At 33.0% G+C, this 54,579-nt stretch overlaps 2 protein-coding genes across 2 annotated transcripts; both read right to left on the reverse strand.

The window, feature by feature from the left end:
- Positions 1-14,473: 14,473 nt before the first annotated feature.
- Positions 14,474-17,075, reverse strand: LOC132307716 (protochlorophyllide reductase, chloroplastic-like). Its single transcript, XM_059805551.1, has 5 exons — positions 16,900-17,075; positions 16,695-16,793; positions 15,492-16,029; positions 14,880-15,238; positions 14,474-14,759 (listed from the first exon to the last, which is right to left on the reverse strand). The coding sequence occupies exons 1-5, from the start codon at positions 16,951-16,953 to the stop codon at positions 14,604-14,606; spliced, it is 1,206 nt and encodes a 401-aa protein (XP_059661534.1). The 5' UTR covers positions 16,954-17,075; the 3' UTR covers positions 14,474-14,603.
- A 680-nt stretch (positions 17,076-17,755) lies between these two features.
- LOC132307715 (uncharacterized) lies at positions 17,756-29,598 on the reverse strand. The gene is made up of 7 exons (XM_059805550.1): positions 27,450-29,598; positions 21,960-22,050; positions 21,457-21,614; positions 21,270-21,321; positions 21,061-21,143; positions 20,774-20,867; positions 17,756-18,702 (listed from the first exon to the last, which is right to left on the reverse strand). Exons 1-7 carry the CDS (start codon positions 29,163-29,165, stop codon positions 18,104-18,106), a joined length of 2,793 nt encoding a protein of 930 aa, XP_059661533.1. The 5' UTR covers positions 29,166-29,598; the 3' UTR covers positions 17,756-18,103.
- Positions 29,599-54,579: the final 24,981 nt, after the last annotated feature.

Below are 54,579 nucleotides of genomic sequence, written 5' to 3' on the forward strand. Positions count from 1 at the left end.
TGTATCATTAATGATACGATTGAATATTGGGGAATGATCTAAGACATTCACGTCATTGTGTGAACCAGCCATACCAAAGAAAGCATGCCAGATCCATAGATTTTTTGATGCAACTGCCTCCAATATGAAGGTAGGCTTACGACCTCTTCCCTTGTGTGTGCCATGCCACCTTTTAGGGCAATTCTTCCATTCCCAATGCATACAATCTATAGAGCTAAGCATACCTAGGAATCATCTTTCTTCCCCTTCTTAAAGTAAACGTGCAATGTCGCTTTCGTTTGGCAAGCGTAGGTTTTGCTCCACATAAAATGCAATTACAGCATCACAAAATCTCTTCAAGTTTTCGATCGCAGTGCGCTCTCCAACCTTTATGTACTCATCACAAAGATCCGCTGAAATTCCATAAGCAAGTATACGTATTGCTGCTGTCATCTTCTGCATAGGGGTACACCCCATACGACCAGTAGCATCGGGCTTCTATTTGAAGAAGTTGTCATGAGTTGTAATATCGTTCAAAATGCGAAGAAACAACTGTTGTCGCATTCGGAACCGTCTATGAAAGTATTCTGGTGGAAACACAGGATTTTCGGCGAAGTAATCTTTCCGAAGTTGTTGTGCTGTATCCTCCCGATCACGTTCAATATATCATTTCTTCTTTGGTTTAAATAATGCTTTTAGATTCTCAGGCGTAAAAATACCCAGAATCATTTTGATCCTTTTTTTATGAAATTGATAAACCGTCTCCCGATCAGAATCTGACGAATTTTCTGAAAAATCAGATTCGGAGATTTGAAAAGATTGTGATGATGATGCCATTTTTTTTCTTATATAAAATTTAAGAATTCAGAGAAGAGAAAAAATGGCAGAAGAATCAAATAAGAGAAAATATGAACTTGAGGAATGAAGGAAGAGAAAATGGACTTGAGCAATTACAAAAGAGTAAATTAGTAGTTTATATAGTCATTGGGAATATAGCCGTTGGAATATAACTGTTAGAAATATAGCCGTTGGAATATAACCGTTGGGAATATAGTCGTTGGGAATATAGCCGTTGGGTATACAACAATCTCTATAAATACGACACTCATACTCATTTCACTCAATACTTATCCTTCAACACTCATTTCTCTCATCCTTCAACACTCATTTCACTAAATCATCATCCTTCGACATTCAATGGATTAGCGACCTCAATAACCCTCACTTTAACCAATATGGAAACTTCAAAATATCATCTCAATTCAATTCTAGGTGGCACTCTCAAGATCCAATCCATTCTGAATATACATCTCAGCCCCAATTCCAAAACCAAATATATCCAGAATACACACCTCAATTTCAAAATCCATTTTGTCACCCTTACACAAATCAATTCCAAAATCCATCTCAACAACCCCCATACACACCTCAATTCCAAAATTCCTCTCAACCTTTTCAATCACAGCCACCCTCAAAGAAAAAAGGGTGGGAATTGGTCCGAAGAAGAAGATATAGCATTGTGCAAAGCATGGATCATGATTGGTGAAGATCCAGTTACGGGTACAGATCAAAATATGGGTACATTGTGGCAACAAATTCATGCTTATTGGGTTAGGCAATTGGGAGACAAGATAACTGAAGAAAGATCACACGGTGCTCTGATGAACCGTTTTCAAACTTTCAACTTGATGTAAACAAATTTTCAGGATACTACAAAAATATCCACGACAATCCAATCAGTGGTTACAACGAGTATGATATGGTAAGTTTTTACTTTGTACAATATTTTTTTATTCTTAATTTTAATCCAACTTATTAATTTCAATGATTATTTATTTTTTATAGATGAATGCAGTTAGAGAACTATATAAACTTCAGCAGAAAGAAAAAAAATTAAATACGAGCATTGTTGGAATGTTCTTCGGGATTCGGAAAAATGGCAGATGCATTGCAACGTTAACGAAAATCTAACTAGACGACCAATGAAAAGAGGTGTTGATCTTGATATTAATGAGCCAAGGAATTGGTCAGAATCGACTCCAACAACACCAGGTTCATCAACTCCTACTGTATCAATTCTAGGGTCGGTAAATCTTGGTAATGACGATACACCAGTCGATACCGAAGGTTCGAATATGTCACGTCCCGAGGGACAAAAAGCAAGGAAGATTCGTAAAAAGAAAACGCCATATCTTAAAGCAAGTATTCTTAAACAATTGGAAGCTGTAACAGCACAAGGCGTTATGTTTGGTGAAGCAGGTGTGGAAGGAGAGCGAATGAGACTTCAACTTTCCATGGAGAAACAACGGACTAAGCAGCTGGCGATAGAATCAAATTTGGAGAAAGAACGGACTAAACAGCTAGAAATAAAAACAAGAGAAATGATAGCTGAAATGGAGGTTGAAAGAGATATAATGCGTCAAGATCCATCGAAGGCTCCAACAGAAGCATCAAAGGCATGGATCATTCAACAACAAAATCAAATCTTAAATAAACTAAATAAAGGTGGTGGTCAGATGTAATTTATTTATATTTGTGAGAAAATATGCAATGGTTTTTTATTTTATTTATTTAATTGTGAGAAAATATGTAATGTTTTTTTTTTTTTTTAATTTATTTATGTAATTGTGAGAAAATATGTAATTGTTAGACACTAATTGACTCTAGAGGGAGGGTGAATAGAGTCAATGGCCAATTTTTCAAGTTTACAAATTCAACATTCAATCTACTAGTATGCAATAAACAATGATGGTAAATAAATCATACAAAGCATAAATATAAGAGATATAGGGATAAAAGATTATAAACAGTGGCGTGGATATTTTAGCGAGATTCGGAAATTCCTACTCCTCTGCTCAAGATCCCTCTTGAGACTTCCCAATCTAATAAAGCTTCTACTTAATAGTGGAGAGCAAACCTTCACATGAAGCAAGTCCTTACTCTCTCTTTTGCTAGGAGAACACCCTTCCCCTAGGCTTCTTTGGGTCATACCAACCCTTACAAGTTTGTAGTTGAAATACAAGATTGAACCTCTCTCAAGATAGATATACAGAAGTATGCTCACAAGACTAGAGTAATAAATGAATCATAATGAAGCTCAAGTCTTAATATGGTTGAATGAAAAGAATTGGAGTAAATGTTCTTGAGTGGTTTTTCAAATTGTTCTTTCAACCGCGCACCTACCTTCTTAAATGCTTGAACTTATATAGAGTGAGGAGGAAGATGAAGTGCATTAATTGCTCAAATATGACTGTTGGAGTAGGTTGAAGAGCATTAAATGTGTAAGTAACCGTTAGAGCAATAAATACTCAGATTTCAGATCTGTCTTAGCTTCTTTCAAGAACTCAAGTAAATAAGATTGGATCTCATCTAACCAGTTACAAGATTTTATCTAACCGGTTACATTAACTAGGAGACTATTTAGTTTAAGATCAACTAATCGATTACAAGGGACTTCCTAACCGGTTACATGATTCCCCAACAAAAGTGACATTCTGTTTTAGTGAATCTAACCGGTTACATCAATGGCCAAAAAGTGTTGTTTTGTTCAAGCGAAGATAATCGGTTATATATTTCTTTCTAACCGATTACATCATTGGCCAACAATAATTATGATCTGTTTGAGCTAAGGTAAACGGTTACATGAATTTTCCTAATCGGTTATGAGGGATTATGAAAAGAAGCATCATTCTGTGTGTGTTGATCTAAACGTTTAGACCCAGCTTTCTAATCGGTTACAAGATGCATTATGTCAGATCAAGCTTTCTGCTTTGTTCATTTAACCGGTTACATAGTGTCTCCTAACCGATTACAAGATCTAGGGAAATTTTGATTTTTCTTTTAAATGCAAGATTTTGGAAAATGTTTTTGAAGAGAATGCATGAGCTTGTAGATATGAGCTTCCAACTGATTCATGAATTACTTTAACAAAGATCCTAATCACTCACCAAACTATCTACCCCTTTTTCTTTAATTTGATCAACAATGCTTTGTGCATGAGATGAATCTTGTTTTCACTCGAAATGATATTTTCGTCTTTGTTTGCTTGGTTGTAATTTCTTTGCGCATTTGATTCCTTTTCTCTGTATACTCAATGTAAACATTAGTCCGAGAACACTTATTAATGTTTTGTAATCATCAAAATCATTAGACGGTCTTTGAATGACCTTTAGGGTCAACAATAATGCCTTTTTATTTATTTTATTTATGTAATTGTGAGAAAATATGTAATGTATTTTTGATTTATTTAATTATGAGAAAATATATTAATTTAAATGTATTAAAAGAAGTATTCTATTCAAATATATTATAAAAAAAATTTCAAGTGGTTGAAAAAGTAGCCATTTTAAAAAATACAAACAAAAATAATAAAATAATAAATATCAATTAACCCATACCGTGACTAAAAGATAACAATATATAATAAAAAAAAATTTCAAGTGGTTGAAAAAGTAGCCGTTTTAAAAAATACAAACAAACAAAAAAATAAATATGTTTTTAATTTTTTTTACTCAAAATATTAAATGTATTAAAAAAGTACAACAAAAAATAATAAAATAATAGATATCAATTAACCCATACCGTGTCTGAAAGATAGCAATATATTGTTGCTAGCCACATCAGCACAATTGCTGATGTGATTAGCAATCCAACAAAGCTTAGTAGCCTGTATTACTAGCACTATACCACTTTATCAAACTGCATGCCATCTGATTCAAGCTAAGGACCCGCACGTACGGTTTTTAGGGGATATCCATCATCATGATAGGAATGGAGGAGTCATATGTTGTGGGGCCCTCTCGTGATGAATGATATTTGATATCGACCCCCCATTACTCTGGGGCCCACTCGTGATGAACGATATTTGATATCAACCCACCATTCCTCACATGGGTGCAACAGTACTAAAACATTGGATTCTATTATTCTACCATCCACGAGGGTTCGAAAAGTAAATGGGCATACATGAACAGAGTGTCAGTTTTATCCAATAATTTGAGTTTTTGAACTGAATTACAAAACACTTAAACATTAAAATTGATATCAGAGTAAGACTTAATCCTTAATCCATGTATAGTACACATAAAACATATTATATCTAATGAAAAATAATATAATGGTCGACAAATTTTCACCGACTCCATAGTGACTTTCGTACGGGCGGGACATGTTTAATCTCTCAATATTCACAATTTTATCTTCCGTCTCTGCAGTGTTCTATCCGGTTCACTCTCACATTCTATTCCTAATTTGTTTTGCATAAATTTGTAGTCCTAGTCTCCCACTTCATTCCCACTGAGAAATTTAGAACTGAAAAGTCTAAAAAAATTACTATCTGAAAGGAAGGGAAATAAGAGAAGTTTCATATATCAAACAAAACATAACCAAAAAAAAAAAAAAAAAAAAAACAAAGAAAAATCCATTCAAAAAAATCATAAAATATTTTTACATAACCTTAAATTCATATAAAATCGACAGGCTATTTTTTTTGGTTGTTATCCAATTATTTTTTCAATTGTTATGTTGTTGGAGGTGGTCTGTTTGTTTTCATGGAAGAAAGAAAAAAGAAAAGATAAAGAAATAGATAAATAAAAGGAAAGACGTGTGAAGAATGAAGATAAAAGTTGTAAAGAATTTCACTATCATTTGATACGTGTTCAACCACATAAGGTGTCGTTAGTAGTAAGGTTTTTTTTAACCCAGCCAAGTAGCAGCACTCCCAATATGATATTGCAATGCTATTGATTCAAGAATGTAACGTATTTGATATGATATTGCAATATGCGTCGTGTTTCATGATTTCATCTTCTTAGTGTGCGGTGTCATCTTTCAGTTCTGCAATAGCTTTCTGTGCTTCATTTCTAAAGCTGCATTAAATTCTTGTTTGAAGACATTTCACTCAACATAATAATAGAAGTAGAAGTTGAAAATTATTTTACATTTATCATAATTTGCCACCATTGAATCGCCATTGCTGTCTTTGAGCTACAAGGCTAATAATTTTTTTTTCTTTGAATTTTTTAAGCAAAAGAGAAATTAATTTAAATTTTATATGTGCTTCAATGTGTTGGCATTATCTTAAGATTCAAATAGAGAGATGTTAGAAAGGGCAACATTTTGTAAATAATTTATTGATTAATGTGAATTTTAACTCACTTAACAGCATATCACTAGGCCAATAAAAATATATTTCTTTTATCTAAAGACTTGATAATAATTTTTTTAATTTTATCGAGTTCATCATTAAAATAGTTTTAAGATTCCTTGGGCGTCATGAGAAGTTTGATTTAGTTGGGGTGGTCAACCTATCTGACTAAGGAATATATAAATACTCCAACATTTGATCAAAATTATAAGGATGTCTCTTGTATCCAAGACCCGAGAGAGTCAGTATTGTATGAATGTGAACTACTTAAATAAAAGTCAGATTTTGGAATAATTATGATTCTTAATGGAAAATGAAGAAGGGCAACAACAAGAAAACATGCGCGTTGTCGAATATTACCATTATTTTTACCTTAATTTTATATCAAAAAATAAAAAATATGAAAAATAAACTTGGATTTAGTCTTGAATTTTAAATTTAGATTCGTCAATTTAAGTTTGTTTTATTATTTTTTAGCAAAATAGGAAGAGAGGAAATTCAATCACATGTACAAATGTTCAAAGAATTGAAAGATCTATCAATTAAATTATCGGGTAATGATCTTATTATTATTATTATTTTTTGTTCTATATATATAATATACCGCAATGATCTACACTATGGAAGATAAACTTGGACTTTGAAAGATATAAAAAGGAGAGAAAAAATATGAGATAGGCAAGAAAATGGAAATGAAATTACATGCAAGAAAGTAAGACTATTGGGCCTAGACATCTTAGAACTTGTTTGGTTTAGTTTCTTTTAACAGAAATGTAAAAATAAAAAATATAAAAAACTACAAAATTTTGTTAGATTCTTTCAGTTTTTAGAAGTTAAAAAAATATATGTTTTCAAAGAACTTTGTATTTTAGTTTTTTAACTACACTTTTTTATCTTTTGAAATCTTAAGAACCGAACTAAACATGCCGTTAAGCTTTCATTATTACATTCAACATTTGTTTCTTGTGGGGCATTGAAAATCATAATTTTTTATATCCAAACGAAAAAAATGTTAGGGCAAAAATTAAATTAATAATCAAAATTTGAAAACGGAGTGTTACAGCTAGCCATAACCGACGAGGGAGAATGGTATACTTCATATATTTGGACGTTTGCTATATATATATATATATATATATATATATATATATATATATATTTGGACCACTTTTCAGACAAAAACTTTCAATTATTTGACAAGATGCAAAGATACGTGTCTGCTCATATATGTGATATAGGAGGTCAATTTATATAAATACAGACATCAATTATTAGATACAGAAAAGTGAGTTAGGACTAACATTAGATGTTTTGAAAATGAAAGAAAAACTAAAACAAAAAAACAAAAAAACTCATGTCACACGTACCATAATGACAGGTTGTCAACATAATCTTTTCACTGATTTGTTGATTTTTTGTCTTTTCTTTTGACGTTTGTTTAATGGTTATGGTTGAAAGATTAAAGTTATTCAATTTAACAAGGAATTAAGGTCTTATTTTAATTTCAAACACACACACCCCCTTGAAAGTGACGTTTTTGACCATATATCATGGTGAGATCTAAATGTATAATTAACGGTCGTTAATTAGAATGGACAAACTTAATAAGATATCCCCACACACACTCTCACACGCATATACTATGTGTTGCCTGTTATGGACCTATGGTACTAATAATTTTGTTGGCATGAATATATATATATGTGTGGGGATATCTTATTATATATATACACTTTCTCTGTCTCAAAAAAAAATATCATGCTTTTTTTTTTGACTTGTCCCAAAATAGTTATCACTACTCACTTTTTTTTTTCAAACAACATATTTTATATATTTTCATATATGTCCTTAAAATTTAAAATTTTAAATTTGAATATTCAAAACTTAGAAAGGTAAATTAGTAATTTTATTGGGAGACAAAACATGTCTCATATGTCCCCTTAAAAATTCATACTTCCTAAAAGTGACATCTAAATTAGGACAGAGGGAGTATATAATAGCTAATTCAATGTAATTTAAAGCTTTTTAACTTGTACATATAACAACCATGCATTTTATTTGTTTATTTTAAATTAATTTCGTACGAGTTGGTGGTGTCATGGTCAATTATTATGGAACAGAGACATCGACCACTAATCCCAAATTAACCAACATCTTGAAATTGAAGTGTTGCTACAATGCTTGGGAACTTGAAAAAGGAAAGAATCACCGGATACATATGTTGGCTGAGACAACAATAGTCTAGGGTTTCCTTTAGCCTATAATTGTCTTAGAGCAACTGCTTGATTGGTGTGGGCTTTAGGCTTCGCCAAGTGGTTTGAGTGTGGCCCGTTTTTTTTTCGTTCGGGCCTTGTTTTGTATCTCGTTTAATTTCAATACAATATACTTACCTTCCGCAAAAAAAAAAAAAAAAAAAAAAAAAAAAAGAGATGGAGGTGGGGTCCTAAAATGTCACACCTTTGGCTTTGGTTGAGAAAAAGATAAAAATAGTATGAGGTGGACTTCTTGTTTTGTATACATCATTATTCATATATAACATATTTATACTGAAGATATAACATTCATATTACGTTCAAATGCAATACCAAAGCAACTTTATTTTGACACACAACACTTTCACATTGGAATTGCATTCTTGATGAAATAACTATAAAAACTTGTATAGGAGAGGATTCCAATCCTGATAAATCTCCCATATCTTAGGTCATAGCTAAAAAGTGAGGTGCAATTGGAGAAAAGGAACTATCAGATTAATTATCAGAAGGAAAAAAAAGAGTACGAAGCATATTATTAAGCCAAAAAGCTACGTCACGCAAGTGCCATGCAAGCGTCACACAACAGACATTACATGACAACCTATATGAACTGAGAACTTAGGTCAAGACCGTAAGGATATGCTAGGTTTGTCCATGTTGCAGAAAGAAATAAAATATAAAGAAGTATATCATCTTTGGGATATCCCAAACATCAAGTAAGTGGTATAGGTCTAATGTACCCTTAATTATATACTGAATGTACAATTATGTAATACACTACATTCATTGTGGTGTTGCTTGATAAGTCTTCAATGGAGTCCAAGATTATAAAATAGAAGATGGTAGCTTATCACTTTGCTTATATTATTCTCTTGTGTTTTGGTTAGTGATAGCATATCACTTCTAAGACAACTTGCAAAGAAATATTCTTTGGTGCTCTTTGTTAATGTAATAGACACAGAACATCCCCACATGCCCTTTCCCTGCCAGTTCAGTATTCATATTTTGAAAATGGTGTGAATAATAAGTAAGTACCATCAATCAGAAACTTCCATTTGTATTATTTTGATTGCATCTGAAGTATTGTTTGGTCATGTCATCAACACATGCATGAGAATCAATTTTGAAAATTCAGATATTTTATTGTTAATGGACTGACTACTATATCGGATTTGGATTTAGGTCGAGAAAGTCTTGAATTTATAAGAACAAACATACAACACTATTCAATAGTTTAAATTTTTTAGTTCGATTTGAAGTCCGGACTCATTACACCAATGAACTTTGAATTAGCTGAAGAATTAATGCCTCTTTTTCTGTCCTGTTTTTGCCACAGTTTGGAGCTAATATTGAATGTGACAAAAGAGATCGAATCCTTAGATATTTCATTGACTCTGTTTATGAAACAAACAAATACAGCTCATTATGTTTTTGTTTCCTTGTACTATCTAGAATGCATGATTACCGTTGATCAAAATTCAATTCCAATAACATAGTAAAAAAGCTTAGAAAAGGACTCACATGTCATACATGAAGCTCATTATGTTTTTGTTTCCTTGTACTATATAGAATGCGTGATTACCGTTGATCAAAATTCAATTCCAATAATACGTGAAAGTTTGGTAGTACATACATAAAAAAACAGAGACAAACACTAAGCCCAATTATATATATATGTATGAGAAATGCCACCCATCTCATAATAACAAGAAATACAGTCACATATTGTCTCACACACTCATACACACGCATACACTATTGACATTGATGAAGTAGATCCAAATGGTTTGAGTGGAATTGCAGAGATACGGAGTAACGGTGACTGCAGCTACAGAAGAGTCCAAAGTGGAGAGGAGGAAATGATTAAACAAAGTCCAGAAGTGCACATGATGGGTGGGGCCATTATTGGTTCTAGTAATTTATTACCTTCTTTTTTTTTTTTTTTTTGGGGGAATTTATTACCACTAGAGATATACACGTAGTATTTATTTATTTAATATTATATTAATATGTGTGTATGAGTTGTCAAATGCCGTACTTTTCACGTGGCGATATATAAGTCCAAAGGGCATGGAATACAACTAGGCCATGTATCAAGTCGATAACAAGAAAAGACAAGAATGGTGAGATGTGCAGCAGCTTATCTTACTGCTTTTTCTTTTCAGTGGGGTCTACGCCTTTTTCTTGGGTGGGGACCTGGATCCTATATTCAATGCATTTGAATGCCACTTTAATGCTCCGACTAAAATTGACTCCTCTGTCCTTAAAATAAAAAGAAAAAAGAAAAAAGAAAAAAGAAGAAGGTGTTATTTTTTAAAAATTGTGACTAGTATAAATTGAACTTATATGATTACGGTGCTAATTCGTGTTCACATATATCAATTTGATAATATTTTATTAAATAGTTTAATTCAAACATGACTTGTTAACTATACGTGTCAAAATTTATTAGCACTTATCGGACTAATTTATTAAACCGGTTATACATCTAATTGTTTAATGACTTATTTTTTAAAATAAAAAAATATTTAAATTATTAATAATACTCAATCAAATAATAAATACTAAAAAAATGTAAGTTTTAATGCAACTAAATTACTAAATAGCCACTAATCTACAAAAGAGTAAGTTATAAGTCACAAGTTTACATAGTTATTGTGAAACTTAAATATAAATTTGTTTGTAATACATATAGTTAAAAAGGTATAAACGGGTTATACGAGTTGAACCACCTCAACTTAAACACGACACGATTAACTAAATAAGTTAATCGTGTCGACCCATTTATTATCCGAACCCATTTAAAGTCCATCAAAATCCATTTAACTCGTGTCGTGTTCGAGTCTTATTGGCAGGTCATGTTAAACTTTGCCACTGCAAATCCCTAATAAAGAGATTATAACATTCTCTCTTTTTGTTTGGTTGGATGAAAGAAAAGAGAATGAGATAATATAAATAGAACACATACAAGAGAGTGTTAATTATAAGAAAAGTTTTTTAAAAACGTTTATAATAGTTTTGTCTTTTTTCTTCTGTGTCTTACGTTCATATTTAAAGGAATAAAAATTTGTGAAGAAGAAAAAATGACTCATTCATCTTCTTTTCTATATTCTCCTTGCCTCCTCTCTGTCAAACAAAAGAAGTTTATTTCTTCCTTTTTATATTCCCTCTATACTCTTGCTTCCTTCCAATCAAATAGTGCATAAATATTGATGTTGCCAAAAATACTACTATGTGTGTCCATAATACATAGAATAATGCTATCATAGACTTCCACTCATGATAAGAAGAATTATCTCTTTTTATTTAATCACTCAATTAAAATATTTTTTGAAAAAATATAAAAATTCAAATAAATTATTTAAAATTATCTTAAATCAATGATTAAATAAGCAAGTTTCTGTTAGAGAAAGACCTCCCATGACACATTGATGATGCAACAACAATTTAACACTCATACAATATATTTACATCCTGATAGGACCATGCTAGTAGATCTTGGTATTTTTTGAGAAATGGAATTCTTTCCTCTCATGTTATAAATCAGATTTCAGATGAGCTTGTGTGCAATTAAATACCCAAATGTCTAATAAAAAGAATTCCGATTCCTCTTGCCTGATACAATGCAGATCAAAATCTTCTCCAGTGTAATGAAAGTGCTTGATCTAGGAAGCATATATATTCTTGTCATAGGAGCCGTGGCGTTGTCAGACATGTGTTGAGCATAGACATGGAGGATACGGCTTAAAAGGTGTCAGATAGAAGTGTCTACATTTTAAAATGAATATTTTTTGACGTTGACAAGGCAAGGATGCGACTTGAATACGCTAAGAACATGTCACAATTATTTTGTTAATATTTTCTAAAACCATGAGGCTCAACTCGAATTTTAAAATCTAATGGAGTATTGAGTAATCAGGTAAAAATAAAAATTAAGCTTGAAAGGTCAACAACATATCTTCTTCTTCTTCTTCTTTTTTTTTCTTTTTTTTGGTAAAGTTTTGATCTAACTTCTCATATCAATATTTAAGCCAATCCAATGAGAGAGAACGCAAAAAGAATAAGAGGAGGAAGAATAAAAAGATGAGAAATAAAATAATAGAGGAAAAAGTAGTGAAATCCCCTAAAATGTGTATATGACATTATTGAGAAATTGGAAAAAAAATTAAATTAAATTTTGAATAATAATATAGTTTTATTTATTTATTCTTTTTGGCATATCTTTGTTATATCCGTATTCTATTTCTTTGAAATTTATCATATCGTCGTGCCTATATCATATCATACTCATGTCTGTGTTTGTGCTACCTAATACCTGAGGCATGCACAGGAATGGTGAGAACACTCTACACCCCTTGTTGGCCAGGTTAACTAGAGAAAATGCCTATCTAACCACAACAACAAATAATAATAATAATAATAATAATAATAAAATAAAAATTCGAAATGAGGAGTGGGTAAAAAATGCCTTATCTAACCACCAAAATTTTTTTTTATAAAAAAACAAATTGACATGTCATATGATCAACATGTAAACCATATTGATACAAAAATGAATTTTAAAATTCGCGTTTTTTTTTTTTTTTTTTTTTTTTTTTTTTTTTTTTTTTTCTGGCAACACATTAAAATTCGTGTTCATAGATTTTATTATTACCAGTTAACGCATAATTTGCTCATTAATGGTAAAAGTTATAGCGTTAAGGAAACACATAACATGAAATTCAAAAGGAGTGGATTGGTTCTTGTAGCCCACAAAAAAATAAACGATTGGGAAATGAGGCCTATGAAAAAATAAAAAGATCAACAATTAACACATCGAAGCCCAAAACGAAGCCCAAAACGAAGCCCAAAACTTTAGGAGTAAGAGTCCAAACTTAAGTCACATAAAGCGAAGGCAGAGATAAAACTAATTCGAGAGGGAGAGCGTGGAAGCGGCAAAATTAAGTCACAAGTAGTGAAAACCAAAGCAAAAGCGTGCACAGAGCCTGAGAGCCAGAGCGTGCTCGGAACGTAAAAGCGACACTTATTGAGAACGATTGTGTGAGTTAGGTTCAAATTAGTATTAAAGGAAAAATGCTACCTGGCTGGATTCAATCCCAATTCTCTCCCTGCCTTCCTTTGTCCTTTATTTTGAATGAATTTCTTGCTTAGTCAAAGGGAAAAAAATAATTTTGTTCTTGAAGAACTAATTTCTGTTCTACTGAGTTTTGTGATGCTAAAAACCTCCCATTATGAGAATAGTGGAGGTTTACAGCAGCCACTGTAAACCTTCAACTTGGGATGAGAGTGAGAATGTAAGGTTGTAAACCCAAGCAATGAGTGGGTTTTTGAGTACTGATATGTGAGGGTATAAAGGTCCAACAAATGAAGGTTAACATTTGTAATTTTGAAAAGTGAGCAAGGCTTATTTATTTGATCATTTGACAAAGAAGAGTAGTTTTGGCATTTTAGGGCATGCTTGGGTTCAGTTAACAGTTTACTGAAAACTGAAAATAAAAAAATTGTGTAAAAATCTGATTGGTTAGCAGTTTTTGACAGCAATTTACTGAAAACTCAGGTAAAAAAATAAAATAAAAAAATCAATTTTCAGACAACGGTCTTTTTTATAGTTTTCTATTTTAGTAGTTCTTACGAACTATTTTCTAAATGATAAACCAAACTGGCCTTTAGTTTTTCAAATTAGTTGACTTCCAACGTGCCTAACCAGCGAGCAAGGAAGTAGGAGAAATGCATGGAGGTATAATTGCCCCAATTCGGTGTGTGAAGGCATTGGAGGAATGATTTGCCACTTTCTGGACATTATTGAGCCATCTGAGAGTGTGAACTTCAAATTCCCTTAATGTCAAAAAAAAATTAAAAAAACAAAGTCTATTCTTTGCACTATTATGTGGAAAAGCACTGAACTTGTGTACAAACGCAAGAACCAAAGTTCATGAAAATTTCGCCACTACTGTTCAATTTTAGTTCTCATAAGAGATTGCATAAACTAGAATGTAATGCTGATGATGCAGTAATTCATCGTAGTAGATTGTACTTATAAAATCACCATTGGAATTGCCATCATTCATATGAAGAAACTCTGTACTCCTAGGAATTGCCATTGGAAAACTATGTGAGTGATTTATTATCGTCGTCTAATTTTAAAAAAAAGTGAAAACTGTATACAACAGGAAAGCATCCTAATCCACACTCTGCACTCACAAGGAGAATCTCAAGGATCCCATCTAAGCCAAACCAACAAGTTTCTCACTCACTTCCCATACCTTACGCGCCTTTTCTGCATCACTGGCTTCTTGAGATAATTGATTCTCGAATGAGGATGAGTTATTGTTCCAGCTCCAGTACACACCTGACTTTGTCAAGCTTGGTTCACTCACAACCTACACACAAAACACCAACTAATAAGTCCACACAAAACCGACATTGCAACATGACTGCTCCCTATGTATGTTTATATATTCCTACTTGCTTAGTTATGCAAAGTAGTAATGTTAATTTACCTGTGCAAGTCGCTTTCCAGCTTCTTCCTCGGAGACATATCCCTTGGTGATGTACTTCTGGAATGGAGGGAACAGGAGCCTGAACAAGGGGATGTGCTCCCTGAACAAGCCTGTTGTGGCAATGCAACCAGGGTAAAGGGAAGCAAATGTGATCCCAGTATCCTCATGGTAGCGGCGATGAAACTCTTGCATGGTGAGCATGTTGCAGACCTTGCTGTCCTTGTATGCCTTGGCACCGTCAAAATCACCACCATCAATCATGGCAGAGCTGTTTAGCCCGTTCAGTCCTGCAGAAAGTCCTCTCAGATCCCCGAGGTTGGCCTTTGGGGGCACATTCCCGGCCAAAGTATTCGTGTTACCTAGGATATGTTACATAAACAACACAACACTTAATACAACAATGGTAACAGAATGATACAGAATTCAGAAAACAACCAGGAATGTGTTAATTTGTATAACTGCAGAATGAATTTGAGTTGGAAGCAATGCAGGTCAAACACAAAAGGGGTATGATGTATGCAATGAAAATGAATTAAAATTTCCTAATAGAACTGGTTTATATAGTTAAAATTTTGGTCACACAATCTGTTTAGTAACAATTTTACTTAGTACCTGTAATTGAGCCGACAATAATGAGTCTCTTTGATTTGCAATCAGATTGCTTCAAGTCATCAAGCATCAATCTCGCGAGGAGAAAGTGTCCAAGATGGTTTGTCCCGACACTAAGCTCAAAACCTTCAGCTGTAAAAGAAGGCTCTTTAGCAGTTGGTTGATAGACAGCTGCATTGCAAACCAGCACATCAAGTGGCCGGCCTGAACGCCTGAAGTTGTCTACAAACTGCCGGACACTGTCAAGCGAGGAGAGGTCCAGATGCATGACAGTATAATTTTCCTTGGCAATGCCAGCCGACTTGGCGGCTCTTTCAGCCTTTAGGAAGTCCCTGCAGGCCATAATTACGTGCCATTTGCCTGTCTCGGCCAGAGCCTTAGCTGTGGCCAGTCCCAATCCAGAGGAGGCGCCGGTGATCACAACACTGCCCTTTCTCAGTGTTTTCTTCCCTTCTGGTGCTGCCACATTGATAGCTGGTGTTGTAGCCACTGCCTGAACTCTTATGCCGCCAATGGGTACCTTTCTTTGGTTAGATTCTCTCTGTTATCAAAACCCATTCATGCAGAGTCCTTAACATGCCCCAATCTAAACGAAATGCTGAAGCATTCCACACTATTGCTAAATGTAGCTCTAATACAAATATAAGTTCTCAACACAACAAATTCGATATATACAAATAATGGTAATTCAACCCGATTACTTGATAATATCCACAAGCACAAATTCCACCTTTTTTTATAGACCCAAAAATTCTTTCATAGAATAATCTCTTTTTCAAGTAAGGCCAATAACAGGAATCACTGGGCACAATTAATGTAGCTCTAATACAAATATAAGTTCTCAACACAACAAATTCCATATATGAATAATGGTAATTCGACCCGATTACTCGATAATTTCCACATGCACCAATTCCACTTTATACAGCCACAAAAATTATTTCACAAGATAATCCTTCTTTTTCCCGGTAAGGCCAATAACAGAAATCATTGGGCACAATTAATGTAGCTCTAATACAATTATAAGTTCTCTACACAACAAATTCCATATAGAAATAATGGTAATTCAACATTTTATAATTGCTTAAAGTCAATTTTGGGGGTATAAACATAGAAAAAAAAAAAAAAAAAATCCTCTTATGTTGAGTTTGGTACCCAGGAATGGAATGTCCTGTTTGGTAGGAAAATTATAGTTTATAAATGTACCTTGCATCTTAATGCAGAAGAGCTGAAGTCAGATTTGACATGGTCTGAGAGTGACACTCCAAAGAGAGTAGAGTCCTTCAAAGCTGAGCTAGTCTTTCCCTGCAAACACAGACCATTTCCTCAAAAAAATTAACCCAATTTGTAATTTGATGACAATACAAAGGTTCTAGCTTCTTCATAAACAGCACAAAAAAGGGAAACAAACCTCTTTGGGGACAGAGAAAGCAGAAGGAAGCAGAAAAGCAGCTTGGAGAGCCATAAGCACCTCAAAGTTGAAGCGAATGAACTAATTTGAGTTGGGTTTCTTTGGAATCCTCTTATATGAAGAGGATTGTTTGGATGAGTGAAAGATATAGGAAGCTTTTGTAACTTCAGTGTGCATATATATATATATATATATATATAAATAAACAAGAATGGGTTCTGTCATTTGTGATAAGATAATTATCTTGCGGGGGTATCTGCCAATTCAATCCCAAGCAACCAATCAGATTTTTTAGTTTGGATTTCGTATTGATATTTTCAAACTATTTTTTAGGTGTAACGGTTCGGATGGAATGGGCCTTGGAATGGATATTTAGGGCTCGTTTCCCCAAGTTTCCGCTCTCAATAGGTATGGTGCAAGGCACGGAAAATTTGAGAGGGATAGGGTTTGGTGTGGGCCATTAGAGCACAACTGGATATTGTTTTTGAACCCATGACAAACTGCAGTGGACCCCAGATGTGGATCAGAACATTGCGGCCCAGTTACCCTTTTTCTTTTGTCTTTCTTTTTGCTATAATTTACCATCATTTTCCATTGAAATATACAAGACTGACCTTCTCCATAAAGTGTAAATGAGATTAGTTCGATGCGTTGCATATAGAATGTAAGAATACTATTATATGAGATCTGACTTTAAAAAAATGGAGTCCCTAACCCATTCATATCCATCATGAGGAAGGCTTCAAAAATGGTTACACTACGAATCAAACAAAAGAAATTAATTACATTGCATGATATAGAGGTAAACCAATTTCTAGCTCCATAAAATCCTGGATTCATACAGCAAGAATGAAGGTGATGAAAACAGAATTCTGTTTAAATTCAATAAACTTTGGCCAATGCTCATAACTCTACAATTCCCGATTGAAGAAATCCCATCGGTTTCTAATCTCAAAGGTGTATATTTTTTTCTTTTTCTTTTCCTGATAAATCTATTTTTTTTTTCTCTGCCTAATCGGACTGGCTCTACATCTTTGTCCCAAATCCGACAAGCACAAGTGCAAGAAAGCAAGAAATGAAACTCGCTAATATTACACATCTCAACAAATATCCCTGTACAAATTATGCCAACCTGGGGGGTAAAGAAGTATAGTGCAGTAGTGCTAATCAACATGCTCGAGGTTCTCCGAATTTCTTTGTCCCCTTAAATCCTTACCGGCAATCCAAAATTCTGGAAAGTCCTGATTTCTCCTCGAAGCCCAGCAGTTACAATCACCATACCCCAGGCTGACCTACTTTGGTTTACCCCATTGGTGAAGTCCACACTGGTACGAGGACTACGGTTCTTGGTAGCCAAGACAAGTTTTTCCTCCGGCCATGTTGCTGAGATTCTATCAAAGAAGTAACTGTTGGTCGCACTAGAAATTGTTCCATGAAGTGGACTGCTGGCGCATCCAGATGCCAATGTTGAACTCTCACTACCATTTGTCTCTTCAACGGGTGTGGGAGGATGATTAGCGGTAGAGACCTCATCTAAATGATCCCCAATCCCATTCTGTTCTCCAGAACAAGTACCTTGGAATTCCCACGTATCACACATACCAGGCCAAGGGATGGCCACTGATACATCTTTAGAATGAAAATGTTCATATGACCGTGTAACTGTAATGCCCTTGCTTCTGCTAAGTCGGGAATCACCTTCATGTTTCCAAACATAAACATAAGAATCCTCACTGGCACAGACCACATATTTTCCATTTGCTGCGAGGGAGGCTGAGATTTGGCTGTTTGCGTTGCGAAACCCTGTCATAGAAATAACATACTTACCCTGTTAAAATTGTAAAAAGCCTACTAATAAGTATGCTAAAATTATTAAAAAGTTTAACCTAAACCCATCCATTTTAAACCCTTCAATCCAAATAGGGAATCAAAGCTATCGACTATGCTAGGACACTGTATCTAGTAGTGCTATGGTCCAATGAAAAGGAGATAGTTGAACATCTGTACCAACATCCTTGGTGTAATATTCAGAGATCTAGAATTTTACAGGTAGAAAAGCTGTTCACTGGTTTTTCCACACATGAACTGAAGGTATCAAAATTTTCAACCATACCTCATCAAAAAGACCAGAATTCAGTTTCACACGAAAATTGAGAGCTCTGAGGCATTGAAATGGGAATTCAGTGCAAAAATTCTGATAAGGTGTAATATTTCAAAGCTTTGAAAATAATTTAAGGAATACTGTAATAAGAAGAGATATTAACCAAGAAATGGGGTGAACTCTTTGTCAGGAGAGAAATGATGACTGATGAGTGGTGACTGATAAGAATGTAGGAAAGAACTCTGTCACGGCATTTGATCTTCACCAGGAAGAACATACAAGTCTAACAGACAGTTCCAACAAAAACTAGTATGCTTGCTACAGTTTCTAATCATGCTTATTTACTGGATCAGTGATCCTACGACCAAAAGAAAGTCATTATGCTTGCTAATGTTTCCAGTCCTACTTTATGGGACTTCTGAACCTACAATAGTCGCCTAATCTTTTGATGTTACAGTTCCAACAAAAACTAGTATGCTTGCTACAGTTTCTAAATTTATCTGTCCTAATCTCCAGGGACAACTATACATTTCTTATAGCTACAAATAGTACATCAGAATTGTTATTCAACAACCACCTTAAAAGAAAATACCCTTTTTCCCCCTTAGAATGAAGATATCTTGATGGGGGAAATTTTGACCTAGACATACCCCTGTGCAATAAAATCTAGTGGATTCTTTTAAAATTTTGACAAAATAAGAGCAAATTTAGTAAAACATCTGCCCCAACTTTGACATACAATACTTCCTTCAACAAAACATCTCTGATGGCCAAACACCTGAGTATTTGACAACCAGTACTGGCTGATGGCCCGCAGAACATCTCTAGCTTGACAGCCCCTTCCAACATGGCCTAGAAAACATCTCTAGTTTAAAAGCCCCCTCCAGTATTAAGTGTTTGAGGAAAACAAATTTAAAGGTAAGTCAAATGTCAAATACTTAGGTTGCTCCAACAATGTACTCTACAGGCATGGTTGTGAAGCAGAGTAGAAGTTAAAACCATAAAGTCTTAAAGCCATAATGAGTCCCACAAGATCTCTCAAGATGCGATATTATCTCAATTTGACTTCAACTTCCACACAGTAATTTCAATTACAAACTAGTTAGCTCAGATCTACAAGAGACTTCAACTTCCACATAGTAATTTCAATTACAAACTAATTAGCTCGGATCTACAAAAAATTTTGTGCGTGTGTGCAGGTTTGTGAAATATGACTCATGCAATTTTGAAATTACTAAAAAAATTCATGAAGTGATAGGCAGCAATCAGATGCAGAAGAGTAAAGAAACCCCATAGCATAAGATGCAAGGGTGGGCAAATAGCATTAGGATTGCTAAATTTTTGGTCAAACAGGTTGCCCCAATTGACAAAACAAGCAGAATGGAGTCAATAAGCCATACTGATGAGTGAAAATAACTAAGGAGCAACCTGGCATGTGCTAGTTACACCCTAGTGCCTACATGTCAAACATCAAAAATCATAATAGGTCAATAAATCACTTAGGAGCACTCTGGCACGCTCTAGCAACATCCTGTTGCCATACCAAAGTGCTTGAGTGTGGCCCCCGCTAAGGATCGATTTTAACACTTTCATGAATCATTGCCACTAATAGCTATAACAAGACCAAAGCTCTCACAGAATAGACAATGTCAAATTTTCGTGGTTCTGTTAAGTTATCAATTGGATCACAGGTCAAGTTTCAAGACCAAAAGTTTTGGTACCCTTTAATCAGATGTATAGATTGAGAAATTATATATTGTATATTATTGTTACCTTTAAACTTGTGAACCAGATCAACACCATCAATGACCCGAATACGTGAATCTGCAGATGTGATAAGCACTTCTGATGAACTTCCAGCTGCAAACTGTGTAGTGAAAAATAATCAGCAACTCAGAAATCACAGGACACAGATTGTTAAGGATCACAGTAAACAGACCACTGACCATAAATGGAAAAAAGATAAGCGACACTAATGACGAAAACAAAGGTTTTATGCGTTATCTTCGGTATGTTTACAATCATACTCGCATACGTACAGTGTAAAGGCCATTAATTACCTGGAAACCAGTAATTTTCTTGTGATGGGATTTCTTTTTCTTGTTTTGCAGATTGATTTGACATTTTTGCTGCAATTTATTTTCTGGAAAAAGAAAATAAAGTAAATAATAGCAAGTGGAGCACGAAACATGACAATGGAGAGAGAGAGAGAGACAGAGAGAGACAGAGAGAGAGACAGAGACAGAGAGAGACAGAGATCATCTCGTACCAGATGTGTTGTACGAACGGCAACTCCCCTTGTATGTACCAACTAATGCACCCTTCAAAAATCAACAAACAATCCTTGAGCCACTAATATAACTTCTACAAATTATGGAATTGACATTATACCCCTTTCTTGCTGGGTAAGAAAATAAAATTAAAGATCGATTGTCAGAACATTAAACATGGCTAACCTGACCATCTGGTGTATAGCAAGCTGCAGTGACCATCTCATGCAGATCATTCCAATCAACAACTTGACGATCAGGAATGCTCCATATGCGAACCTTAGCATCAAGAGATCCGCTGATGAAGTATTTATCATCAACAGGATTAAACTGGATGCAAGTTACTGTGTGAAGACAATCCAAACAAGCAAAATGTAATTAGCAAATAAAACAATGAGAGACATAAAAAGACACTATTTGCTTTTTTGACTGCTAAATTGGATACTCCTTATCTTTAAAATACACAAATGCAATCAAAAAAAAAAAAAAAACTTATACAACACTGTAAATGATATTAGTTTAGTATCATGTAGTAAATGAATTTTATTGAGTTCTTAATGCATTTGCGCAAAAAGGGCCTCCAATCATCAGGAAAAGAGTTTCCAACTCAGCAGCCCTTCTTGAGCACTGTAGTTACAGGCTAAACAAGAAATTGATACATAGAAGGTATAACAAAAATAAGTACTCACCATAATCACTGTGCGAAAAAATCTTCAAACAAGACTTGCTAGACAAGTGCCATAGCCGAACAGTTTTGTCCATTGAAGATGAAAGTAGATGCTGAAATTAATAAAACTGACAATCAGACATCTTGGTTCGATAATATTCCACTAGCCAGCAGATGCTGCAGATCCAACAAATAGCTCAATTGCTTGATGCAGATGTCATATCCAGTTTTATTAAGTGTTATATAGACGATGGAAAACAAATATCAAGAAATTAATTTGACTTTTCTGAGAATATCTATGCCTCCACTGAGGTATTCATTTGTTTGAAATTAGCACCATTTACCTAACTAGCTTTTCTTTTAAAAAATTCATCACTTCAAATAATCAAAACCGTTTATCCCACAATTATGGGTACCATAATTTTTTACTTTTAAGATGTTGAACTTAAAGAATGATCCTACACTGAGTGTTCAAGGGAAATTATTAAAAATAGCAGAGGTCAGAGAAGTTTTCAGAAACATCAACTACAGTTACAAAAGGATAATCTAATTGCACGCCACATGGAAATACACACATACATTTTATGGGGATTAAAAAAGAAAAAAAACAGAAGCATAAGCCATGAAACTGAAGTAGCAAGCCTAAAAGAGAATGATTTCATGAAGAATTACTAGGCGCCATGATCGTGCATAACTGCATGAAAGAAATGAATGCATAATTGCCAACATTACTCGATAAAGAAGCTTTATAACTGGTTTCCTCTATACTAAATACTCAATAAAGAAGCTTTATGAGTGTGGAGCAGGGTTCCAAAAGGAAAATTAAAGAGAAGAAGAGAGAACAAAGAACCAGTGCATGAAATAGAAGCAGCAAATAACCCCTTCTATACTTCTCTCCTCCTCCCTCTTCCAAGACCTTCTTCCACATGGGGAGGAGTTGCCTTCTTATAATGCACGAAGCATGTGCAAACAACTAATTCTCCCAAATTTATGGCTAACATTCCAAGTGTTCTTCACTGGGGATCTAAACATGAGACAAGGCAAGTGCCTCTAATGTGTAAAGCGGCTTTCACTTATAGAATCCTCGATGCATCTTTCAGACACTTCGCCACATCTATGATGAACAATTAACCTAAGCTACCAAACCAAACCCCAATATTAATTAGACAAAAAAATGATGAGATAATATCTCTTTACGTTGCATCCTAGCAACCATGACCTGTCCATGCTTACAACATCACACAGATTATGATTCAATGCATGCATAAATCCCTGCCTCATGGTGGGTTTTGTGTTGCCCGACACATTAACCCAATCCCGACCTGAAATAAAATCGGGTTCCTAATTTCAACCCAGAGCCAAATTGAACTGCAATTTACACTGTCCATGTCTGAATTCTTTTTGGCTGAGCAGTGAGCTAAGGTTTGTCCGGATGGGGCCGCCCGAGTTGCAATCCTACTTTTACTATAGATGCTATGATAACATTTGATATATAGGATTAACAAGAAAAATAGAAAAAGAAAAGAGTCACGCAGACTAGTTTGGCCTATTTGTCAAAGTGAACAATTAAGATCATTGATGTCCTGAAGTGAAGCCTAAAATAGGAACCCACTTCAGATTATTAATGGTCATAATTGTTTCATTTTGACAAATTGATCGGGCCATAATTATTATAGTTTGACAAATAAATTTAACTAATGGGTTTGATTATTGTTTTCTTAAAAAAAAAAAAAAAGAAACATTATATACATTATTTTTTTAAAAAAAATTATCCAATGTGTTTTGTCAATAAAAAATGTTATAGTCAAAATGGACCATATTGTACCGCAGTTTACAATGTTATTACATAAAGTTAATATCACCTTTAAGGGTCGTGAAAAGAAGAAGATTTATGAAAGGCCAGGTCCACCAGGATGATACGGGGAATGCCAGATTTCATCAATGACACCATTGGTGTGGAAAGTGAGTGAGAAGATTGTCTCCCCTCGCCCACAAACTTTTGCAAGGATACTGCAAGAATTTCCACCTTGTAGGGGTGCTACCCAAAGACCTAAATAAAAAGCGCCACCCCACCCCCCACTCCCCCCAACACCCACATTCCAATTCTTTCCTTTGATTTCATTATCACTTCGCAGGAAATAAGTTAAAAGATATAGATGATCGATCTGTCTTCAAATACTTCCCAACCAATGAACTAACCACAATTCTCTCTTAAAGACCGAAAAGGGGATGCAGCGGAACAAAGAACCCTTTATACAATACAATTACAATATAAAGGGAGTAATGTCCTTTTAGACACCTGGGCAGGCTGGGTTCAGCAGCACTAAACCCCATCCCTTAAACATAGAATAAAAGAAAAGAATAATTTTTACGAATCTCAAAAGAAACACTATAGTCATATAGATACAGAGAGACGCTCCAACAACTTGGGAAATTGGTCGAGACAGATTACAGCACCCTTTTACCCTCTTCCTCACTGGGAGGGCAACCTTCTCTTATGGCCTTGCCCAACCCGGAAATAGAACCCAGCCCCCTTCTGATCCATTCATTTCTGCAAGCAGATGGGATACAGAGCTAAGCCCCCTCTTATTCGATATCCAACAAAAATATCTTTTTTTCCTCTATCCTCATCCAGCTATTTTTGGATGAAAGCAAACTGATGTGATTGATGGCATGCCTCATCCATCTCTCATCCCATCCTTTCCCTTCTAACAAAAAATGGAAGCATGTTCCATTATTCTTGGACACTCGCTGACATGTGAGTAATAAACATTATATATTTAATAAGACTAGAATGGGGGAGAAAAAAATAATAATTATAAGGAAAAAAATCAAATTAAAGGCTTTTATATAAAATTTATAAAAAAAGTTTGCCATATTAAGAAGGGTAAATTATGCTGACCTCCCCTGAGGTTTGGCCTAATTACCTTCGTATTAAAGTTTTTAAAATATAGCAATCAACCAAACCTGCAGTTTTTTTTACTTTACTTCGGGTACCCCTGTCGTCAATTGACCGACAAGTCCGTTAAAGTCGATAAAAAAATCATAATGCCAAAACTACCCTCATATGCGGCAGAATTACTAAAATAATCTCAACAGCCAAATAAAATCACTCTTCAAGCCATTCATATTTGGACCAAATTAATCAAGGTATGCAGCAGAATTACTAAAATAATCTCACCAGCCAAATAAAATCACTCTTCAAGCCATTCATATTTGGACCAAATTAATCAAGGTATGTATCTCTTTCTCTTTCCCTCTTCCCTTTTCTTCTCTATATACATCTCTCTGTATTTGATATTAGATAAAACTCACAATGCCCAAACACACACCTACACACACACACATATATATATATATATGTCTATATATATACTTGCATATATACATATGCAAGTACACAACTTGAATACCACATAGCCACCACATGGAGAAATTTAAAACCCCATTCAAAGCCCAATTCAATCCCCCAATGCCAATCAGGGACAACAACCAATTTCATCAACAATGAAATCAAGAATAGAAAAAACAATCAACACCCAAACACCAAACAGCACCTTAATTTTCGTTAAGTAATGTTTGTCTAATACACTATAAATCTACACAAAAAACACCATATATTTTATCACCGTCTCCTTGTCATATCTATGTCCTATTTCCGTTTTTTTTTTTTTTTAGTTTTTTTTTTAATGTTTCATGTCAGCATGTCGATGTCGTGCCTGTCTCATGTATTCATGTCCATGCTTCTTAGTCTTTATTTTTCTGACAGGGAGTAACCCTCGAAATCTTCACAAAAAAAACCTTAAATTTGTGCCTTTTTTTAAAATGAAAAAGTGAAGATGATGCCGGATAGTATATTAACTACATGTTTATTAGATACGAATTGCAAAGGTAATTCATAGCTATCATCATTGAAAACATCGAACACGAGACAGGTCCCAAAAATCATTAGTTTACAGAGTGCAAGTTTCATAATGCTTGTTCCCATCTTTTATTGTGGACAATCAATGAATGGAAAGATTTACACTTCAAGAAACACCTTCCCCACAAAACCAAATTAATCAATGTTCACAACAACTGTTTCCTAACATTTCCTCACCTTTATATTTTTCTACTACTGTCTATGAATAAAGTCCCCACTGATTAAAATTAATAGATGATTCTTCTGAATCAAACGAAAGATATAGCAGCACCAAATTCAAGGTGTCAATTATGAGAATAACCTAGAAGTTGACCGATGCAACAAAAATTTGCATATTTGATTCTCATTTTAATTTTTTTCTCTTCAATAATAAAATATCAAACCCTTTTGTTTGAACACCTCAAAATACATGAAAAATCCCATTTAAATCTTCAATAGACCAGTTTCAAGTTGGGCCACAATTCATGAAAAATCCCATCTATATCTTCATGAGAAATTTCATGTTGAGTTAAATCTATGCTGCTGTTACTTCTGTTCTTCTTTTTCTTAGCACAAAAAAGAAAGAAAGAAAGAGAGAGAGAAGAAAACCCTACTTCACATATTATTATCACAAATCTATCCCTAATCAGCCCCCAACCATATCTCATGCTATAAGCCTCTTCTCTTCTTCTTATATATATATATAATACTTACTATTATAGATTATTGTCAAATGTCAATCCCTATTATAGCTTAGTCTGACTAGCTGGTCAGACTAAGCTAGTCAACGAAGGAAGACAGGATAAGAACGAAGGAGTTTCTATAATCCATCATTTTGTTCCACTCTGAAAATCTACTCGAAACTGTTCTTCCATTTCCAACAAAGATATATAATTGAGAAGTAAAGCTCCTTGTGTCTTCAACTTAGATAGAAGCAATCTTAACAATGTTTAAAGTATAGCACAAGACCTAATCCATAGCCAAATACATACTGTCATTGCAAAGGTCTAACACAAGACTAGTCCCTAAAAGATACTAAGTTTACAGAGTGTTAGTTTTGGTAATGCTTGTTCCCATCTTTAATTGTGGAAAAAAATTGAGGAAGGTTTTACCCACTTCAAGAAACACCTTTCACACAAAACCAATCAATCAATATATATATATATATATATATATATATATTTCTGGGGTAATCAATCAATATTCACCAAATTTGTTTCGTTACTCAACTATTTCTATTTCTCTACTGCTGTCTATAAATTAGGTCCCCAGTGATTAAGATTAATACATGACTCTCCCTAAGCAAACAAAAGAAATAGCTGCACCAAATTCAAAGAGTTAATAATGAGAATAACTTACAACCTGACCAATGCAACAAAATCTGTATATTTGATTCTCATCCTAATTTTTTTTCCTTCAATAGCAAGAGATTAACCCCATTTGTCATGGCCATGGGTTAGATATGAGTAACTTCAACAATTTAAACATTCACATTAGTGGACAGAAGAAAGTAACAAGAAAATAATACTTGTTTGGAGGGTGAAAGCAAATTTAATCATCATTAATTGCTTAGATGCTGCTGGAAAGGAAAAGAAAACAAAATTGACTAACCTGAGACTTCGACCACGACAGGTCAAGCACATCATCGAGATGTCCTTGGAAAGAACATATAGGTTTTTCTGAAAGTGCAAACAAAGTCTCTGGAACTACGACATTGTCCAAGCTCACTGATTTCCGGCTTATGGATGACCTTCCCCTTCTCTTCTTCTCTGAATGGCTGTCCATATTTGGGGACAATGAAGTTGGTTCTGGTGATCCATTGGCCAAAAATAAAATGTTCAAATTTCCATCTTCCAGTTTATCGATGAACAGATCACACTTCCTCTCTGATTCCATGACTTGCCACACGTGAATGACACAGTCCTCACCTGCACTCGCAAGATACTTACCATCCAAACTAAACTTAATAGTCCAAATAGAACCATTGTGAGCCTGAATTTCCTGGCTCTTGTAAAGTGCGGTGAGGTCTTTACACGACTTGCCATACTGCTTAACCCGAACTCTTTCTGGTCCATGAAACGAAACGTCTTGGCTATCATCTGTCGCAGAGCTCGATCTCCGCCCGCCCTTCTCTGATGAGGTATCCCTTTCATCACTGCTTCTTCTCTCTTTACTGCCTGTCATAGTACTTGCTACAATCCTTATGCTCTTCAACCAACTCCCTTTCTTCTTCAATTTCGATCCACTCCCACCGCTGCCATTCAAATTGGAATCTCCATTATCCTTGTTACCATCCTCTGCACTCTGCCTCCTCATTAATTCTTGAACAATTGGTGAATGCCCAACAGACATCTCAAACTCCTCCATGGTCATCTGCCTTCCAGTTCCCACTTCCTTAAGCTTGTTCCACGTACCATCCTCTCTAACCTCATTCACCACAAACTCCTCTCCATTATCAAGATTCTTGATTGTGCATACTGCTGGATCACTGACCCTAACAATCCCATTACAACCCGAATCATCATCAAATTCCCCACCATTGGCATTCCCCAAAACGGGCAAGGAATTACTATTAACATTCATGTTCGGACTCGTGGTATCACTTCTACTCTCTTCTACCCGCCTACAATTTTTCCCCTTAGGCGGCTTATTTGGCGAAGCAGCATTAGTGATCGGTGATCCATTGCCACTTCGCGATTTAACGACAACAATATTATGGTTATTTACAAATTGGCCGGTGGCGGTGGTTTCATTAGCCGAAAGTGAAACAGAATCAATTGAAAGAATTTGAGGAGAACAAATGGTTGAATTAGAATTACACTGATTATGTGGAGAGTCCTTGCTGTGATGATCCGTGGCACCATCCGATTTCGATCTGACAATACCAGGGTTTGAATTATTGCAAGAAACCTCACCCCGTTGTTGACTGCGGTTCAAGTGATCCGACGACACCGATCTACCAAAGTCTCCGCGGCACGTGGCGATGCCGCCGTCGTCGGCACCACCGGATGACAGAGAGTGTCTTTGGCGGGAGAGAGAAGGGTCCCAACTGAGGCCCATCTGTCGGAGGAGTCGCATTCGGCGTTCTTCGACGGAGGAGGGTTCGGAGATCCAGACATCATAGTTATTGGAAACGCCCATTGGAAATCTAGGGATTGGCAATGGAGGGCTGGGTGCATAATTAGGCGAATCCGAATTAAAATTTGGATCTTTTTCGTCGTCGTCCTCGGCCGAGGAAGAAGAACAAGAAGAGGTTGATGATAGAATGCGATCGAGAGACTCGTAAAAACACTCGTCTTCGTCTTCTTCGTCGCCGGCTTTGCTCATCGTTTGGGCATTCCCATCTGAAATGAAAATGCCCCTTCAAAAGTCTTATCTAATGTCGTTGTTCCTCTATCTATAAAAGTGCGTGTATATATATATATATATATATGTATGTATATATATTAGAGTTTCAGTTTGATCTATTAATGGTGTTTCCAGTGGTTTTAGAGAGAGGAGAAGATGAGAAGTGATGCGAATTGAGGGAGATCGGACAATATGATGATCAACTATGCGGGCTTTTACTTGGGGAACTCAGATCCGATGATGGTTTAGAGAGAGGAAGAGTAGAGAGAGAGGGAGAGAGGGGGAACGAAGCCCTATGCAGGTCGTGGGAAGAGACAACCGGAAGGGGAACGGTGTCGTGTGGTGTGTTGTGGGAAGTTGAGGTTTGGTAGTGTGTGTGTGCGCGTGAAAATAAATTTCTTTGGATTTTCTGGTTGTGTTGGAAATTATACTCCGTCTATCCATTACATGCATTATATAAATACTGAGATAATAATAAAAGACCGCCATTTGGTGGTTACTGGTTATTGTGTGAATATCAAGAGGGAATAATAAATAAATAAATAAATAAAAAGTGAATAATAAGAAAATAAAGTGCAAAAACACCTCCCTTTTATACATCGAATGTACAAATATTATAGGTTATAAAAAAAAATTCAAACATTTTTCAAATCGAGCCAATAAGGGTATTTTGTAAATTTAGAGGTTAAAATATCTAAAATGTGACAAAATAAAATTAAAAAAAATAGTATTTTCATAAAACATTAATTATTAAGGATATTTTAGAATTTTAATTTTAAAAAATTAGTCAAAATTCACCACCAAGAGACAATTTGCACATATTTTCAAATGTTAGGGATTTATATGCACATACTAAAATTGACAAATATATTTTTGTACATTTTTTATATAACAGGTATTTTTGGGGCACTTTACCATAGTAATAAAAGAGTAAATGTGATGGGATAAGGTGTTTATATTATATATATATATATATATATATATATATATATATACACACACATTTAAAAATAAAATAATCCACACCTAAAAAATATTTATTCCAGGGTTGATCCGATAAAGCAGAAAATGTATGAATTATTTCATTATTAAAGGTGATGTGTTATTTTGTTATTGGACCACATAGGGGTGAGTAGCTTCACCCTAATCACTAGTGAGTAGATAAGTATTGTCCTTATTTTATTATATATTTTCGCAAGATATATATTTATTTTTTATGACAACAAAGCTTATGAATCTAATTATTTTAACTTGGTGAAAAAATACTGAAATGGTATTTAAAATGAGAATTCAAATTATGAAGATTGGGATATGCAAGTGTATAATGAAAATCAGATTTCTATTTCACTTATCAAAAAAAAGAAAAAATCAGATTTCTATTTCAATTGATTTACTGTCTAATGCAACGTCTTAATTAATGTAAGTATTAATAAATAGTAAATGATAGCCATCTAGGATGTTTAGTGCTAAGGCTAATAAATATAAGTTACAAAATACAAGAGTATATTGTTCAATCAATTCGTTTTCAAGTCAAAGAAGAGTCATTAGTGATAAGTTTGGCAAATGTAATTTTCCTCTTTGATTGATGGAATTCTTTTATTCCAAAATGGAAAAGGAAAAAATTATACGTAATGGGTTGTTTATGGAATAGACAAAAATAAATAAATGCTCATTTTCTATTATATACTCGTAGCTTGTTCTTTCGTTTAAAAGTATATATTTTACTAATAGTAAAAATTGAATTATTGCTATGTTTAATAAGAAGGAAGGAAGATGTCCGGAAAGAAAATAAGAAGGAAGAAATGAATTTTCTTTGTCTATAAAGATGATATAAGGAAAAAAAATAAAATAGGAAGGACTCATCCTTCCACCTCTACAAACTTTCGAAAGAAATGAGAGAAGACAAGTATACTATTATAAAAATTTTAAATTATACAAGTTTTAAATTACAGTACTATCTATAAATTACAATATAATAAATTTTATTGGATATAATGATAAAAATAATTAAAACTTTTTATTTCATTCTCTTTTGACGAATATAGTAAATTATGAGTTTATTCTCTTATTTTCTATTAAATCAAACAAAAAGAAAGAAATACACAATTTCTCCCCTAGGAATGTCTTATCCATCCAATTTTTTTCTAATGAAAATTTTAAATTAAATACTATCCTAATTTATACAAGTTTTAAATTACAGTACTATCCTCTATAAATTACAATATTATAAATATTATTGGATATAATGATAAAAACAATTAAAACTTTATCTTTCGTTTTCTTAACTAATATAGTAAATTATAAACTTATTAATAAAAAGAATAAAATCCACAATCTCTTCCCTAATCATCCATTCTTTATTCTCTCCCTTCCATCTAATTTTTTTTTTCTTTCAAATAGAATAACACATACATAAATGTTGATGTTTGTAGGTACCTCTTTTTTTTCATTTGTGCATTTGATTTTTCTGGTCAAATTAATATTCCTAACATTTATTATGTGATGCATTTCTTTTGTTTTTTTTTTTTTTTTTCTTTTTTTAATAAAAAGTATACATGTTTTGTGCTTCTCGATTAACCTAATTACCAGCCAACCCTACTTATATAGGATTAAGATAAGGATAATATATATATATATATATATATATATATATATATATATATATATATATTTCTTAGTTTAAGATAAGGATAATAAATCATAAGTAGTTCAATACATTTGACTGTTTCATGTGAGTGGGTGATGTCGTTTTCCTTCCTCACATAAATTTAGTCAATTGCTCTAATGATAATTAACCTAATTAGCTACCCGAGTAACGAGGGCATGATTTAGTGTATAACAAAATTAATGATACCTAATACCAACATGACTATCCCACCCATATTGAATTGATTCCTTTATATTGTAACTGGACTGCAACTAGAATGACCTAAGTCGGGGCTTAGATTGGTAGGATAGTGATGTGCTTCTCATGTAACTATAAATTTGGATAATTGGAATATTTTGAAGTCTCTCACTTGTCGAAGCAAATGAGTGACAGGTTGGGCATTACTATAGGTGTAGTTGACAAGTTGTACATATATAGTATACATGTTATATTATCAATGTTAAAACTCTGGACCATCCTTTGAGTGGTATGAGTAGTACGAACATTATGACTACTCCCACCTACTCGTGTGAATGTTTGTTTCATACAGAATTGTACATATGTAGTAAATGGCAAGAAGAATCATGGTAGTAAAATGTGTCTGTGTTTGGTGTGTGTTATTTTCATTCTCATGTTTACTGTTTTCAAAATAGTAGCAATGAGAAGTTATTGGTTAGGTTGCGATCAAATTAAGGAAAAGTTGCTATTTATATATATGTTATTGCTATATATAGTAATGAGATATACCATATATATGTATGTTACTATGTTATATTATATGTATTTAACTATGTATATCACTGTTAGGTATTCAATTATCTCAAGTTGCATACACCTAGAATCCATTTTCAGCAAACTCACACGGGAAATTTTTTTGGGTGAACATCATCAATAACTCGGTATGCCCAATTAATTTAATGCTAGGTAATTACAGCCGCTGTACAGAGATAACGACCTTAATCAATAAAAATTAAAGAAGACTGTCATAAACTGACAGTGGTTAATGGGGATAAGTTACGGGGTTGAACCTAGGGGTAGCCTAATCTGTTCATCTACGTACCTGCCCCTTGCCGCCCTCCACATGCCCTCCAGCCTATAACTCTGAACTGAAGGTGATACCTAAATCTTCATTCAACTGCACCTGGGACCTTCTTTTTAATGTTCCACTGCCAAATGGCTTCTCTCTCTCTCTAGATTCTCTCTCTCTAGATTCTCTATGTTGATAGTGATAGGTATCATACAAGCAGAGTCGGGTGGTAAAGTTTTGTTTTCTTTTTTCGTGGTAAAGTAAGTTATGTAGCTGAAAGTAAGAAACCAATAAAAAAGGAATTTATCCTAAATAATTAGGAATATATATTTTAGGATATATATATATATATATGTATGTATGTTTTTTAGTAAGGATGATGCGATATTAAATTAATCACACACCGCTTTTGACTTTATGCAAGGAAAGCGGGGGAGATGTTTGGGAATTTAATAGATTTAAAAGGAGAATCAGAGTAGGATTTTTTACTGTGTAGTTAGGAGTTTTAGGTGCAATATGTGCCCTCCAACATTTTGGGCTAACTTTGGGGTGACTAAAAAGTCAAAGCCATTGAGACATCATCGTCTTAGTTTATAATTTATCAAGCCACCACGCGCTTTCAACAGTGAGGACTGAGGAAAGCTTGCCAATTAAGCCCCCAGGGTTGCTGAGACTCCCTCCTTGATTTTGTGATTTTTATGTTTTCGTGTTGTTTTGGGATTCACTCTCCCTCCTTGATTTTGTGATTTTTATGTTTTCGTGTTGTTTTGGGATTCACTCTCCCTCCTTGATTTTGTGATTTTTATGTTTTCGTATTATTTTCGAATTCACTCTCACTCTCACTCTCATTAAATTTCACTTTCATTTTATATAATTTAAATTAAAATATACTAAAAAATGATTATATGATACGAAAAATATATTCTCGGTCAATTACAAATTGCTACAAAATTAAATTTTAATTGTTATTTTAAATTGCATGACATCTTTTGATTAGCTGAAATCACACCACTCAAAATTATGTAATAATCTCTCAAGATATAGGACTGAATTGAAGGCATGTGGGTATTTCATCTAACTACAATATTAAATATATTACTTAAAAGTTAAAACATAGTAAGTGTTTAGTAAACCATTGGTACATCTTTTGTTGCGCCCAAAAAAATAATAATAATAGTACATGCACCAATTTTTATACATATTTAATATTAATTCGTACATAAGATTTTATGATAATGAATATTTGATGCCATAAAAAGTTAGCATGTAACACAAAATATTCTCTAACCCATAATTTAACCTATAACATTAGTCTTCGTACTTTCTTAAATTTGTTTTAAATGATGAATATGATCCACTTGAAATATATCAAAGGATAGATGTGGGCTTATTTGGTTAATTTTTAACAATTAAGAAATAGAAAAATGTTTTTAGAGTTAAAAAAAACTTTAAAAAAAAAAAAAAAAAAAAATCTTTTTGCACAATTTTTTTTTTTTCAATTTTCAAAAAAAAAAAACAGTCCTAAAAAAATTGAACCAAGCAGACTATTTGACCCCAGAAAACAATTGTAACATATAATTGTTTTTTTTATAAATTTCTGAAAATAAAAACATGTTTGACGAAAAATTAAACCAAACAGAAGATAAACAAGTCTTGTAAAGCTAACTTATTAATTTAAATATCAATTTTCCTAAATAAAAATACTCGCTGGATCTCCAGATCAATTCTTTCTCTCATCAATAGAATTTCGAGAATAAAGTTTGCGGTGACATTGATGGGCCAATTAATCTGTGTAGATGGACAGGTGAGAATGATTGATCATGGCATGTGACTGTGTGAGAGGATGAATGTTATAAGAAGAAGCGTACTCACATTTTCATTCAATCCACCAGCTTCTCGTCCGTCACTGCCCAACGGAAGAAAAGAGGCTAGCCTAGCCTGGCCAATTAGCTAGCTAGCTAGGATAGGCATAGAGGGACTATTCAATACTATATATTAATAATGCACAGTGGACAGCTAGCCAGCTGACTAGTGAAAAAGAAGTTGGCTCCATCGCCCTGTTGGAATAAAACATACTAGGCGCAAATCCTCTGCTGCCAAAATTCTATGCGGTCCTCTGTATTTAAGTGGTCTATATTTTATAACATTATTTTTTATTTAATAATTGTCGAGCCAGCGTTTGGCTACACCAATTACAAAAAATTAAAAACCTTCTTTACCACCAGTCTTACCTTGTTAGGACTGAAGCTTATCCTAAAGTGAAAAAGCCCAACTTTCTCCGTCAGTGTCAGGCCGACGAGGGTTTCCAATACACTTCCATTCTAAGCTAATCGGCTGAGGGGTCGACTTACCTATTTCTCTGGGGCTCTCAACATCATTTGATCAAATTCCTTCAATTTATAAGTATCTTTAACCTTAAAATAAGATATGCATATAATGTAGACTAAGTAATGTCACATATAAACGTAACTCAATTCAACATATTATGTTTGACAATTACACCACCATTTATAAGTAACATTTCATCACCATTTATAAATAATATTTCACCACCATTTATAAGTTTCTTCATCCTCAAATTAAAGTATATACATAAATGGTGATATTATTTTTAGACTCTTGTGATGTTACTTATAAACTCTTGTAATATTACTTATAAATGGTGGTGTAATTATCAAATACGGTCTTAATTGTCAAATGATGGTGAATTACGTGGCCAAAAATAAACCACATAGGAACTCACTACAGAGGATCGCATGGGAATCCAAGCAGAGGATTTGCGCCCAACATGAACATTGACAGCAAGTACTGGTTCTTGTACACTAAGAAGACAAGGTATTGAGAGCGTGTGAATTACAGTAGTTCCTAATAAAATACTACTACTAATGTGAATATAAACACACCCCAAAACAGAAAAAACAAGAAACAACAGGGGGTGGTGGTGTCGGTGTCCAACATCATCAAACAAGTATATATATATATATATATATATATATATATATATATATTTGTATATTTGTGTGCTTGATTTCATGCAAGACAATCTTGGGGTTGTGTAACTTGTGTTTCTACTTTTTATTTTACATGAGTGTTGTAATATATATATATATATATATGCACTCACACATGTAAAATGTAGATTAATTTATAAAAGTTATGCATGAAATCTTGATTCTTCCATACAAAGGTTGCTTATCTCCTCGAGATGCCATCATAATACAATTCATATAGTATATATATATATATAACTAAATTAATTAAAAAAACAATAAACCACATAAGTAATATTATAAGAGAAGTTTGATCATCTATTATTACGGCATGATATTAGTATGAACGGTTGTGATCGTTTAAACGTGCGGAATTCACATGTATGTGTAATCACAATTATTATTACTACATACAACATTTTAGTAGTAAAGAATCTTTGATCGTTAAGAAAGATTGATGGACTTAGAAAGACTATCAAAATTTTCTTAATATATATATATAATTTATTAAAGAAACACATCATTTTGATATTCAGGTTCCTTCTATAATGACAATTTTGCAAAGTTAATAAACAAAATTTTTTAATCCGCGACACTATAAAAATGACTAATAGATAGAAAAGTGTGGAATAGGTGCATCCACACACTTTTTCTTTCTATCACAATTGAAAAAATTATTATATTAATCCCATATTAGTTGTCCATTTCAAAAATTTTGACTCACACTAATTGATGGAGTAGGGATTTGATTTTGAGCCTTCGATCCCAAGCAGTACATGTCCTACCGCTGAGCTATTATACCACGTCGGATCCCATTAGACCATTAATTGCTTTCATTATCTTGATTACCCAAAATGCCAAAACATGTCTCTTAATCATGAAGTACTTCAATTGATGAACCAAAAGGGTAAAACCATGATGATTATTTTTAGTGAAAGCACTATAAATTTTAACAAGGAGATGGAAGAAAAGTGTGTCACCGTCCTCCCACCAGCAAGCAAAGGGGGTCCAATAGCTCAGGTGGGTCCCACCTAACTCCCAAGGTTGACTGTACTGCCTGAAACCAACACATGCATAATTTGCAAGAAGGCCAAGGTCCAAGTCAAGTAGGTCATGTTGTTGACTCGATATATGGAAATGCTTTTTATATATTTTAATTTTTTTTTAATTTTAATTTTAATTTTTTTTTTATAGAAGTACGTTTTTTAACTATCAGACATGACTACCCGTAAAGTTTGAGTTGACCATTACTTATAATAAAAGAAGAAGATTCCTGTACTCTTGTTTAATTATCTATACTGTTGAATCTATTTTAGTGGCCAGTAAATCAAGTTTGATGATTTTATGAGACAATTATGATTTTAAATCTTTGATCAAAATAACTATTTCTGCAATCTTACTCTTATACCCCATATGGAAAGAGAACTACTCGAACAATTATATATCTTGCATGTTATTGATTTGATAATTTTCTGAATTTAGTAAAATTGATGTTTTTGAAAAATTCATTTGATTTGGCTATATCTAATTAATTAATGTTTCATAAACGTAGTTGGATTTAAGGTCTAGAGTGTTTACGCAATGGGACATTATTCAATGTTTATTACTCTTAAACATGTGCTTAACGATACTTCTAATATTTTCTTTTCGGCAGACCTAATGATGAAATTTTATAAAATAACAAATTTATTCTTACCTTGTAAGAAAATATAATAATAGGCTTATGTGTTGCAACTTAATATATTATTATACTATAAGAACATTACTGACTTTTCACATTGAAATTCACTTTTGGGTACCCGACCAACAGGTTTAGAGGAGATCAAACTAATAAACACGTGTATAAATTGCCTAAACCTTAAGAGAGATAATTAAAATTTTTTTTTTCAATTTTTTTTTTTTTTGGGTAAGTGAAATGTCAGTGTAATTTATCCTATTAATTATTAGAACAACATATAAAATGACCAAAAACACTCCATAAAAAATGTAAATATATTTCACATGTCCGATTTTGACAAGTGAAAATGTCAACAAATTTAATGATGCTAAAAATAAAAAGTTGATGTTTTCAACAAATTAAATTAGTAGTTAAACGTGTTAAGAAGATTTACATAATAAAGTTTTTTTTTCTTTTTCTTTTTGGCCTCATAAAAAAAGTAGTAGATATAAGATACATATTGTTGATTAATATTGTTAGAAAATGTTGTTTATAAATACATGTTTTTTGAGTTCCTGTATGCATGAAGTTAAAAAAGTTTGGAATAATTAATTAATAACAGTTGAATAAACTCTATACTTGCCCATTTTATATATTAGTCAATAATTCAACACCCCTAACCATCATTAACTATTAAATTGTTGATTGTATTCTCATGTACATCAAAACAAAAGCAAGAACAAAAAGCAAAAGAAGGCTCAAGATATATTCATTATGTCTCTGTCGATTAGAGAAAGTTTCAAGTGAAAACAATTTGCCTACATGAAATGTATAGTTAATAATTCCCAACTATATAAATACATATGTGTGTGCATGCTTTTTATTTAAAGAAAAAGCTTCTAGTGGACATTAATTTATGCTGGTCGACGAATTAACAAATTAATACACGGTGGGAATGCAAAAAAGTTAGTCGGGATGAGTTAGATTCTCTTCTATTACTGCCCACTTGATGAATTTGCATGAAAAATTATTAATTCTGAACTTCTAAACATTAATGTTATTTGATAATTTAATTTATTATTGAATTCGAAATAAATTAAGTATTTATTTGATTAAATGCAACTGATATACAACTTAAAAGAATAAATATCACTTAAAATGAAACGGCCGAATGCTTAATATTTAAAAAGTAAGCAAAAGTAATGAATTAATAAATAGCACAGCGAAATTCAACTCTTAAAAATTTTAATTTATCAAACATCACCAAAGACCAACATCAATTAGTTCTTTTTTATGACAAAAATTGTGAATCATTAGTAAATTAATTTTCAATTGTTTTGCAAGTGTTGTGTTGGAAGTCGGTGTTCAAGCCTTGCACCATTTATTTCTCTCTCTAATTATTATTCTAACATTCCTGCCATGAAAAAAAAAAAAAAAAAAGGAAAAAAAGAAAAGAATTTGCAATTGTTTTGGAAAAATACTCTTTCCGATGACATAAATTATTTTTCTCCTCAAAAACACTAGTTTGTGTGTATGGTTAATAATTTCACACTAGCATTATATGATCGAGAAGCATGGCACAATGTGGAACCTATGACCTCACAGGTGACGTTTAGCAGCTACCAAAGCCATCGGCAAGTGCAAGAATAATGCATCATATGAAATTTAAACACATTCTACTTCTTTCTTTAAAATAATAATAATAATAATAAATAAATAAATTATTAATTAAAAAATGTAGGATTTATTCCATTTGTTCATCATATGAAATTTAAACACATTCTACTTCTTTCTTCCAAATACTTTGAATTAGAAAAAAATAAAGATGATACACCACTGGTTCTGCTAATTTCTAGCTATTATATATATAGAACATGCCTAAATATTTGTAATTTTTTTTATTTTTCTTTGATTTTCTTCTCTGTTAGGAATATGTTCCCATGACTTGTGTTACATCCCCCTTGGTTTGTGAAAAGTCAAAACCTATAATTTCTTCTTTAATTAATATTGGCAACAACCCAACTCTAAACAAAATAATTAAGCTTGCCTATCTGATAATGTCACTGCACAACTCCTGTTCTCTATTCTAAATTAAATACAATCATATAATTTGTTAAATGATACATATTTCAATAAGGATCTTATATTTATTTATAATGCACACCTAACAATCATGAAGTATCAAACTAATGAAATGAGATATATATAGTACCATAAGGATAATGTTATTCATGCATTGAAGGACTTTTAAAACTTGATCCATTCAATTTGTAAATATTTTCAGCACCTTTCCATTGTAAATAATTGTGCATTATTTGATTAAAAATTTAGTATAATTAAGGTGCACATGGTCCGAATTGGTTTGGTTAAGTAGCAAACTCATATTCGGATCCGGTTTGAAAAAATGAAATAAGAATCACTTCTGAATATCAAATAATTCGACAAGAGTTAATACACAAATATTTAAGATTATTTCTTTAAATTACCCTCCATTTTTACTTTCATCGTTTTTTGATAGTTACGTCGATATTACCTACCAAATAAAAGGCTCGTTCGAAAACACTATTTAATTCTCCGAAAAGAATCAATTGAAACCCTTTAATTGTAATCCACTATGCATGGTGAACCTTTATTAACCATGTATATGTGTGTGTGTGTATATTTACAGGCAGACAGCGTTAAACAGTGTTAAACACACATTGCATCTCCATGCCACTACCTTTAATTTAGAATATATATATATATATATATATGATTGATGGGGTTGGCATGACACTAGAATATTGATGATATAAGAAGGGAACCGTCCTGCCCATTACCTAAGCGTGCTTTTAATTTGCTTTGCTTTATATAGTTTGCATCATTCATTCTTAATTAAATTACTCATAAAGTAGTAATATGTAACCCTACTCATATAATGTGTTCATATTCTTTAATAATGCAGACACACCACGTGGCTTGATTCTCAACAGCCTGTGTTGAGACTGAAACTGATTCATTTTTATTTAAACTAATCACACAACAAAATCAACCGATTTCTTCCAAGTTGTTGTTGTTTTAATTCATGCTTTCAACACTAAATTTTATTTAACATTTGTCCAATAATTAATCATATGCTAATTTAGCAAGTGGGCTTTCATTATTGCAAAAATAAAAAGAAAAAAAATAAAAAGTGGACTTTCATTTCAAGGAGGACAAACACGTCATATGCTTAGTGTATGATCTTGCCTATAACAACACTCATTTGATGTAACATGAAATTAATTGTGGCAAGGTTTGGTTACATGTAATGCCATATAAAGTGAAGAATTTGAACAAGGTCTAAACCATGTAATTAATTCGTTAGCTAAAAATTTAAAGGCTAATACTTCACTCCTGTCTCATCAGGACAAATTTTATCATGCATATTAATGTGTCCTAATAAGAGGTCTATACCTATTTTAAACTTAAAAAAATATAAAACATGAATTATACCTTTTTGTTTTTAGAGTTAAACCCGATATGTCTATTTTATTCTCTCTCTTTGGTCCCATCTGTGTATCTGTCATCCACATCTTTCTTTTCCCTTAGCTCCGGCCACCAACTATTCCAAATCCTAATATTGAATGTATCTTCTTTTAATTATGTTTTCATAGAACAACTCATGGAAAATTATCTTTCCTACATTTTTCTCTTATTTTTAATTTTCTTAAGATAAAAAATTATCCTTAAAAAAAATTGAATTAACCATTTATATTTCTCCCTTTATAAAATCTAACTCAAATTTATACGAACAAATATAATATTTTAACATACCTGTTTCAAGAAAATAAATCAATCCTTACTATTACGAAATCGAAATCTAGTCTGAAGTGGAGCGTTGGAGGTTGCGGTAGGGAAGATTAGGTTTGGAATGATTGGAGGCTGGAGCTAAGGAAAAGGAAAGATACAAACGAAGCAAGATATGCATATGGAAGTATAGAGAGAAAAAAAAAATAGATCTATTGCGTTTAACCATAAAAATTTAGTATAACCCATATTTTGTATCTTTTTAAGTTTAAAAGAGTCTCTTATTAAAACATGTTAGTGTGTATGACACAATTTGTCTTGATGAAGCAGGGTTGAAGCACTGTCCAAATTTTAAACTTACAATTGAAAGCCCATCAATCGACAGACTTTGAGCTGTTCTTTGGCAATTATGAGTAGATATATATATGTATTGGACACAATAATACACTGCTTTTAGATCTGTTTAGGTTGGGAACCTAATAGTACAACCAGTTTATATTGTCCTTCCTGTTGGGACTAACTTTAGGTTCCTCACTAATTAGTTGGGTGGGACATTGAGTTCCTCGGATGCCACATTCATGTTTGAGAGAGAGAGAGAGAGAGGAGAGAGAAAAAAAAAAATTTCTAGCGAGAGAAACAATGGAATGATAATTATTTACTACCCTATAATATAGTTTAATAATTCATTGCAAAATCTAGCGAGAGAAACAAAGGAATGATCATTATTTACTACCCTATGATATAGCTTAATAATTTATTGCAAACATGTTAATTACCATGTCCAGCTTTTGCTCCTTTGTTCTTAGATATACAAAAGCGGCAATCAAGATGTTAAGATCATCAAGTGGATGGTTCTTATTATGTCCACTTTTAACTCATCCAACACTTAGATTTCATGTAATAAATGTTAATCATTTGATCTCAAAAGTATCACACATATTTTCATTCTCTCTCTCTCTCAAAAATATTTTATAATCAAACTATTAATGATAACTCTATTGGGTGATATAAATATTGAAAATATCTATTAAAATACATCAAATTAGACATTCATATACATATGCTATGTATGCAAATCCGAATGTATGCATGTACAGTGCTATTCAAACTTAATAATTTAGTGGAGAATTTTAAAAAGATTGAATAAGATCAAAATTTTAATCTTATCCAATCCATTCAAGGGATAAAAAATTTCTTGATTAATATTATTCAGACCTAATAATATATCGTATAAATAATATTATTCAGACCTAATAATACAGTGGAGAAGAAGAATTCCTTGAATGGATTGATTAAGATCAAAATTTTGACCTTTTCCAATCCAATCCGGATATAGAAAATTCATTAATTTTTGGTTATCCTATGTGTAAATATACAGCAATAAAGGAAGGTAACATTAATATTCAAACATTTTTAAAGCTTGCATGTGCAATTAATTGTACTATTTCACTAAACTAAAGAGACGAAAGAGAAGAAGCAAACACATCAAAACATAATGCAGGGATTGACCTTTCGACATTTTAGAAGAACGACCATTAAAATTATGGTGAGCAGAGCAAAATGTCTTTGTTTGACATGAACACCAACATAGAAAGTACTTCAAAGTTGTAACTTTCTTATCTACAACAAGAACCCATACACAACAAGATGAGACCAAATCAAATCCCAATATAAAAAAGGATGTCTAAGTGTCCTTTCGATAACAACCAACTAGTCCTATGTAGGAATCGAGAAAGCCATTGTATAATCAATTAATCTAATAGCTGTATATGTCGATACAACACATTGTAGCTTGTTTAAAGCTTGCATGTGCGTTGTACCATTTCAACTAAAATAGAGAGAGAGGATAATTGAAGGGGAAAGCTAGGGAATAGGCATCAAAATATCATGAAGAGGTTGGTCTTCTTTAAATCTTATAATAACAACATTAAACTTTAAGCTCGGCAATACAAAATATCTTTTCTTAACATCGAAATAGCATATGACTTTCGATAACTCTATTTAATTGTCTTATTTTTGTTGCATTTGGGAGGCGGTTTAAATTTAGAATTGAAATAAATTTAGTTAAAGTTTTGAACTAAAATTTTTCAATTTTAAATTCAAAGTACTGATTATGCGATTCAATACTTCCAAAAGAGAGTAATATTATGTATAAATCAAATCCCATTATACAAGGATGTTTAAGTGCCCATTTTTTTTTTTTTTTGGTAACAAACACCAAATTCCAAAAATACAAGGATGCATGTAGAAATGCTTTGCATGTCTTACAACTCTCCCTCTCTCTTTCTCTCAAAAGTTCAAGCAAATTAATGCACACACGTCTACAATATTATTTTAGGGCTCGAATATTGGAGGGATTAGGATCCTCTCGAGTCTCAGAATAGTCCGGTTCCATCCAGTGGAGTAAATAAATAATATAATTGTAGAAGGTAAATTTTTTGTAACTTGTTATATACAGAAACTAAAATTGCATATATTATATATACATCACAAATACGTCGTCTCCTTCCCTCTCTTCTGGATTGGCCAGCTAATGGGATGGGATAGTTGATAATATTGATTTGTTTCTAAAAAGAACCAAAACTCTATTCCTCAATTCCTGTGTTTCCATGATAGAAGAGCAGACATTATTTCCATATATTTTTATTTTATTTCCAAAAGAAATCAATGGCAGAAAAAGAAAAATAATTACTAAGAAGTAAGAAAGATAACCGAACAATACCTAGAAAAAATAAAGTAATCCTCTGTTTATTTGTTCAAATATGTTTTAGACTGTCATTTTTTTTTTTTTTTTTGGCACTGCATAACATCAAGTATGTAATTTAAGTCAATATAAGTTGTACTTAACATCCCAAGCAATCCGTAGTTTGTTTCATACTTATGTTATTTGTAAAACCCACGTACTTTATTTCATGCTATGTTGTTATACATAAAATTCCAACAAAATTCTAGTAAAGAGAGTAATTGTAGTCGGAATTGAGTAGGAGAAGGATTAGGAACAGACACGACGAGATAGAGAGAAGAACACCAAAGCAGATCAAGCTTCTCCTTCAATTCCAGAGCAACAAATTATGAATCGCTGAACCAATAATTTTTAGACAAAGTTAAGAGAATTGACTGTTATCACATGAATTCAAGTTAAACCACGCAAACAATATGAATTTGGAATATATGAACCAACAATTGTTCGAAGGGAACAAATTTGATGATAATCAAAGGAATATCATTAGAACCTCTAAAATAAAATACCAGAGAGAGGGAGGAAGACGACCTAGAACACAAAATTGAGATTTAAATAATATTAAACTGGATCTACCTTCTCTATTAAAATAACTTATACTGCATTTTGGAAATAATGTTTAAAGTTTATTTATATATATGAAATATAACTTAAGAGTGATGATGAAAAATTAGTTGCTCGATATTTTAATTGGCGTGGCGCTTTCACAACCACTTATTTCAAAAAGGAGAAAACCAAATACTGTTACACTGGAGAAGATTTTGCACCAACATTGGAGAGGATGGTTCATATCAACCAAACTAATGTGCATTGAATAACTGTTCTTTTGTTACTAAATATCCAAAAATATATACAAATACACCAAATCCTCTACATGCTTAGCTTAAATTTCTAGCTTGAATGTCGTTCATTGATCCAGCGACAAAAGATTTTATATATTTACAAGAATCTATTAATTATGACCCTCTTTACGTACCCTCTTATGCTCACCCTATGATAATATATGTGGGATAAGATTTGCTTACTTATCGGTGAGTAGATTATTCCTACTAACTGATGATATTGTTTAATCACAAATGCATAAATAATTTATAATTACAAAATTTGAAAAGTAATAAATAAAAAAATAAAAAAATGATGACCGAATTAATTCCAAAAAAAAATTATTATCTTTATTTTGTAGTTACGAATTATTTGTGATTGGACGTATTAGCAGTCACCTAGAATGACCTACTTAGATAAGTCTCGTCCATATCTCTGAAGCTTTATGTGTTATTATTGAAGCTAGAAATTGGGGTACACTAAGGTGGTCCTTCCTATATCGCCAGTATTAAATGCAGCAATGGAATATTTGTAGTAGACATATGATGGGGTAAATGTTCCAATATAAATAAACAGTACAGTGGTTAATCGAGTATATATTGAAAGCGATATACGTGGTTAATCTTGACAATAATGTTACACATGTCATTTTTTACTTCAATTAGTTTTATGTTTGGGACAAAATACCCCAAAAGCAAGGTTCACAAATCATGGACATCTTGAGCAGGCCTGGCTGTGGTAGGCTGGAACTTAATTGGACCAATATGAGCCTGGATTCGGGCTCTCTTGGGTTAATTGTCAATTCTCTGTCCGCACAATTGAATATGGCACTCTTTAGTAGATCTTTAAAGAGGCCCAATTAAAAAGGCCGAAAGAATATCTTATAGCCGGAAATAAATAAATAAATCTAAAATAGAAAGATTATATCGTGCAATAAATATCTCCACTTTTTTCTTTCTAAATATATTTCTTTTTAAAATTTAACCCAAAAATAATAATATTTAATCATATACTTGGGTAAAATAGACTTACAGGTTTGGGCAACGTTTATTACTTTATCTCCTCTAAACATAAAGTGATTTTGAGTGTAAAAAATCAGTTCTTAAATTATAATAATATACTATTTCATCCGTTCTAATATAGTTGTCAGTTTTGGGAATTGTGATTCACAATTGTATATGGGTAGTGATATTCGCACTTCGCTTTTCTCTAATCGCACTACAATTTTAAATAAAATAACAATTATAATACTAACTTTACAAGTAAATGATTATTATCTTTAATATTTAAGTCTCTTTTGTCAAGATAAAAAAAAAAAAAAAAAAAGTATGAAAAAAAGAGGGTTCAAAATATATCTCTTTTCAATAAATTATCTCTTTTGATAAAACCCAAAAAAAAAAAAAAGTTTATTTTTATTGAATAAATTATTTCTTTTGACGGGACCCATAAAAAAATTAAAAAAAAAAAAAAGAAAGTTACTTATTTTGACATGACTAGAAAAATGTTAACTTTATTGAATTAAATTTTTTCAAATCTTTATTGAATAAATTATTTGTATAAAATTATTAATATGGAATAAATTATCTTCTCCGAAAGGACCTCCGGAAAAGGCAAAAAAAAAAAAAATAGAAAAGGAAGTAAAGGAGGTAAAAAAAAAAGTTAAAGTTGTATAATGAATAGTTATGACATTGTAAAATAAGGGAAGTTGTATTAATGAATTTAAGCATTTTCTTAGTCATTTTCTGTAAAAGAAAAAGATAAATTGAATGTATAACTGTAGAAAAGTGGAGTGGGAATATCACCACCTCCCTACATTCTATTGTATTTTATATAAGAGAATTCATTTTATAAAATTTGACAAGTATATGAAGAAAAGAAAAAAAATTAAAAATTATCCAAATCTCATAAGCACGCATGCCAAATCTCATGAAAGAATATTTTAAAAATGGAAACAAAGAAACTAGAAAAAGTAAATAGTGATACACATTCTTATTACATCCCAGTGATCATGGTAGCGTATTTTTCTTAGAATGGTAATATGAAGCAGTAGTACTATTACAGTTCAATATATATTATAAATAAGCTCCTTATGATTGAGTCCTTAATAATATTATTAAATGCCTCTTTTTCATTAAAATTGAAAGTAGCCATTAATTTCTAGCTGTGTTCTCTGCATATAACGAAAGGGAGATGAAAAAAAGAGTGAGAGTTAATGTGTTTCACACCTTGTTTATATGGATTAAAGGCTCAAGAAGATGGAGAAAAGCTTCTATGTTTATATGGATTAAAGGCTCAAGAAGATGGAGTAAAGCTTCGAAGTGGTAATATGTGTGTGACTTTGTACCATTTCTTGGTTGATGAGATCTTTTATTTCATTTGATATGTTTGAAACTAGATTGTAATTTGGATTCAGTTTGTGGTTATTATTTTTTTTAATAACAATAGAAAGTTTATCCTGAAACTATTCTTCTTATTGTTCAGCAAAATCTTGATCAAGCAACTGCGGCGTCGTCTTGTGATGCAGAAGGCTAGGAAAGATTCCATTGTAAGACATTCGCGCTCCAATATTGCTCAACTCCTCGAAAATGACATGCTTGAGATTGCATTGTCTAGGGTAAGATCTATGAGCTACTCATGTAATATATATATATATATATATATATATATATATATATATATATATATATATATATATATATAGTTGCTTATTCTCTGCCCTTTTTTAATTATTTTATATTTCCCTTGTAAAACCAGATGGTTTTCATATGGTTTGAGCTTTCCATTGTGGTTAAAATTCAAACTTGAGACATCACAAGGACAGTGCCTGCATCTTGTGACAGTTTCTTTGTTTCCCTGGTTAAGTCAGCTATGTGTATGATAAAGTTTCATGAGCCATACTCATCATACATTAATTTTCATATATTCTAGGCTGAACAACTATACAAGGACCAATGCTTATTGTCTGCATACAATCAACTCGAGAACCTATGTGATTGCATCTATGCCAACATTCGCGCTTTTGACAACCACAGGTATGTAGCCCTAAATTTTGTTCCAACTTCCAATTCTCTTATTAATCACGGGCCACTTGGTTTGTCACTTACAAAACAGTATTACGAAACTCAAAAAACATAAATTATTTTAAAGACACTTATCTAAAAACAGACATTTTTTATATTTGAGTTTGAACACAGGTATATAGCCCTAAATTTTGTTCCAACTTCCAATTCTTCTCTTATTAATCACGCGCATGCTTGGTTTGTCACTCACCAAACATTACTAATGGGCAGGATTAGCATTCATCAGCAATTATCTTCTGTTACCTTTCTCATTCCAGATTCTCAATAGCTGACACTTTGTTCTGATTTTATAACTGCAGAGAGTTGTCAAGTGACATTAAAGAAGCAGTGTCAAGCTTGATATATGCTGCTTCAAGATGCGGCGAATTGTCAGAGCTAAATCAGATAAGATATCTGTTCAGACAGCATCTTGGTGACGAATTTGAAAGGGTCAATGTTGAATTACAACCGGGGAACTCTGTAAGCTCTCATATAAAGCATAAGCTAAGTAGAAATCCGATACCAGATGATGATGTGAAGATCCGATTGATAAATGAAATAGCTAAAGAGCGCGCACACAACTTGGGGCCTCAAAATAATGAACAAAATTTCATGTCAAAACCTATTAAAGTTAAAGTGCAGGCTTCAATATTTGAGGATATGCTAAGGAGGATTGGGGCAAAATTTTCCTTATCCACAAAGATGAATAAAGTTGCTGTTCAAATCGAAAATCATGAAGCTACATCGAATTGGGCTTCTTCGGATTGGGATGGTTCCGCAAAGCATGAGCCTTATGGTTTGGACTCATTGGATGGAAATGTAAGGTTCAAGAGTTATGTCACGAAGGAGAGTTTAAGCAAGCGACGCGATGACTTGAACAGGGTGAAACATGCCAACATGTTGGTCAAAGAAGGCTTGCATTCTTGTAATGAAGTAAAAACAGTGACTCGTTCTTGTCAGGATGAAACTGAAGACGTAGACGAAGATGAATCCAGACCTAGTTTAAGGTATGTTCACCCAAAGCTTCCAGACTATGATGAATTAGTAACCAAATTCGCAGAACTCAACTCCAGAGTGAGTCTGTAAAGCAGAACAATTCAAATGATTCGAAAATGGACGGAGTGTCAGAACTTTTTGGGGCTGGCTGATAGTTTTGTACATAGGTTTCATCTTCAGCAATTAAAAAGATGTTGCTCCTTTGAATCGTATGCTACGTGACTGTGTGGGTACTGGGATGTTTAGTAGAAGAATAACATTTTGCTTTTATTCTTCTCCTAGTTTTCCTAGCATGACCAATGAGCATTAGTCCAGACAATATGCTTTCCCCTTCCAGGAAAGATTGAGTGTTAAATTTTGTTTTAGTAGGGCCACTAAAATAATATTTAACTTAATTATAGATAGATGATTTCTCAACTAGTTTCATGTTTTAAAAATATTCCAAGACTATACTAAATATACCAGTACCTTCTATTCCTCTCAAAGCGGATGATTTTGAGTTCAAACAAATAAACTAATAAATCTACTTTGTCTTCTGTTTTTTTTTTTTTGTTAATTATTAGGACTTTTATTGCCATCCACTTCTTTTAAGTCTTTTAAGAAGGGATAGATTGTCTAGAGACTAATAAAAAATATATATATTATTCATATATGTAATTATTCAAAATTAAGCAGTCCAAATGAGTTACTTAGCAAGAATGCTTAACGTTTTGAATTTTAAAGTAGATTTCATTAGTGATTTATTTTACTAGTAAACTAATCAACAACCAGTGAAGTAGGAAAAATAATTTGGATTGAATAACACTGCACTTGATTAGCGTGCCATGAGGGTCCCAAGAGTCATTTAGGACGTCTATTTGAGTTTAAATCTCCTAGAAATGTATTTAATTTGGTGCATTTTTTTATTTTTCGAATTTTCGATTATAGTAAGGTCATGTTTGCCGATCAATGAACTTTTGGGCATGATGCAATCCTGCCGATTGAGCCGATGTAAAATCGACAAACATTTTTCTACGACATTTCTTGACTACTGCCGATTATAGTGAGGTCATGCTTGCTGATTGATGGAATTTTGGGTATGATGCGGTCCTGCCGATAGAGCTGAATCAGCTAAGAAAACTCCTTCCTGGCACATCTTTGAAAGAAAATGAGAATTTTGAGTTAAACTTATTTGAGTTCCCTTTGATGTCCCGAATAGTATTTTAATGAGTAAAGATTGAATCTTTGAATAAAAATACCTCAATTAAGGTACCCATTAATGTATAAAAATTGAATCATAAAAAAAGTCATTCAGACTAAATATCCAACTATTCTCCAACTAACGGGTTTTAAAAAAAAAAAAAAAAAACCTTTTCTCAAAACTTCTTCAAAACTTTTCCAAATTACATCACCAAAATTTCTCTCATAACACACTCAATGCTTAATGCCAATGCAACAATGTTTATGCCATGTTCACAATGGTCCATAAACTTCAACAGTCATCATTGCCCACTTATAGCCGTAATTTTACCTCCATATGAATTGTTACAAAATCATCAAATTATGAACATGCACGACATTGACAATGATACAATTATTCTTATAAGCAAACTTATGATCATCTAAGCACAATAGCACAAGTTTTACAACTTAACCTTCACATTGGCAATTTTTACTACCCATTTCATATTTGTTGGAGTTGCACTGCACAATCAACCGGATTTGATACCAGTTGTTGTGGCGGAAATGCAAAATAAATAACACTATTCAAGGAATAAACAAGTAATCACGAAGAATAAAAAAAATCACACACAAGAACACAAGATATACATGGTTCACTCAAATCTTAAGGCTACGTCCATGGAGCACACCGAATAAATTCACTATGAAAAAGATGAAGAATTACTAGGGGAATTTTCTCACTATCTCTCTCAATTACTCTCTTTTGTATTAGCACAAATTTATCTCTAACTTTCACACTCTCTAAAATTTTATTAGAGTTTGATATTTATAGAGTCTCCAAACTTGTCCTACAAGAACTTGCCTTTTGTATAATCCAAAATCAATAAGAAAGTTAAATCAGGTCAGGAAACTGAATTTTCTTTAAACCAATAAGGAAGTTAAAACAGATCAGGAAACTGAATTTTCCCTAAACCAATAAGGAAGTTAAACCAGACCAGGAAACTGAATTTTCCCTAAAATTCAGTACTCTTGAAGTTTCCATATAATTAACTCTTCCTAAAAAACAATTACCTAATCAAACTCCACAAAACCACAACAATCTCCACTTGGAGGCTGGAGCACTTGTAAACCCATTCCATCTTCTTCTCATGCATGTCTTATACATGTCGGTGCGCTTCTTTCTGTCTTCAAGCTAGAAAACTGACTGAAGTTGCACACAGCTTCAGTTTCTCCATGGTCACTGTCTTAGTCAATATGTCAGCTGGATTCTTAGTGCCTAGTATTTTCTTAAGTGTCAACACCCCATTTTCTAACAAAGATCTGATAAAATGATACCGAAGTCCTATATGTTTAGTCCTTGAATGAAATGTTGTCTATCGATGAACTGCTTCAACGGCCTCTAGTGTGGCTATGGTAAGGATAATACTTGCCATTAGGAAACCCTCACGTCTGTGCTATACCTTTTGCCTGGTTCGTGTATATCCCTACTTTTCGACCAACAAAAATAACCTAATATCAACGTCCAGCCATTGATTCGGACAAAATTAGTGTATGGTTTTCGTTGGATTGGTCTTAGGGTACAATCTATATAGTGCCCACTTACAATATATATAACAGTTGAAAATTGATTGACAATTTATTGAAGTATTAATTACGACCAAGTTGTTTTACTTCTTTATTGGCTTGATTGATTAGGTCCGGGTCCTTAAGGCCATTAAAAGGAATAATATAGTGGGTTAATAATATTGAGAAATTATAACTTGTTGTGTTGTATTAGATATCCCAATGTGGTTTAATTACGTTAATCTTGTGACTTATGTAGATGATGTGCTGGAGTAGCTTAGGATGACCTCTTAATCTTACTTGGACATAGACACTAGGTGACATGAACCACGTGGATTGATTTATATCAATTTGATAAACTTATAAAACTTTAGGTCATATGCATGTTCATTCCCTACGAGTAATGTAAGTTACTCACCCCGCTGAATTCTAAGAAACGATGTATCCATGCTATTTACGGAAAAGTACACAAGTAGCATTTTTTTTCTAAAAAAGTAAAACTACGCATTTCATAAAAATCAAATATTATGGATGCATGCAAAGTCGGGATCAAATCCGAGCACAAAAGTGAGGTTACGCAAAAAGAAACGATTAATGGGAAAAAGACGAAAAAAGAAACTGTCAAAAAAGAAAAGAAAATGTGAAGACGACGCGGTGCTCATAAGGACGGAAGTGCAAAAGTCCACTTCCCACCACCTATGCAAGTGTTATGATGCTAAAGCATGCAAATTTTCTATTTTTCAATAATAAAGCTTGTAAGTAAAAGTACTTAGAATACAAAATAAAAATCATTGGCCCATGGTCTCATCTCATACATGTCAAATACATCATGAAGGGTGTACTTATGTACACATTACATGTTTATAACCAAATACACAAGTTTTGACATATAAAGCTACAAATAGCATTTCGTGCTAACATTTGCATGAATTATGAACTTTAAATCTACAAATCATCCAAGCATAATGTGAACTTGATCCCTGTACCTGAAAAATGTCCCTACTACGTGGGTGAGTAACATAAAGCTACTCGTGAGAGATGAGCATGTAGAGACCTAATGTTTTACATATCTTTTTAAAATCTTTTTCAATAGTATTGTGCTAGCTACTACCCATGTAACTTTGATGTAGCTTGGGATAGGTGATGCAGGGGAATTTGTTCACAATTGTCTTCATGCATATTAAATGAGTCCTAATGAGTGTTTTGGTGCACACTTTGCACCATCCAAATTGAAAATAACAACTTAAAACTTCCAATTTCTTCATTTTTTTAATAATTATTGCCTTTAAAGGAACTTATTTCTTAATGAATTGTGCTACTTCCTAAACTTAATTAGTTTAATTTCCATGTCATTAGTATAGTTATACTGTAGTTGCTTTAAATTCCTAGATAGGTAGACAATCTATTCTTGTTGTTTGATGATCCATGCTTATGAGTACAAGTAGTACATTTCTCTAGATTTTTGTTTGTGCATTAATTGTGGGTTTATTGAATGGTTAATGGCTCAATTTGATAGGTTGTGCTACTCACTAGATTGATTAGACAATTTATGCTTAATTTGCCGTAATAAAAAGTCTCATTTGACTCACTTTTCTTTGAAGGTGGTGCTGGTGGTGCCGGTGGTGGCACAACCTGTGACGATGATGCCACTGCTGTCCGAAATACATTATGAAAGACTGCATGTACTACCAACTTAAGCTACTCCTCACTTATCTAAAGAGGTCGATCAACGGTTCCCCTCGCTTGTCCCCATCTTGATGGGACTAAATCATGCAACAAGACATCTTCTTCAACTTGCTCTTGATCCTTTTCTACGGGATTGGAACTAGAACTCTCCCCGGGATCCCTTCGTGGTGGAATGACGTTCTAAAACGAGAGAATGGATCAAAAACAATAACACTGATACACACACGAGAACGGAGTCCTCACACAAATGACTCGACAGGGTAAAATGGTCATTATGCACCTCATTATATGTTAGGAGTCATAATGACGGTGGACTAATCATATTTAACCAAACTGGATTATGAAAGAATGATAACCTCGACTTCGGGTTCAATTTAGGCCCCTAGGGTTAACAAAAGTAAAATGGTCCTTTCATGTCAAAAATATGTGATGGAACTAATACCATTAGGAATATGGCTAAAAAACATGCAAGTTAGACTCAAAAACGACCCTATTCGGGTTTGTGGTCCTTTTCCGGATGAATAGTTGTTTGGGGTTTCTCATACGAATTTGCCTTGGCGTAACCTTTGAATTTACATGTTTATATTTCTAATATACATATATATACATGTATTTACAATTGTATATAATACATATATGTTTGTTGATGTATGTGTTTTAGCACAGTATTAGCATCACGTGGAATTTGTATCCCCCTTCATAATAACTGAAGTGCACATGCGTATGGGCTCAGGCCTAACTACGCGTGCTGCACGAATGTCGCACGAGTACTTGTTGTGATACCTCTTGGATCCGAGACACGGGTTGATCAGACCCAGGCCCAAATCTGAGGGAATATCAAACAATTAATATTTTATAATGAACACGGAATACAAAATGAATTAAGAAATGAAATTAAAGCTGAAAGGAACTAAAAATAGAATCCGCAAAATATTATAATTATTAAAATCCATCAAACCCAAACTCCAAAACTCCATCAGTTTACAACTCGGGAATCCATCTCTAATGGACCCCTATTAAACATCCAAACGGAAGATAGAACAACTGTAATAAACATCCAGAAATAAAACTATAGAGAGAGCCTTACATCGTCGGAAGAGTGAATAGAGACCTTTGCTCAGCACGAACACGTCTAAGCCTGGAACTGTCGTGTACCTGAAAAATAGAAGTGGGTCAGGCCCACGTGCAAGTTCTATACTACAACAATCCAAACAGAGGCCCGATACGCATGTACATCCTAAACAATTCAACAATAGCTAATAGTCCGTAAATATATA

This window comes from Cornus florida, unplaced genomic scaffold, assembly GCF_030987335.1.
Source record: "Cornus florida cultivar Cherokee Brave unplaced genomic scaffold, ASM3098733v1 CherokeeBrave_3.0.0_Hap2_Chr05, whole genome shotgun sequence".
In the NCBI taxonomy this organism is placed as follows: Eukaryota; Viridiplantae; Streptophyta; class Magnoliopsida; order Cornales; family Cornaceae; genus Cornus; species Cornus florida.

Excerpts from the sequence above, each read along its gene's own strand:
- LOC132307715 (XM_059805550.1), bottom strand. The coding sequence starts at position 29,165 with ATGAGCAAAGCCGGCGACGAAGAAGACGAAGACGAGTGTTTTTACGAG. Across the intron at positions 21,144-21,269 it reads CCGTTCGTACAACACATCTG|AAAATAAATTGCAGCAAAAA; the intron begins GTACGAGATGAT and ends TTCTTTTTCCAG. Across the intron at positions 20,868-21,060 it reads AGAAAATTACTGGTTTCCAG|TTTGCAGCTGGAAGTTCATC; the intron begins GTAATTAATGGC and ends TTCACTACACAG.
- LOC132307716 (XM_059805551.1), bottom strand. The coding sequence starts at position 16,953 with ATGGCTCTCCAAGCTGCTTTTCTGCTTCCTTCTGCTTTCTCTGTCCCC. Across the intron at positions 16,794-16,899 it reads CTTTCTCTGTCCCCAAAGAG|GGAAAGACTAGCTCAGCTTT; the intron begins GTTTGTTTCCCT and ends CTGTGTTTGCAG. Across the intron at positions 15,239-15,491 it reads TATTGTCGGCTCAATTACAG|GTAACACGAATACTTTGGCC; the intron begins GTACTAAGTAAA and ends AACATATCCTAG.